Source organism: Macaca thibetana, chromosome 18 (assembly GCF_024542745.1).
Source record: "Macaca thibetana thibetana isolate TM-01 chromosome 18, ASM2454274v1, whole genome shotgun sequence".
NCBI lineage: Eukaryota > Metazoa > Chordata > Mammalia > Primates > Cercopithecidae > Macaca > Macaca thibetana.
In genome coordinates, this window is record NC_065595.1 from 48672495 (window position 1) to 48744583 (window position 72089).

The following is a 72089-nucleotide window of genomic DNA, read 5'->3' on the forward strand; positions in this document are numbered from 1 at the left end:
ATTAGAGTGCCAGGAAATATTTCCAGATGTAGAATTACTGGGCCAAGAGGTAAGATATCACTACCAACTTGCTTTGAAATGTGTAAGTTATACCACTATCACCAGCACAATATGCCATATCATCCTTTCATGAGGGATTATTAATTGAGAAATTTTGCTAATAGACTGAATCAAAAAATATTTATTGAAGACTGGGCCTGGTAGCTCATGCCTGTAATCTCGGCACTTTGGGAGGCTGAGGTGGGTCACTTGAGCCCAGGAGTTTGCAACAGCTTAGGCAACATAGTAAGACCCTGTCTCTACAAAAAATTTTAAATTAATTAGCTAGATGTGTGTGCCTATAGTCCCAGCTACTCAGGAGGCTGAGGCAGGAGGATCACTTGGGCTTGGGAGGTCAAGGCTGCAGTGAGCCATGTCACACCACTGCACTCCAGCCTGCGTGAGAAGGTGAAACCATGTCTCAAAAAAAGAAAAAAATTTATTAGAGGTAACACTATGCCACACATTATGCTAAGAGAGAAAAATGGTACATGATTAGAGTGGTCAAGTTAATGTCTTTGATTACTGGTAATATTAGAATTTTTTTCTTCTTTCAAAAATGGGGTTTTATGGCGAGGTGGCTCACACCTGTAATCCTAGCAGTTTGGGAGGCCGAGGTGGGTGGATCGCTTGAGGTCAGGAGTTCGAGACCAGCCTGGCCAACACCACCTCTGCTAAAATACAAAAATTAGCTGGGCATGGTGGTACATGCCTGTAATCCCAGCTACTCAGGAGGCTGAGGCAGGAGAATCGCTTGAACCCGGGAGGCAGAGGTTGAATTGAGCTGAGATCACACCACTGCACTCTAGCCTGGGTGACAGGGCAAGACTGTGTCTTAAGTGCTGGGATTTCATGTCTCAAAAAAAAAAAAAAAATGGGGGGAAGTGTTGCTATGTCGCCCAGGTTGGAGTACAGTGGCTATTCACAGGCACTATCATAGTGCACTATAGCCTCAAACTCCTGAACTCAAGCAATCCTCCTGCTTCATGTTGGATATTTTATATATGTGTTATCATCACACACTGATGATGTATATGCGTATATATCATCAGTAGTTCTCATGATAGATTAGACAGCTGAAATATTTACTAAGTACCTGACATGTGCCATTGTTTCAGATTTTGTAGACTTTAGTGGTGAATACTTGCAATCAAAAATGTATATTCTAGAGAGAAGAAATAAACAATAAAAATGAAAATAAATGCATAACTTCCCATTCTAGTGCAGTTATGGAGACATTACAATAAAACAATAGACAAATTTGGTGGAGGAGTGACTTTGACTGGAATTACAAGAGAATTCCTTTATGAGAAGATGACATTTGAGCTGAGAGTTGAATAATTTAGAAGGCAGTCATGTCAAACTCCCAGGGAAGAGCTTTTCAAACAGAAGGAATACAAAGTGCCAAGATACAGGACTCACCGTAAGTTTGGTGTGTTTAATAAACCTAACAATGTGGATGAAGTGTAAGGATCAAGGGAGAGAGTGGAATGAGATGAAGTTAGAGAGGTAGGCAGGGACCAGGCTGTGAAGGGTTTGGAAGGGCATGGAAGGGCATAGAAGGGCCTTTAGAATTTATTCTCATAATGATGGAGGCTGGGCATGTTGGCTCACACCTGTAATCTCAACACTTTGAGATGCCAAAGCAAGAGAATGTCTGGAGTCCAAGAGTTAGAGGCCAACCTGGGCAACATAGTGAGAGTTTCTACAAAAATTTTAAAACTTAGCCCAGCATGGTAGTGCATGTCTGTGATCCCAGCTACTAGGGAGGGTGAGGTGGGAGGATGGCTCGAGCCCAAAAGGTCGAGGTTGCAGTGAGCTGTAATCATACCACTGCACTCAACCTGGAAGACAGAGCGAGACCCTGTTTCAAAAAAACAAAAAACCTCTTTCCACCATCTTTCCACATCACCACAATGGTGCACATAAATGTCCTGGCTGATGCTCTCAAGAGAATCAACAATGCCAAACACCAGGTTCTTATTGGGCCATGCTCCAAAGTCATCATCCGGTTTCTAACTGTGATAATGAAGCATGGTTACATTGGTGAGTCTGAAATCATTGATGATCAGAGCTGGGAAAATTGTGAACCTCACAGGCAGGCTAAACAAGTGTGGAGTGATTAGCCCCGGATTTGATGTGCAACTCAAAGATCTAGAAAAATGGCAGAATAATCTGCTCCCATCCTGCCAGTTTGGTTTCATTGTACTGACAACCTCAGCTGGCATCATGGACCATGAAGAAGCAAGACGAAAACACACAGGCGGGAAAATCCTGGGATTCTTTTTCTAGAGATGTAATATATATTTACAAAGAAACTGACTCGTGGACACACACACACACACAAACAACAACAAAGAAAACAATGGAGGCCCTGGAAGCATTTTAAGCAGTGAGAACGTGGCATGGCACAATCAGATTGACGCTTTTAAAGATCTCTCCAACTGCTGTATGAAAAATGGACTTTTTTTTTTTGAGACAGAGTTTTGCTCTTGTTGCCCAGGCTGCAGTGCAGTGGCACAATTTCAGCTCACTGCAACCTCCGCCTCCCAGGTTCAAGCAATTTTCCTGCCTCAGACTCCCGAGTAGCTGGGATTACAGGCATGCACCACCATGCCCAGCTACTTTTGTATTTTTAGTAGAGTCGGGATTTCTCCATGTTGGTCAGGCTGGTCTTGAACTCCTGACCTCAGGTGATCCACCCGTCTTGGCCTCCCAAAGTGCTGGGATTAGAGGCATGAGCCACTGTGCCTGGTCAATTTTTTGTATTTTTAGTAGAGATGGGGTTTCATCATGTTGGCCAGGCTGGTCTCGAACTCCTGACTTTAGGTGATTCACCCACCTTGGCCCCCCGAAATGCAGGGATTACAGTCATGAGCCACCATGACTGGCTGGGAAATGGACAATTTCTTACGTGTATGCACGGAGTCCAATTACATAGCTCTAGGGATCCAGGCAAGAGATGCTGATGGATAGAATAGAATTGTAAAAATGGAGGTGATGAGAAATGGGCAGATTGGAATACATGTCAATGACTTCCTGATGAATCCATAATTTCAGATTCTGTACATCTGGAGAGGGCCCAGGAAAGTGCAGTTATATAACAAGTATCCCAAGTGGTTCTGATGGCAGCACACAAGGAGTATACTGAGAAAATACTGTTATAAGGGACAGAGAACATATTTGGCATTTTTGTTAATAAATAAGAAAGAACGATTCAAAAAAAGAAATCACTATCTTATGTCTGAGAAACTGACAGGTCTTTCATTTGGTAAAATAATCCCAAACTTTAAGTAAAATTAACAAAAATATTACCATGGCAGGGCCAGGCGTGGTGGCTCATGCCTATAATCCCAGAACTTTGGGAGGCTGAGGCAGGCGGATCATCTGAGTTCAGGAGTTTGAGACCAGCCTGACCAATATGGTGAAACCCCGTCTCTACTAAAAATACAAAAATTAGCCGGGCATGGTGGTGCATGCCTGTAGTCCCAGCTACTCAGGAGACTGAGACAGGAGAACTGCTTGAACCTGGGAGGTATAGGTTGCAGTGAACTGAGATCATGCCACTGCACTCCAGCCTGGGTAACAAACCAAGACTCCATCTCAAACAAACAAAAAAAGAAAAATAAAATATTACCATGGCAAAAATGAATATCACTTCATGTTTTAGAAAGCTAGTCTCATTTTTACTTTTCACCCCTTCTTTCCACACATATTTTTAATGTCTTTACCCTGTGTACTTCCTGTCTTTGTCAACTCTGCCTGGCTTGTACTTTCATGGTTGGTATTACTATTATGCCCCAGTATCCAGTTCTTTTCTACATGAGAAGACTGCACTTCCTCAATGCCTTGACATTACATATGGCCATGTGACTTGCATTGGCAAATAATGAACAGAAATTACCTGTGTAGCCAACACAGCAGCCTGTTGTGAGGGGTGATATAGGAACACACAGTGATATACAAATGCCATGAGATGAAAGTACCCTGGAATTCTGAAGCTGGAGAACAGCTTCCCTAGAGAATAGCCAGGAACCACTGTAGACTTTGGGTGAGCCCTGGGATTTGGGACTTGTAATTGTAGCATAATCCAATTCACCTAGATCAATACTACTCCCTGTGATTCTCCTTCGTTGGGCTTCTTATATGGCTACTTCGGTGGCAATGATTAGCCTTAAGATCCATGCACTGTCTTCGCTGAAATATTTAGGATTAAGACATCACATGATTTTCTAGTAATAATACAAAAACATAACTATTAGCTTCAAGGATCTCAGACATGAGTATCCCTCTGTAATATTTTGTCTTACTTATTTCAATAAAGATAATCTAAATGATAAAGGTAAATCTTCTCAACTGATCCTGGGTTCCCTCAATCATCTAGAACGTCACTCAGCAAACAGAGAAGCATCAGAGGTTTCGTCAGTAACACTTGTGTTCTGTCCTGTACATCTTCTTGCAAAAAATCAAAAAATTAATATGCTCATGACATATGGGTACACATGGCAGCTACGGCCATTCAAAACTTAGTATGGATTTAGCAGGGGGAAGAATCTATCTACATCTTACCTTTTAAATTTCAGTGAAGCCTCTTGCTAGCAGAATGAATAATTCCACAGTGCTCAGTATTATGTTGGCCAAATCAGTTTCTAAGCCTTGGCACTATTGCCATTTTGAGCAGGATAATGCTTTGTTGCGAGGGGCTGTCTTGTGCACTGTAGAATGCTGAACAGCATCCCTGACCTCTATCTAGATCTCAGGCCACTAGTACACCTGAGCCCTGTTAGGACAACCCAAAATGTGTCTAGACATTGCCAAAGTCTGCTGGGAGACAAAATTATCCCCAGTTGCAAACTACTGGCCTAAATGAATGTATACCTTTCATTCATCATTGTTGCTCAATGATGAAGATTTAAAAAGCATTACTAGGTTTGAATAAAAAAGTAACCAAGATTAATGTTTAAGAATAGACACAGTAGATATTTTAATAAAAACAATGGTCCTGCCATTTTTTATTTATCATAGCAATATATACTTACAGAAGAAAAAGAATTGTACATTTTAAATTCCAATCATTACACTAATTTTTTTGTAGTTGAATAATAAAAGAATGAATCTCTTAGTGACTTTTTAATGTTTGAAAAACTTAATGTTTGAAAATACAAATTATGATATGATAAACATTCAATAACTGGAGTAAGTTCACTTCCAAATGAAAGACACTTGGCACCCAGTAACAGTAACGAAATGCAACATCACTGAAGACAGTAAGGAGGTCTGCCTGGAGGTCTCTAAGGAGGTCTGCCTGGGACCATATGTTTAGTGTAGATTCACAATCAATCCACTCTTTCAACCTACATTTTAAGAATTTAGCTTTAGAAGAATAACATGTGAATCAGTTTTTCTCTAATAAGCCTTGAAAAAGTTGTATCCTGAGGCACTATAAAGACAGTGAAACTTTTTTGTTGGTAATCAATAGCTTCAAATATTGGTTTTTACCAATGAATTAGAAATACCTTTTTATAAAAGGCCAAAGGCACAGTGAAACAATGAGTATTTGCACTTTACCATTTTAGAACTCAAAATAATTCAGAACACAAAATAATTCAGGCGACCAGCACCTAATCTGTCCTGTAGGTGGCAAAATTATCATAAGAGGAATCCAGGCACAGGAGTCAGAATTGCTGCATTGAGATTAATAGTGACAGATGACTTAAAGCTTTATCCAAAATACAATTTTTTTTTGACACAGAGTCTCGCTCTGTCACCCAGGTTGGAGTGCAGTGACCGGATCTCAGCTCACTGCAAGCTCCGCCTCCCGGGTTTACGTCATTCTCCTGCCTCAGCCTCCCAAGTACCTGGGACTACAGGTGCCCACCACCTCGCCCGGCTAGTTTTTTGTATTTTTTAGTAGAGACGTGGTTTCACCACGTAGGCCAGGATGGCCTCAATCTCCTGACCTTGTGATCCGCCCGTCTCGGCCTCCCAAAGTGCTGGGATTACAGGCTTGAGCCACCGCGCCTGGCCTATCCAAAATACAATTTTTAACTTTTTTCAAGTTTTATAGATTCAAAGGTGCCTTTTGTACTGCTCTGAATTAACAGAAGTTTGTCTGCATGGTCAACACCAATGCTTAAAAATATGTTTTCATCTCTCAGGCGCTAGACTTTCAGTCTGATGATCATTTTTCTTTTTATGATTATTCCTGAAAAATTCCTCTCCTTTTTCTCTTGTTTCCCAACAGGTTTTGCTTGATTTTTATTTATATTTAATTATTTATGTTTTTGGAGACCAGGTCTTGCTCTGTTGCCCAGGCTGGAGTATAGTAGCATGATCATAGCTCACTGCAGTGTTAACCTCCTGGGCTCAAGTGATCTTCCAACCTCAGCCTTCTTAGTAGCTGAAAATAACAGTGTGCATCATGCCCAGCTTTTTTTTTTTTTTTTTAAGAGGAGTCTCACTATATTGCCCAGGTTGGTCTTGGAACTCCTGGGCTCATGTGACCCTCCACCTCAGCCTCCCAAAGTGCTGGGATTATAGGTGTGAGCCACTGTAATCAGCCAGGTTTTGCTTTATTGTATGATCCATCCAAATTTAAGAAAGAGAGGTTGTGCAACTAAAAATTAGTTGTTACTTTTTAGCAGCTGTGAAAAGCAAACTTAAAACCAATATCTAAAAGGGAGGCTATGAGGCTCACTAGATTTCACTCAGCTTTACATTTTCCCAGTTATTTGTACTGGATAGAAGAACTGTAGCAAGACCTTTAAGGAGTTACAATAACTTACAGAAAATTTTGGGTACCATGGTTATGACTATGCTTATATGTAAGGAACAAAGAAGTTTATAAATGATCACAATTAAAAAGCTAACTCTAGTCAAATAACATTTTATCCTCAGGAGTTGATATCACTCATTTTCATGGCTTCTTTGCTTCCTTTCAAGTTAGAGATACTAATCTATGCCCTGGATTCATAATTAAAGGGTCAGATATGAGAAACAGAGCCATCAAATAAACACTGGGGGCAACTGCCTGGCGCAGTGGCACACGCCTGTAATCCCAGGACTTTAGGAGGCCAACACGGGTGGATCACTTAAGGTCAGGAGTTCAAAACCAGCCTGGCCAACATGGCAAAACCCATCTCTACTAAAAATACAACAATTAGCTGGGCGTGGTGGTGCTCACCTGTAATCCCAGCTACTTGGGAGGCTGAGGCAGGAGAATTGCTTGAACCTGGGAGGCGGAGGTTGCAGTGAGCCAAGATCACACCACTGTACTCCAGCCTGGTGACAGAGCAAGATTCCACCTCAAAACAAAACAACAAAAACTGGGGTAAGTGTTAAATACACAGTTGAAGAACTAAGAATAAATGGGGGATAAAAGGAAGAAAGTACAGTATGCTATACCAGTATGTTCTGAAAATGTTGACATAGTATAACTATTTTAAAAATTGGGGTGCCAGGCGCAGTGGCCCACGCCTGTAATCCCAGCACTTTGGGATGCCAAGGTGGGCAGATCACCTGAGGTCGAGAGTTTGAGGCCAGCCTGACTAACATGGAGAAATCCCATCTCTACTAAAAACACAAAATTAGCAGGGTGTGGTGGCACATGCCTATAATCCCAACTACTCGGGAAGCTGAGGCAGAAGAATCGCTTGAACCCGGGAGGCGGAGGTTGCAGTGAGCCGAGATCGCACCATTGCACTCCAGCCTGGGCAGCAAGAGCGAGACTCCATCTCAAAAAAAAAAAGAATAAAAAAATAAAATAAAATAAAAAATTGGGAAAGAATGGGAAAAGCAAATGGAACACTTATTTCAATTGCCATATTGGTTGTGGTTGTATTCTGAGGCAATTGCAAGTGTAAGGTAAATAAAATAAATGAGTAATTGTGGGATGTTCTAATTCTATCATGCTCTGTGTTCTTGAAAACCAGGACTCTCAGTATAGAAGAAGAGTGGTATAGTTGTAACAGAAAGGTTAGATAAAAACCCTGTAGGCCGGGCACAGTGGCTCAAGCCTGTAATCCCAGCACTTTGGGAGGCCAAGGTGGTCGGATCACAAGGTCAGGAGTTTGAAACCAGCCTGGTTACTATGGCGAAACCCCGTCTCTACTAAAAATACAAAACTTAGCCAGGCGCAGTGGCTAATGTCTGTAATCCCAGCACTTTGGGAGGCCAAGGCGGGTGGATCACTTGAGGCCAGGAGTTCAAGACCAGCCTAACCAGTATGGTAAAACCTCCTCTCTACTAAAAATACAAAAATTAGCCAGGCATTGTGGTAGTCCCAGCTACTTGGGAGGCTGAGACAGGAGAATTGCTTGAACCCAGGAGATGGAGGTTGCAGTGCCCACTCCAGCCTGGGCAACAGAGAGGAAAGGAAGGAAAGGAAGGAAAGGAAGGAAAGGAAGGAAAGGAAGGAAAGGAAGGAAAGGAAGGAAAGGAAGGAAAGGAAGGAAGGAAGGAAGGAAGGAAGGAAGGAAGGAAGGAAGGAAGGAAGGAAGGAAGGAAGGAAGGAAGGAAGACACCATGATTTACAGTCTTGCCAAAGGACTGAACCAAAGTCTTCTCAAATACAATGTGCCTGAACCTGCCCCATGTGCTAATATCTAGAGGACAGGGGAATGTGCTGAACTGTGCCATGAGTGTGCAATCAGCAAAATACAAAGTATGTGAAACTCTATAGGTCCTAGGATCAGGTTCTTCACCAGGTAAATTCAAAGGAACTGGAAAGAAGAGGGAACTTCTAGATTAAAAAAGAGATGTAAAATAAAATATACATTTAATAATTTTAAATTGATAATATTAAAATATAGATATATGCATTTAGGTGTTGCAGCAGTAATCAAATGCAACAAAGTGATTACCATTTAAATCAGTCTAGTGGTTACTTTTGTGGGGTTGTAATTGTGACAGGATACAAAAAGGACACGTGTGGTGACTGGCTGAGTCCTAAAAGAGTATTTGCTTATAATAAAGCATTCAGCTATAAATTTTGTGTCTGGTTTTCAGTACTTTTATTTCATAATTTTTAAAATGTTACAATCAAAAAAGAAATCAAAACCCTTAGGGTTTTCTACTAAAAAGTTTGGATGTGAATACTTCTACTGTAAGTATCACCTGACGGTTTTTAAGAAATTGCCTATATTGTAGAAATATTTCAAAATAAACTACAAATATTTGAAAAATGTTGAATTCTTATGTATGCAGTTACAAAAAGTCAAATAATTAAGTATACTTTTCTAACACAAAACTTATTTTGTTACAGTATTATGTAATGTAATTTGGTTAAATGGATTTTTTTTTTTTTTTTTTTTTTGAGATGGAGTCTAGCTCTGTCACCCAGGCTGGAGTGTACTGGTGTGATCTTGGCTCACTGTAACCTCTGCCTCCTGGGTTCTAGCGATTCTTCTGCCTCAGCCTCCCAAGTAGCTGAGATTATAGGCGCCCACCACCACACTCAGCTAATTTTTGTATTTTTAGTAGAGACGGGGTTTCACAGATACCAGTGTTGGCCAGGCTAGTCTCGAACTCCTGACCTCTTGATCCGCCCGCTTCAGCCTCCCAAAGTGCTGGGATTACAAGCGTGAGCCACTGCATCTGGCCTAAATGGACTTCCTTGACTTCCAAAATGTTCCTTTCCAACTCCCGTACAAGATTATTAATGTTAATCTATTAGAGATTAGAGCAAGGGCATTGGAGCAGATTTCTTATTTCTTTGAATGTCTGCATTTTGTTTCACTCTCTATTTTCTTACATAGAACAAAGATTAGTTATCGTGCCTAACCATGATGGTAGTTATTAATATGTAGTATTATACACAGAGTGTTATCTAATTTGCAAACCGAGATCCTCCACCCACTTGCCTACCATGTGCCTTTTCCATATAATAACGACTGATATAGACAGTTTTTTTTTGTTAGATGTGTAGGAATCTCAAGGATGTAAAACAGATTTAAATCATCAAAATTAAAGCAGTTTTTAAATGCACTATAACAATAAACATGGACAAACATATAACTGTGTTGTACATTTTTGCCCATCAAGCATTGACAACTTCCCTTCAATTTGTTCAAGCAGCATCTTAAATGGTGCAATTCAGTGGTCCCTTTTCCCTTCGTTTTAATAAAATTATGTGGCGTTCGACTGATTCACATATTCAAGAAGTGACCGGTCTAAGACTCTTCGGATAAGAGCTTCCTCAATTATATTAAAATCCTATAATAAAGAAAAATAATTAGAAATACTCAGAGTCAATAGTATTTCAGAAACTGGAGGATGAGGGTCAATCCAACACCCTCATTTTGCAGGGAACTAAAGTTAGGAGACTTGTTCAAAGTTCCACAAAGCTTGTCATAGAACCCAGGACTTTTGCTTTGGGGCTAATGAATTTTCTCCTTCACTTTGCTGCCTATCAATTAACTAGTTACTGTCATAATAAAAAGCCTTGATTCAAAATTTGAAGTTTTTATCTGATATAATGAGAAGTTTTTAGTCATCATTACAAATCCTGCTCAGAGTGCTATGTTCCACACAAACCTGTAAAATGGAGCAAAGTTCAGGCACCCCCACAAGCTTCACCAATGCCAGCAGTACCACTGAATAGCTATTTCCGAAGAAAATGTTAAAAACAAAACTTTCTCTTTACCTCCCTATGTGTCAAAGTGGAATTCAAAATTCTATGTCAGCACATTCTATAAGTAAAACAAAAACCATTAAGAACCCTATCCTCTGCAATCCCTCTCCTCTTCCACAATAACAAAAGATGAAATCTCTATTCAAAGTCCATTCTGCAACATAAAAACAAAAAACAAAAAAAACTCCACAAAATCCAAAGGAAAGCCATAAAGCACAGCAGAGCACAAGGTTTGGTCTTGATACTGGCTTGTTCTTAGGTAATTTAGTTAACCTTTGAGCTTCAGATATTTCAGTTAAATGAAGATAAAAATACAGTATTCACTTCACGGAAGTTGCTACAACTTATGTACATATCACAATTTATTGTGATATATACATAGAGTGCTTAGCTTAGTATATAGTAGTTCAGGAAGCAAAAAATCAAAACAAAGAACACTACTTCAAGCTCACTTCCACACCCAAGAAGATGGCTGTGAGTGGCTGCAAAGTATTCTTATCAAAGTGGCTTCATCCTGCCTAGCTCTGGATCATGCTTTGTCTGAAAGATCTTGAGAACAGACTGAACATGATTAGCCAGAAGAGCCATAGAATCGACCTGGCTTTAGAACATCTCATAGAGCTAAGGTAAAGAGAAACCTCTTGAGATGGAGTCTCCCTCTGTCGCCCAGGCTGGAGTGCAGTGGTGTGATCTCGACTCACAGCAAGCTCCCCCTCCCCGGTTCACGCCATTCTCCTGCCTCAGCCTCCTGAGTAGCTGGAACCACAGGCGTCTGCCACCACGCCCGGCTCATTTCTTTGTATTTTTAGTAGCGATGGGGTTTCACCGTGTTAGCCAGGATGGTCACGATCTCCTGACCACGTGATCTGCCCATCTTGGCCTTCCAAAGTGCTGGGATGACAGGCGTGAGCCACCGCACCGGGCCAAGAGAAACCTCTTTGTTTTACCAGAGAGAACACACAGACCAGAACCAAGTTCTGTTGAGGCCTGTGTGCCGTATGGGCCACAAAAGACACATGCTTAGAGATATGGAGCTGAGGATTTAAAGCCTTTGTCATGTTCCTTGTTCAGTTCCTCAAGTGGTCCTAACAATTCTACTCCTATCCCATCTCCAATTTGCCAAACATCTGGGCCTGAACTGTGCAAATCACTTTATATACATTATCTCATTTAATCCTAAGAAGAGTTTTGAGAGTAGGTGCTTTTAATCTCTTCCCTTAACCAATGGACAAACTGAGTTTCAGAGGTTAAATGCCTTCTGCAAGGTCGCACATATGTGACAGAGCTGTTGCTTAAAACTAGTTTAGAACCTGAGCTCTTTATGTTCAACCTGGATAATAATAATTGGCAGATAGAAAGCATGGAGAAAATTCTCAAATGACGATCTTGAATCGTTATTAAATTTTATCTTGAAATTGCTTTTTTTTTTTTTTTTTTTTTTTTTTTTGGAGACAGAGTCTCACTCAGGTGCCCAGACTGGAGTGGAGTGGCGCGATCTCAGCTCACTGAAACCTCCGCCTCCTGGGTTCAAGCGATTCTCCTGCCTCAGCCTACGGAGTAGCTGGGACTGCAGGCGTATGCCACCGCCTGGTTAATTTTTTTATTTTTAGTATTTTTAGTAGAGATAGGATTTCACCATGTTGCCCAGGCTGGTCTTGAACTCCTGACCTCAAGTGATTTGCCCACCTCGGTCTCCTGAAGTGTTGGGATTACAGGCATGAGCCACTGTGCCAGGCCAAAACATTCTATTTTCTTGATTTCTTACATAATGCTAATACTCAACACTATAGCTATATATACATTTTTTCCTCTATAATTTTATTCACTTGGATCAGAAAAGTAAGCTTAACAAAGACAGCATAAAAACATAATGTAAAAATAAGAAAATATACTTACTATGAAATCATCATAAAACAAAGTGTGACTAACTTGAAGATGTCTTATTAAACTGCCACTGAAGCTGCTTGGATTCTCATCGGGTATTAAACGGCAAAGTGGACAGAACTGGAAACAAACAATATCAGGGGTTCAAGAAAGAATTTAAAACAGTTATTAGTGCCAGAATTAAAAACAACGGCCGGGTGCAGTGGCTTATGCCTGTAATCCCAGTACTTTGGGAGGCTGAGGCGGCCAGGTCACGAGGTCAAGCGATGGAGACCATTCTAGCCAACATGGTGACACCCTGTCTCTACTAAAAATACAAAATTTAGTCAGATGTGGTGGTGCACACCTGTTATCCCACCTACTTGGCAGGCTGAGGCAGGAGAATTGCTTGAAAAAAGATTTCACCAGGTTTTGCCTGTACTCGTATCTTTCAGTATGTGTGTGTGATATCGTTTGGAAACTTGTCCCCACCCAAATCTCATGTTGAAATGTAATCCCCGGGCACAGTGGCTTGGGCCTGTCATCCCAGCACTTTGGGAGGTGGATCACTTGAGGTAGGAGCTCATGACCAGCCTGGCCAACATGGCAAAACATCTCTACTAAGAAGACAAAAAAATTAGCCAGGTGTGGTGGTGCACACCTGTAGTCCCAGCTACTCCAGAGGCTGAGGCAGGAGAATGGCTTGAACCCGGGAGGCAGAGGTTGCAGTAAGCCGAGATTGCGCCACTGCACTTCAGCCTGGATGACAGAGTCAGACTCTGTCTCAAAAAAAAAAAAGATACAGACCATTCTGTCACTACAAAGGAATGTCAGTGCATTGCTATCCTTTATTTCCTTCTCTCTCCCTAACCTCTGCTCTGTTCCCCATATTGTTATTATTACTATTTTGAGAAACTTGTATAAATAGAACTATAGAGTATTTAACCTTTCGAGATTGGCTTTTCCCATTGAGCATGACTTTGAGATCCATCTAAGTTGCTGGGTGTATCCATAGCTCCCTCCTTATTACTGAGTAGTATTTCGTGGTATGGATGTCCCACAGTCTGCTTACCCATTTATTTTGTAAAGGGCATTTGGGTTGTTTCCAGTTTTTGGTTGTTACAAATAAACCTGTAAGAAATATTTGTGTACAAATGTTTGCATAAACATAAGTTTTCATTTATCTAGGACAAATTTTCAAGAGTGTGACTGCCTGGTTATATGATAGGTATATGTTTAACTTTGTAAAAAACTGCCAAACTGTTTTCCAGAGTAGCTGTACTATTTTACATTCCCACCAGCAATGTATGAATTATTCAGTTTTTCCTTATTTTCCCCAACATCTGGTAATGTCCAAATTTTTTTTATTTTAGCCACTTTGTTAAATGTATCCTGGTATCTCACCATGGTTTTAATTTGCACTTTCAACATTTTGGCCAGGCTGGTCATGAACTCCTGACCTCAGGTGATACACCCACCTCAGCCTCCCAAAGTGCTGGGATTATAAGCATGAGCCACCCCACCCAGCCCATGCATTCATTTTTTAAAGTATGAGACGCAGACTCATTACTGAGTGCCAAGTATGTGTTGTTAGGTAGTAAATTAGGTGGTATTCTCATTTGATCCTCACAAAAACTCAGTGAATTCATTGCTATCCTTATTTTGTTGATGAGCCCAATTTCAGAGAAAAAAAAATAGCTTGAATTTCCTCAGCTGTAAGTATCAGATCTGGAATCAACTTCAGTTGATTCCAGTGCTCTTTTCACATTCTAACAGTGTCCAATGTATCAACTTGGGTGATAACGTTTTTTTTTATTTAAATGAGGTTTTTATATACTTCTTTCTTATTGTTTTATGAGGATCTCAGTTTCAATATGCTCAATTTCTATAATTAAAGGTCTGAATTTTGCTCAACTTCGCTAATTTTTACATCTTATTTTTAGTAAAATTACATCCTTTTAATTATTATTGAATTTATAATCATTTACAATTTCCTAATGTTCTTGGTTAATTGGCACCACTGGTCATTCCAAGACAGCATTTAATTTTCCCTGATGCCACTACGTGTAATGAGAACAGAGCTGAGACCGAGAAATATTTCAACAGAAGAGCACTATTAATACTTGTAGTGTGGGAGAAGGAACCTGCTTACAGAAATTTGTTCATCCAATACTCTTTATTATGCCCCTACTACGTGCTCGGCACTTAGAATATGGAGATCAGTAGGACACTTTGAAGTTAGATACTTTGGGTTCAAATCCTAGCACCAGCAGTGTGATCTTGAGCATGTAAGTTTCCCTTTCTGTGAAATGGCGATAATATCACCTGCCTTGTAAAGTAGCTGTAATATTTACAGATAATGTCTTCAGTGTGCCAGGTAAACATCAAACATTCAATAAATGCCACACATTTACTACTATTTGACCCCTGTCCTTGAAGAGTTGGAGCTCCCGGGGGGAAGAAAATACCATGTGTCTAGTTGATCCCTACATTCTTAGTACCCAGAAAATAGTTTCCAATTTCATCTCAGCCTCTTGCTGATTTTCTGTGTCTCAGAGCTGTTAGATTTAAAATCATACACCATTTAATATTACAAAGCTCAGTCACATTAGCTCAGTCTTTAGCACATGTAATAAACAGCTGCCATTATTATCACTTTAGCAGATACTTTCAAGAGTGTATCATGCACCATATTCAAGATGTGAACAGACAACTGTTCAAGACCTGTAAAGGGAATTACTAATTTTGCCCAAGGGTTCGGAAAGGCTTCAGCAGAGTTGCTGGTAACTGAAGTGGGTCTTGAAGAATGAGCCAGCCAGGCCAGCAGGGAGGAGCATCACAGCAGAGGAATCAATGTGGGAAAAGGCAGTAAATCCTAAAAGAAAAAGGCCTGCTTAGGGCAATGGAAAAAGCTCAGTGTAACTGAAGGTAGGGCAAGTTGGGGAAGTGGCGGGGGATGAGTTTGGAATGATAAGTTGGAACTAGCTCTGCTCCGTATTTATTCAAGCACCTGACATGGTTTTGGTAGACTTGATGCAAAAAGTCAGAGGTACAGAGATGTCTATTACCTTGATCCCTACCATTAAGGAGTTGATTAGAGTCTAGTGGAGAAGACAAATACAGAAAACCTGGAATTTTAGGCCGGGCGCGGTGGCTCACGCCTGTAATCCCAGGACTTTCGGAGGCTAAGGCGGGCAGATCACGAGGTCAGGAGATCAAGAGCATCCTGGCTAACACGGTGAAACCCGTCTCTACTAAAAATACAAAAAATTAGCCGGACGTGGTGGCGGGCGCCTGTAGTCCCAGCTACTCGGGAAGCTGAGGCAGGAGAATGGTGTGAACCCGGGAGGCGGAGCTTGCAGTGAGCCAAGATCGTGCCACTGCACTCCAGCCTGGGCAACAGAACAAGACTCTGTCTCAAAAAAATAAAAATAATTTAAAAAAAAAAACTGGAATTTTAAGCAAAGAAGTTTTTGTTTTGTTTTTGAGACGGGATCTCACTTTGTTGACCAGGTGGGTCTTGAACTCTCAGATTCCAGCGATTCTCCTGCTTCAGCCTCCTGAGTAGCTAGGATTATAGGTACAAGCCATTGTTAATCTGATGTTGATAGGGAACTATTGGAGTCTTCAGTCTCTGGTGTACATAAAATTTAATTGTGTGACTAAAGACACATCTGTCAAAACAACATTGCAAACAATGGGCTGAAGTCAGTACTAGTGGAAAAACTTCTTTTGTTTCTTAAATTAGGAGATTAGACCTGAGGGAAGAGAGGGTAAGAATAGGAAGGAGAAAGAAATGGTAGATAAGAGACAGACTGAAGGTTACCTAAGTACTGACTTACACTCAATGTTGTCCATTTCTAATATCAGCTCATCCTTTCTTGCTTGTCTCTACTCAATGCTCCCAGGCCATACTACTTATATTAAGAGCCAACAACTATACAGTGTACATTCAGAGTATGTTGGCTTCATCTCTGTGTGGATTTTTTCTGATGATGAATGCAATGGGTGAATAATAGCTACCATATTAGAAGCTACTACCAACTTCAGATAATTGAAAACTGTTTCTAAGATTAGCCTCCCGGCCGGGCGCGGTGGCTCACGCCTGTAATCCCAGCACTTTGGGAGGCCGAGGCGGGCGGATCACCCGAGGGCGATCTGGCGGAGCCAGATCGAGACCATCCTGGCTAACACGGTGAAACCCTGTCTCTACTAAAAATACAAAAAATTAGCCGGGCGCAGTGGCGGGCGCCTGTACTCCCAGCTGCTCGGGAGGCTGAGGCAGGAGAATGGCGTGAACCCGGGAGGCGGAGCTTGCAGTGAGCCGAGATCGCGCCACCGCACTCCAGCCTGGGCGACAGAGCGAGACTCCGTCTCAAAAAAAAAAAAAAAAAAAAAAAAAAAAAAAAAAAGATTAGCCTCCCACTTATTATGATAATATCATAATAGTGATATTATCATGTCCTTATGCTCCCACCAACCTGCCCCCAAACAATGACAGGTCTGTAGTGGATAAGCTTACAGCCCATTCACTGTGAAGGCCAGTGTGTTAGGGACCGGACATCTGCCTGTCCTAATTTGTGACCTGGCAGCTTAGAAGAGCTTCACCTCATCCTACTGATGCCTTCAGTTGATCCCCTTAGCCCTGCGGTTTCTATTTTCTGGCCTTGAGCATGTTGACTCCAAATAGGCCCTTTCTGTGCAGTGAATCTTCATTTATTGTTTTTTCTTTTCAAGAAATTATAAAGCCAAAAATAACCAAAATCATTCAGTAGATTTTCTCTACCTTTGTTTTACAAATGACCAAACTGAGGACCAAAGAAACCCTCTTGCTAGGAAAAGGGAAAATATCTCCTGACCAAGCCTGCTTTAATAGGATTAAAACAAAACAACACTTGATGTGGATGGAAATCAGATGAGGAAGAGTCTTTTGAAAGGATATTTATTCCTCCAAAACCTTAGGATATAGATTATTCAATGCTGGTCAAAATATAATCAAATTTTTTAAATAGTCAAAATCAAATCAAAATGGATTAAAGACTTGAATCTAAGACCTCAAACTATGAAACTACTAAAAGAAAACATTGGGGGAACTCTCCAGGACATTGATCTGGTCAAAGATTTCTGGAGTAATACCCCACAAATACAGGCAACCAAAGGAAAAATGGACAAATGGAAGCACATCCAAAAGCTTCTGCACAGCAAATGAAACAATCAATAAAGTGAAGAGACAACTCACAGAATGGGAGAAAATATTTGCAAACTCCTCATCTGACAAGGGACTAATAACCAGAATATATAAAGAGTGCAAACAAGTCTACAGGAAAAGAAATTAGCAATCCAATTTAAAAACGGGCAAAAGGGCCGGGCGCGGTGGCTCAAGCCTGTAATCCCAGCACTTTGGGAGGCCGAGACGGGCGGATCACGAGGTCAGGAGATCGAGACCATCCTGGCTAACACAGTGAAACCCCGTCTCTACTAAAAAATACAAAAAACTAGCCGGGCGAGGTGGCAGGCGCCTGTAGTCCCAGCTACTCGGGAGGCTGAGGCAGGAGAATGGCGTAAACCTGGGAGGCGGAGCTTGCAGTGAGCCGAGATCCGGCCACTGCGCTCCAGCCTGGGCGACAGAGCAAGACTCTGTCTCAAAAAAAAAAAAAAAAAAAAAAACGGGCAAAATATTTAAACAGACATTTTTCAGAAGACATATAAATGGCAAACAGGCATATGAAAAAGTGCTCAGCATCATTGATCATCAGAGAAATGCAAATCAAAACTACAATGAGATACCATCTCACTGCAGGTAAATGGTTTTTATCCAAAAGTCACACAATAACAGATGCTGGCGAGGATGTGGAGAAAAGGGAAACTTCATACACGGGTGGTGGGAATGTAAATTAGTACAACCACTACGGAGAAGAATTTAGAGGTTCCTCAAAAAACTGAAAATCAAAGTATCATATGATCCAGCAATCCTACTCCCAGGTATATTCCCTAAAGAAAGGAAATCAGTATATTCAAGAAATATCTGCACTCCCATTTTTATTGCAGTACTATTCAGAATAGTCAAGATTTGGAAGCAACCTAAGTGTCCAGCAACAGACAAGTGGGTAAAGAGAACGAAGTACATACACACAATGGAGTACCATTCAGTCATAGAAACGAATGAGATTTTGTCATTTGCAACAACACGGATGGAACTGGAGGACATTATGTTAAGTGAAAGAAGCCTAGCACAGAAAGACAAACTTCACATGTCCTCATTATTTGTGGGAGCTAAACATTAAACCAATTGAACTCATAGAGATAGAGGGTAGAATGATGGTTACCAGGGGCTGGGAAAGGTAGTGGGGATTGGGGGAAGTGGGCATGGTTAATGGGTACACAAATATAGTTACACAGAATGTGTAAGATTTAGCATTTCATAGCACAACAGGGTGATTACAGTCAACAATCATGTATTGTACATTTAAGAGTACAGGCCAGGCATAGTGGCTCACGCCTGTAATCCCAGCACTTTGGGAGGCCAAGGTGGGTGGATCACCTGAGGTCAGGAGTTTGAGACCAGCCTAACCAACATGGTGAAACCCTGTCTCTACTAAAAATACAAAAACTAGCTGGGCGTGGTCATGTGAGCCTGTAGTCCCAGCTACTTGGGAGGCTGAGGCAGGAGAATCCTTGAACCTGAGAGGCAGAGGTCGCAGTGAGCCAAGATCGCACCACTGCACTCTAGCCTGGGTGACAGAGCAAGACTCCATCTCAAAAAAAAAAAGAGTATAATTGGTTGTTTGTAACACAAAGAAAGGATAAATGCTTAAGGTGATGGATATGCCATTTACCCTGATGTGATTATTACACACTGCATGCCTGTATCAAAGTATTTCATGTGCCCCATAAATATATACACCTACTGTGCATCCACAAAAATTGAAAGTACCTATATGGTCATACTTCTCACTTGCCTTCTCTTTAATTTTTTTTTTTAGAGATGGGGTCTCACTCTGTCACGCAGACTGGAGTGCAATGGTATGATCATGGCTCACTGTAACCACAAATTCCTGGCTTTGAGTGATCCTCCCACTTTGGCCTCATAAAATGCTGGGACTACTGGCATAAGCCACGGTGCCTGGCCACTTCAGCGCTTTAAAGGAAGCAATGGTTCTCAGCGTGAGGTCCTCAGACCAGCAGCATTGCCACCATCTGGTAACTTGTTAGAAATGCAAATTTTCAGGCCCTAGCTCAGACCTATTTTATCAGACACTCTAGGGGCAGAAGCCAGCAATCTATGTTTAAACAGGTCTTCTAGGTGATTCTCAAGCATGATAAAGTTTAAGAACCACTGCCTTAAAGACAATGTAATTTCTTTCAGAGAGACAAGAGAAAATAGTAGGTGAACAAATGAGAAATTCTAAATCTAATACCTAGGCTGTAATGGAGAACACCTTTCTTAACTCCAGTACCTATAAAAAAAACAGTCATTTGGACCGGGCACAGTGGCTCACGCCTGTAATCCCAGCACTTTGGGAGGCCAAGGCAGGTGGATCACCTGAGGTCAGGAGTTTGAGACCAGCCTGACCAACATGGAGAAACCCCGTCTCTACTAAAAATATAAAAATTAGCCGGATGTGGTGGCATGCCCCTATAATCCCAGCTACTTAGGAGGCTGAGGCAGGAGAATTGCTCGAACCCGGGAGGCAGAGGTTGCAGTGAGCCGAGATCGCGGCAATACACTTCAGCCTGGGCAACAACGGTCTCAGAGAAAAAAAAAAAAAAGTCATTTGGGGTTCTGTTTTACTAAGAATCATTATTAGGCCAGAAATAGGACTTAATCATAAAAAAGCTAGTACAGTGCTAAATAATGAACTGTATGGATAATATTCAATTATCTAGAATAATGGTTGTTTCCTCTGTTCTGCATCCACTGACCATACTTGGAGTGCTGTGTTCTATTTTAAGTGCTGGGTAAGGAAAACATCAATAAACTGCAATAGACACAGAAGCGAAATGAAGATGTTGAAAGGTCTAGAAACAAAATCCTTGTAATAGCTGAGTTACCATTCTGGAAAACTGCAAGCACTCACACAGTAAGTTACTTATCACCTTGAGAAAGAGTCTACATTAGATCACCTCTGAGGACCCTTTTCTCTATGACTGTGTAAAAACCTTTATTAGCTCAAGACTATAAACAGTCCAAATATATTGTAGAAATAGAAATGCCGCTGTATGTCTATTATGTAGAAGCTTGAGGAAGAGAGGAAGAAGGTTTGTGATTTTTTGCCATGTAAAAAAAAATCATTGTTGGCATAAAGCCAAGGGCATTGAGTTTCTTTGTACCTGTTCTCATTCTTCTACTGTAATCCACGAGAATTAGAAAAACTTCCCACTCCTTTTGCTCTTTTTTAAAAAAAAAATTTTTTTGAGATGGAGTTTCGCTCTTATCTTTTTTATTTTTTAATGTTATTATCTTTTTTTCTAAAATCGTCTCTTTTTTTTTTTTCCTGAGACAGAGTTTTGCTCTTTTTGCCCAGGCTGGAGTGCAATGGCGCGATCTCGGCTCACTGCAATGCAACCTCTACCTCCTGGGTTCAAGCGATTCTCCTGCCTCAGCCTCCTGAATAGCTGGGATTATAGGCATGGGCCACCATGCCCGGCTAATTTTGTATTTTTAGTAGACACGGAGGGGTGGTTTCTCCATGTTGGTCAGGCTGGTCTCGAACTCCCGACCTCAGGTGATCTGCCCGCCTCAGCCTCCCAAAGTGCTGGGATTACAGTTGGGAGCCACCGCACTGGGCCAGTCCTTTTCCTCTTTATTTATGTGAGTCATTTTCTCAGAGCTTTGTAGGGCAATTTTAGAAAAGTCTAGATTTACGAGGAGTCAGAACCTAAAGTCTGTTCACTTTACAGAAAGTCTACGAAATCTCTCCTTCTTCCCACATGATCCACTTACTTTTGTTTTCAGAAATATTGAAGAGAGTTAAGAGTCCTTGCAAATTCCAGGAAAAAAAAGTCCTATATGATGTTTAAAAAAAAAAAAAAGTGTCTTTTATAAAGGCAGCCAGAAATAATAATGGATTTCTTAAGTTTCTTAAAATTAGGATTTAAATCTTTTTTAATTTTAATTTTTTTTTTTTTTTTTTTTTTTTTTTTGAGATGGAGTTTCACTCTTGTTACCCAGGCTGGAGCTCAATGGCGTGATCTCGGTTCACTGCAACCTCTGCATCCCAGCTTCAAGCGACTCTCCTGCCTCAGCCTCCCAAGTAGCTGAGATTACAGGCATGCACCACTACAGCCGGCTAATTTTGTATTTTTAGTAGAGATGGAGTTCTCCATGTTGGTCAGGCTGGTCTTGAACTCCCGACCTCAGGTGATCCGCCCGCCTTGGCCTCCCAAAGTGCCGGGATTATAGGCATGAGCCACCGCACCTGGCCTAAATGTACTCTTAATAATCCCCACAATCCCCAAGTGTCAAGGGAGAGACCAGGTGTAGGTAATCGAATCATGGGGCAGTTTCCCCGATGTTGTTCTCATAATAATGAGTTCTCACAAGATCTGATGGTTTATAAGTGTGTGGTAATTCCTCCTGCGTTCATTTTCTCTCCTGCTTGTGAAAAAGGTGCCTTGCTTTCCATTTGCCTTCTGCCATAATTCCTGAGGCCACCCCAGCCATGTGCAACTGTGAGTCAATTAAGCCTCCTCCTTTCTTTCTAAATTACCCAGTCTTGGGCAGTTCTTTATAGCAGTGTGAGAACAAACTAATACAGGGAGCAAGATGTTGGAACGGGAAAAACTAAATCAGAATAACTTGGCCTAATTTTTTTTTTTTTTTTTTTTTTTTTAAGAGACATGGTCTTCTTTTGTTGCCCAGGCTGGAGTGCAGTGGTGCCATCATAGTTCACTGCAGCCTCAAACTCCTGGGCTCAAGGGATCCTCCCACCTCAGCCTCCCTAGTAACTGGGATTACAGGTGTGCACCACCAGGTCCAGCTAATTTTGTCGTTGTTGTTGTTGTTGTTGTTGTAGAGACAGGGTCTTGCTCTGTTGCCCAGACTGGCGTTGAACTCATGGGGTCAAACAATCCTCCCACCTCGGCCTCCCAAAGTGCTGGGATTACAGGTATAAGCCACTGCACCTGACCTAAATTCTTGCTATGTTAGCTTGCATAGGATTTGGCACATAATACAAGCTCAAATTCAATTTTTCATATCTACAGTAGGAATAAAATATATACTTTGCAGATTAGATAATATATATTTTATTCAAATTTTCTTCTTCCTTAGAATAAAGGATCCTAGGGCAAGAACAAATCATATTTACCTTATTTCCTTACGCCTAGACCTAACATAACTTGACACACAGTAGACACCTCATGAATAAAGAATTCCTTTTTAGGATAAAGATTTCTGGTACTTTTCTTTCTCTTCTGATGGATTTTTGCTAGGTTTTAGGTTTTTGTTTGTTTGTTTTTTCCAAATGTCTTCTATTTCACATCAGTTCCTAAAACAGAGCACTTGGGCAGGTCAGAAATGGGAGAAGAATGGTTGATACACAGAATCAGATGGGAGTTCTTTTTCAGTGACATTCCCTTCCTTCCCTAAATTCTGATACAACCACATTTTCCCCCCAGAGGAGTTCTCACCACTCTTATGCGTCACTATTACTTATGGGAAAATAAGAATGATTTCATTCAGCATTATATTTTTTAGGTGATAGGACAGGGAAAAGATTAGGAATCACCAATGTAAGGGCCTCTGAGAACACATAAAATGTACAGGCCAGGTGCAGTGGCTCTTGCCTGTAATCGCAGCACTTTGGGAGGCCACAGCAGGAGGATCACCTCAGGTCAGTAGTTCGAGACCAGCTTGGTCAACATGGTGAAACCATGTTTCTACTAAAAATACAAAAACTAGCCGGCGTGGTGGCGCATGCCTGTAATCCCAGCTACTTGGGAGGCTGAGGCAGGAAAACTGCTTGAAGGTTTCTCAAGGAGGTGGAGGTTGCTCTGAGCCTAGACTGCGCCATTGCACTCCAGCCTGGGCAACAAGAGTGAAACTCTGTCTCAAAAAAAAAAAAAAGTACAAACATCTTCACAGGATCATATGAGCTTTGATCATCAGGATCATAGGTGAGAGCATCTAACATGGGTCCATTAGGATACATTTCCTAAAGTTTCTCACACCAAACACCAAAGACACAGAAATGGATTTGATACTGCTTCATGGATACATGGAGTCAAACATCCTGTCTCCCCCCTAGTCTTTTTGAACTGGTCCTTACTAGGGTTTTCAGTAAGACACCCCTCCCTTATCCCATTAAGAATAAAGGCAATATTACTGACAGATCATAACCAACAGGGTAGTCGGCTTTCCAGTTCTCCTATTTTTCTTTTTTTTAAAGACAGTGTTTTACTCCCATCACCCAGGCTGGAGTGCAATGACGTGATCTCAGCTCACTGCAGCCTCTACCTGCTGCGCTCAAGCAATCCTCCTGCCTCCTACAGGTGCACTCCAATGTAACCGGCTAGCTTTTTAAATTTTTTTCTGCAGATGGGATTTCACCACGTTGGCCAGTCTGGTCTCGAACTCCTGACCTCCTGACCACAAGTGATCTGCCTGCCCTGGCCTCCCAAAGTGCTGGGATTACAGGTGTGAGCCACCATGTCTGGAGAGTTCGCCCAATCTTGACAGTGTTTCCCCATTTTTGTATTGTTATAGGGAATCCCTAAAAGTATACCATACTCAGTGCAGGTCTGACAGCCCTCACTGTGAATGACAAGTATTTTCTTTCTTTTTTCTTTTTGTTTGAGACAGAGTTTCACTCTTGTCGCGCAGGCTGCAGTGCAATGGCATGATCTCGGCTCACTACAACCTCCACCTCCCAGGTTCAAGCGATTCTCCTGCCTCAGCCTCCCGAGTAGCTAGGATTACAGGTATGCACCACTATGCCCGGCTAATTTTGTATTTTCAGTAGAGACGGGGTTTCTCCATGTTGGTCAGGCTGGTCTCGAACTCCCGACCTCAGGTGATCCGCCTGCCTCAGCCTCCCAAAGGGCTGGGATTACAGGCATGAGCCACCATGCCCAGCCAATGACATATATTTTCTACTATAAAACTTGAATTCCATTTCTAAAGTCTGTACATGACTGATTTAATATTTAATAGAAAATAGGTGTGTCAGAACTTAATTTTTTGCTGGTACCCTTTTCTTAGGTTCTAATAGCATAGATGCATGAACACCATATTTTACCTTTGAGGGCTTTCAGTTGCCAAGTACTTTGTATGCAATCTACTATCAAGGATCCTTAGTGAACAGCATGTTCTATCAAGTTCTCCTGAAGCCAGAAGATGAATTCTAGGAGTACAAGTGTAAAAGAGCTGGAAGACAGTGCACTTATGTTACAGCCATCCCAAGATGCAAAGGATTCGATCCTTCGCAATATATATGATAATGGACACTCTGCTCTATCTGTGGCTTAGATTAACCTCCACAGCAACTCAGCTGATTATAGAACCCTTTCCATGTGATGACAAGTGCCATTTGAGGAGGTAATTAGAGGTTACTCAATTCAATACCCAAAGAAGAAAAAAGGAACATGCACTGAAAATATTCACAGGCAAATATGTAATTAAAATCAAGGTACAAGGCTGCATACCTAATTTTTTTTTCTTTTTTTTGAGACGGAGTCTCGCTCTGTCACCCAGGCTGGAGTGCAGTGGCACAATCTCGACTCACTGCAACCTCCACCTCCCGGGTTCAAGTGATTCTCCTGCCTCAGCCTACTGAGTAGCTGGGACTACAGGCATGTACCACCACGCCCGGCTAATTTTTGTATATTTGGTAGAGACAGGGTTTCACCCTATTGGCCAGGCTGGTCTTGAACTCCTGACCTTGCGATCCGCCCACCTCAGCCTCCCAAAGTACTGGGATTACAGGCATGAGCCACCACACCCAGCCACTGAAAGCAAATCTATTGGAAATTTTTTTTCCTTCCAGAATTATTACCACATAGATCTTCACTGTCGCATCAAGTCACAGATATTCTAAGTACTCAGGGAAATTAACTGCTATGGGGAGGGGTAGCCCAGTATGTAGTCACCACAGTTTACACTTCAAACCAAAAGTCCTGTCCCTTCCTTAAGGAATAAGCCCCCAGGGTAAGGCAGAAAATATAGAACTCAGGCTGGGCGCGGTGGCTCACACCTGTAATCCCAGCACTTTGGGAGGCTGAGGTGGGCGGATCACGAGGTTGGGAGATAGAGACCATCCTGACCAACATGGTGAAACCCCATCTCTACTAAAAATGCAAAAATTAGCTGAGTGCGGTGGCGCATGCCTGTAATCCCAGCTACTCAGGAGGCTGAGGCAGGAGAATTGTTTGAACCAGGGTGTCGGAGGTTGTAGTGACATTGTGCCACCACACTCCAGCCTGGCGACAGAGCAAGACTCCGTCTCAAAAAAAAAAAAAAGAAAGAAAATATAGAACTCACTGGAACCTTTGAATCAGGGTGAATGGAATCATGTCTTTTTTTTTTTTTTAAGACAGAGTCTTGCTGTTGTTGCCCAGGCTGGAGTGCAATGGCGTGATTTCGGTTCACTGCAACCTCTGCTTCCTGGGTTCAAGCAATTCTCCTTCCTCAGCCTCCTGAGTAGCTGAGATTACAGGTTCCTGCCAACATGCCCCGCTTATTTTTGCATTTTTAGTAGAGACGGGGTTTCACCATGTTGGCCAGGCTAGTCTCGAACTCCTGACCTCGTGATCCACCTGCCTTGGCCTCCCAAAGTGCTGGGATTACAGGTGTGAGCCACCGCACCCAGCCTGTCTTTCTTTACTACCCTTTTTCCACATCAGTACATCCTGCTATGTTCTAGGCACTCTGCCAAGAACTGGGCATACAGTGTTGAACGAAGGACTTAGGTCCCATAACTCCAGAAGCCTAATAAATTAGAGGAAGAGACAGACATGAAATGAATATGCAATTTTAAGTTGTGGTAAATACTGAAAAGTACAGGGGAGAAAAGCAAAAGCTGAAATTAATTTGAGTGTCAGGGAGGGCTTCCTGGAGGAAGTAAAATTTAAGCTAAGTTCCAAAGCATGAGTAAGAGCCAGCCAGTGAAAGAAAGAGCACCTAGAGGCCTGGCGCCATGGCTCATGCCTATAATCCCAGCACTTTGGGGGGCCGAGGCAGGGGGATTGCCTGATGTCACAAGTTCGAGACTCAGCCTGGGCAACATGATGGTGAAACTCTGTCTCTTCAAAAAAAAAAGAAAAAAGCACTCTGGACAGAGAGACTAGCTGGAGAGCATGGTTCTTGCTAAAACATCTTCCCTTTACAGAATAAAACACATTTCTCTCAAAAGTAGTCTCATTAATGTTATCTACATTTAAGGAAAAAGAAAAAAAGTGGTCTCGTAATACAGTCTAAAGCATGCTGTTTGTGTCATCTGCTTCCTTTGAGTCTAATATTCCAGAGATAGAATTATTAAAAAAAAAAAAAAAAATGACCGAGCTTAGTGGCTCATGCCTACAACCTCAATGCTTTCAGAAGCCAAGGTGGGAGGATAGATTGAAGCCAAGAATTTGAGACCAGCCTGGGCAACATAGCAAGATCTCATCTTTACCAAAAAAAAAAAAAAAGATTTATCCAGTTGTGGTGGTACACACCTGTAGTCCCAGCTACCCAGGAGGCGGAGGTAAGGATCACTTGGGCCCAGGAGTTTAAGGTTACAGTGAGCTACTACTGCACCACTGCAGTTCAACCTGGGTGATAGAGAAAGACCCTGTCTCCAATTTTTAAAAAATGGCAGAATATAACAATATAATTACTGCTTGACAAAAAGGAGCTATTGGCTCTTAAGGCTGCATATAAGAAAAGTCAAAATCCCTTGATGTTTTTTACATACATTTGATCATTCTTGAACAGCTCAGAAAGAAAAGATTGCTTATCTTGTGGTTTGATCTCTGAGTTACCTAATTATTTTTGGAAGTCAGAAGAATCATTTACCCAGGAAATCTCCAACTGCCAGGAAACCTCTTATGTGAGGTAGGTCAGATAATGTCACTGATCTTATCTGCTTGCAAAACCTGTAATCCAGTCCTTTAAAGCAATAATTCCTGGTTAACTTCCACACCCATCCAGAATCAGCATGGGACCCAGCCCTCCTTGCCCAGGACTTCCCTCAGGGTGTTTTCACCCACATGTCCCCATCAGGGATTCCTAAGCATGTGAACCCCAGCTATACCACATATCTGTCCCCTGCCTTTTCCTAACCATGGGGTAAATCATGACTTCTAGCGGCTCTAGATCCTTCAGAGTGACATGCTCTTGAGCTTCTGCTCAAGAGTGAAACACTAACACAGGACACCTGAAGGTCTTGTGTTCCAATTACCACCTCTAGACAGCCCTAGGGTATTACAGAACCTCGGATTTCCGAACAGTCTGCTCCTGCTTCAATGCCATGACAGCATCCTGGTCTTTGTGGTGAGATTTTACCACTTCACTTCCCCATCCTCCTCCTCCCCGCCACCCCCCAACTCACACCATCACCCCATGTGGGTTCTCTAACTGTGAGAGGACATCACTTCCTCTAAGAAATCTTCTCTAGGCCCAATTTTATAGAATTGAAAAGCATAGTGAACCTCCACTATCACCACCACCCTCTTCTATTAATGGAGTGATCGCCAGGTGACAGTGCTTACTTTATTATATGCCTGATTGATGTACTACCTGTGAAAAAGGTATGAATGTCATCACCATCCGCATTTTACAAATGATGAAACAGTGCAGAGAGAATGTAATAGACTTCCTGTGATTAGAACCAAGCCTATCCCCTTTAAAGCCTAGGATTTAACTACAAAATCCCATAGGCAATCTGATCCCACCATTCCTAGTTTGTTTCCCTGCTTAGGTCAGCTGTCTTCAATGACCCTGAAGACCTGTAAAATCACAGAGGACCTAGTTTCATGGGCCACCTTCAATTTGGGCCAAACTGAGCAGCACATGGACTGGATTTCTGCTGGAGCAGGGACACAGTACCACAGAACTGACCAATCTGTGGCCAATCTGTGGCCTGCTCCAGATTGCTGCTTAGATGCAGCCTAGGACCACAGTCCAGAGGGCCTGGCATTCTTCCAGCCAAAGCAGCACCCTGGGTACTAATAGTCAGGGTTCAACCTTCTTCATAGAGTTGCTAGGAGACAAGAAAGTACTTAGAACTCAGTAAACTCCGTGATAGTAGTCACTATCATTCCATCCTTATGCTTTCTTCTAACTTCCTCTAGCTCCCCAGGGACCTATTGTGAAACAACTCCCTAGCCCAGTTCCTCCTACAGAGCAACTTGAGCAGGAAAAGCCCATGACCATCTCCTCTGCTCCCTCCACATCTAACAAGCTCCTACTTAGCCATTCCAATTGTCAACTCCCTAGGCCATTAAGATCAGTAACAAGTATCTCTGCATGCTTTTCTCTTGAACTTGCTATAGACCACAGGGGTTTCCCACGCAGCCCTGGAGCTAGATTACTGTATTCAAATTCTGTCTTTGTTACTTACCAGCTGTGTGACCTTGTATGATTGACTTAACCTCTCTGAGCCTCAGTTTATCATTTTTAAAATGGGGATAATCATCAAGCCTATCTCACAGGATTGCTGTGAGGATTTTCTCTGTCTCCATCTATTTTTCTTTTGAGACAGGGTTTTTTTTTTTCTTTTTGAGACAGAGTTTCACTTTTGTTGCCCAGGTTGGAGTGCAATGGCGTGATCTCAGTTCACTGCAGCCTCTGCCTCCCAGGTTCAAGTGATTCTCCTCAGCCTCCCAAGAAGCTGGGATTGTAAGTGCCCCCCACCACACCCAGCTAATTTTTTAAAACATATTTTTAAGAGAGACGGGGTTTCACCATGTTGGTCAGGCTGGTGTCAGACTCCTGACCTCAGATGATTCACCCGCCTCGGCCTCTCAGAGTGCTGGGATTACAGGCGTGAGCCACTGCGCCTGGCCTCAGACAGGTTCTTGTTTTGTCACCCAGGCTGGAGTGCAGTGGCACGATTTCAGTTCACTGCAACCTCCGTCCCCCTGGGCTCAAGCAATCCTCCCACCTCAGCCTCCCGAGTAGCTGGGACTGAAGGTGCACGCCACCACGCCTTGCTAATTTTTGTATTTTTAGTAGTAGAGATGGGGTTTCACCAAGTTACTCAGGTTGGTCTTGAACTCCTGGTCTCAAGTAATCTGCCCACATTGGCCTCCCAAAGTGCTGGATTACAGGTGTGAGCCACTGTGCCCGGCTGTATGTATCTTTCTCTTTATTCTCTATTATCTTCCTATCTATTATCTATCTACCTACCTAATATACTTATGTTTCAATCTCATCCACTTTCTGAAAGGATTTTATGGAAAAAACCCTAAAACTGAAAAACCTCTAAAAACTTATATAAGAAAACAACACACACCCATTTGTGTATATATTACATAAAAATACATACTACATAAAATAATCTTCAAAGTATCATTTTATATTTGTTGAGCCAGGGTAAATTAAAAATAAATGTTCCTAATTATAGCCCATTAAGGTCAAAGTGGTTTACTCATAGATTGCTGACACAAATATAAATTGACTCAGACTTTTTGGAAAGCACTTTAAAAGTACATTTCAAGAGCTTTTAAAAAGTCTGCATTATTAATTGCAGAAACAATAATGTAAAGAATTTCCTCTTAGAAAAATTCCAATATAAGGAAAAGTTTAAATGTACAAGAATAGGAACTCAAATTCTAAAAATTGGTAACAATCCAGGCCAGGAGTGGTGGCTCATGCCTGTAATCCCAGCACTTTCGGAGGCCAAGGTGGGTGGATCACGAGGTTAGAAGATTGAGACCTCAGCCTCTCTAGTAGCTGGGATTACATGTGCCTGCCAATGCACCCAGCTAATTTTTGTATTTTTACTAGAGATGGGGTTTCACCATATTGGCCTAGCTGGTAAACTTAGATCTTTTTTTGTTTGTTTGTTTTTGTTTTTTTTGTTTTGAGACAGAGTCTCGCTCTGTTGCCCAGGCTGGAGTGCAGTGGCCAGATCTCAGCTCACTGCAAGCTCCGCCTCCGGGTTCACGCCATTCTGCTGCCTCAGCCTCCTGAGTAGCTGGGACTACAGGCGCCCGCCACCTCGCCTGGCTAGTTTTTTGTATTTTTTAGTGGAGACGGGGTTTCACCATGTTAGCCAGGATGGTCTCGATCTCCTGACCTCGTGATCCGCCCATCTCGGCCTCCCAAAGTGCTGGGATTACAGGCTTGAGCCACCGTGCCCGGCCCGCTAAACTTAGATCTTAATTGTGCATTTTGGATCATTTTAGTTGATTATGCCCATGATTACCTGTTAGAGATAATGTGTAATTTCATAAATGAGTGATCACACATTAGTCATTCTTATCAGTTTCAACGCAACACTTTCACATATCATGAATAGTCACAGAGTTACCATAACCTTAACATAAATCATTATCCTTTATAATATATCTATAAGTAGAAATCTATTAAATGGCTTTCCTAATGTGTCCTGAATTCAGACACTGCTGTAATACGTATAACAAAAATCCTTACCACAGGCCTCCTTTCCGATCTGTGATGAGTAATACAGTGATCCAGCAAGCTGTCTTCATCCAGTTCCCTTTGACAAAAGGGACATACACACCTGGAAATAACACAGAATACAAATATTACTAAAATGGTTGGCAACTAGATAGTAGTCACTTTTTTTTTCTTTTTTTTGAGACAAGAGTCTTGCTCTGTGGCCCAGGTTGTAGTGCAGTGGCATGATCTCAGCTCAATGCAACCTCCCCACCTCCAAGGTTCAAGGGGTCCTCCTGCCTCAGCCTCCCAAGTAGCAGGGATTACAGGCCCCCACCACCACACCAAGCTAATCTTTGTATTTTTAGTAGAGATGGGGTTTCACCATGTTGGCCAGGCTGGTCTCAAACTCCTGACTTAAGGTGATTCACCCGCCTCGGCCTCCCAAAGTGCTGGGTGGATTACAGGTGTGAGCCACCACACCTGGCCACATATCTGAATTTGGACTAGCCACATTTCAAGTGCCCAGTGGACACATCTTGTACAGCACAGATAAGGGACAAATATTCCTAAGTGTACATAAGGATTTAACAAGGTAGCTGCAGGTCACTTTTCTTTTTCTTTCTTTCTTTTTTTTTTTTTTTCTTTTTGAGAGGGAGTCTCACTCTGTCGCCCAGGCTGGAGTGCAGTGGTGCAATCTTGGCTCACTGCAACCTCCACTTCCTGGGCTCAAATGATCCTCCTGTCTCAGCCTCCCAAGTAGCTCAGACCACAGGAACGTGCCACCATGCTAATTTTTTGTATTTTCAATAGAGGTGGGAGTTTCAACATGTTGCCCAAGCTGGTCTCAAACTCCTGAGCTCAAGCAATCCACCCTCCTTGACCTCCCAAAGTGCTGAGATTATAGGTGTGAGCCACCTTGCCCAGACTGCAGGTCATTTTTCATTCTTCACTGGAAACTAACAACATAGGCTTACGCGTCTAGTTATATGCTAGTGAAGGTGGAAAACAAATAACACCCCTAAATGTTATGTGAATTTGGAAAGGGAGGAAGAAAAAGGTAATCCAAGGACAACTGGGTGCTGCAATCCTCAATTTCTCAGTTCATGCATGCTCAGATTGCACTTCTCTCCCAAAGAGAAGTGCAGTGAGCCGGGATCGCACCATTGCACTCCAGCCTGGGCAACAAGCGTGAAAAGTCTATCTCAAAAAAAAAAAAAAAAAAAAAAAAAAAAATTCAGATTTGCTGGATGTATAAGATACACACTGAATTTTGACGGCTTAATATAAAAAGAAAAAAGAATGTGAAATATCTTGATAATTTTTATACTGATTACATGTTCAAATGATAATATTTTAGCAATATTAGGTTCGATAAAATATATTGAAGGGTAATTTAAACTTTATCTTCTTATTTGTTTAAATGTTGCAACTAGAAAATTTTGAATTACATGTGATTAACGTTATATTTCTAGGCCGGGAGCGGTGGCTTACAGCTGTAATCCCAGCACTTTGGGAGGCCGAGACAGGTGGATCACGAGGTCAGGAGTTCAAGACCAGCCTGGCCAAGACGCTGAAACACCGTCTCTACTAAAAACACAAAAATTAGCCAGGCATGGTGGCACACGCCTGTGATCCCAGCTACTCGGGAGGCTGAGGCAGGAGAATCGCTTGAACTCGGGCGGCAGAGGTTGTAGTGAGCCGAGATCGCGCTTCTGCACTCCAGCCTGGGAAACAGAGCAAGAGTCCATCTCAAAAAAAAAAAAACAGAGAAGAAAAAGAAAAAAAAAATCATTATATTTCTATTGGACAATACTGCCTTAAGTTCTTAGGGACAATATGGAGTCTGTTACAGACGTAACTTCCTGTCCCCCAAAACTTGTACTCTGGACAAACTCTATGTGTAAGAATTTTTACAATTTGAATTATGTGGTAAATTCTTCTGTAAAGCAAAGATTTTTTATCATAAATCCAAATATTAATTTATCTTGTAAAATAATCAACAACCCTCCCCATTTTCTATTATTTTAATTCTTTACTATTTAATTCTAACCAGTAAAATAATTTGGGATTCAAATTAGCTTTCATATATTTTTAAATTTTCATAAAAGCCGTCAACCTTGCAATCAAACCCACACTTTCTCAACCTGTTTGTAATGCTTCCTTTCTATTGGTCATTGTGGTCAATCTAACAGGATCCATACTCTGTTTATAGCTAAAATACTCATTTGAAATTTATAATGTCAGGGTATAAAGCTAATCCTATAATAACAGGTGCTTTTGCAAGGCAATCTCTAGTAAAACAAAAGGAATGAAGTGATTGTTTAGACTTTTAATTTTGAAATGTAAGCTCTATTTTGAGTGTATTTTCTAAAAATGAGCAGAACTAACATTTTTCTCTGGGAGAGAGAAACTATACAGAATACCAATATTGGATACATGAATGTGTAGACAGATTAATGTCTGGAAAGCCATCAACCTTTGCTAGAGAGCACAAATCACTTTATTTGGTTAGTAGGAGCAGATTACAAACTTTCTAATTACTCTGATGCAGCTAAATTTCCTTTCTCATCGGGACAATAATAACCTAGATGTGTTTCTTTCTTTCTTTTTTTTTTTTTTTTTTTTTCCTGAGACAGAGTCTTGCTCTGTCACCCAGGCTGGAGTACAGTGGTCAGATCTCAGCTCATTGCAACCTCTGCCTCCCAGGTTCAAGTGATTCTTGTACCTAAGCCTCCAGAATAGCTGAGATTATAGGTGTGCGCCACCATGCCCAGCTAATTTTTGTGTTTTACTAGAGACGGGGTTTTGCCATGTTGCCCAGGCTGGTCTCGAACTCCTGACCTCAAGTGATCTGCCCATCTCACCCTCCCAAAGTGCTGGGATTGCAGGTGTGAGCCACTGCACCCCATGAATGTTTCTTTCTCTCTTTTTTTTTAAAGAATAAAATATTATCAATATCCTCCATTACATCTACCAGCTACCTCCCTCCTTCCCCTACCCCCATACCAGATTACCCATCAAAAAGGCAAAGGATTCAGGATGCCTGCCCAGCCCGTTCTCTTGTATACTGAGATGCTGCTGTCTATATTCTAAAGAGAAACAAGCAAAATGATAAAGAACGAGCTGGTGAAATGAGCAGTGGTGACAGAAGATGGATAATCCCAACCACGATCTACTTCAGGAATCATCTACTGGAAAACAAAGCCTAGCAGAAATGTAACAGTTCTGCATTCTATTTTTGGATCTGTGTTAACACAAACTTGTTTGAGGAAGTTGCCCCGATCTCTCCAGTCTGTGGTTGGTTGCCCCTGGAAATTTTTAAAGTAGAGAGAGCAAAATTCTTCAACAATGATTGCTGTCAACAAATGATTACCAGTGCCAGGTATTAGAGTTGAGAACGTAAACATAAATACATAAATATTTTCATAAGAATGTTAAAGTTTCCAGCCCATTAAATTCTTTATAAACATTATCAATTATAGCATTAAACTATATTGTATGGAAACAAACCTTGCTGCTGTCTCCTCAAGTTCTTGTAGTGGTCCATACTTATCTATGTACTTCTGACAAGTCCGAATATGTGCCCTCATTTCACTGAGGCAAACCTACATAAAAACAAATTCAAAATGAACTCACTGTTAAAAAAGGGCTCAATGAAAGCTTATGCGATTCAGCCTTTTAACTTTCAAATAAGGTCATACTGTGGGATCAACTGACTAAATAGATGCATTCATAACACCAGTACCACCAAAAATTAAGGCATTATCAGGAATACTACTATTTTTCAAATTCTCCAACACTTAGAAGACCCAACTATTAAGTTCTTGAATTTGGTTCTTCTAAAAAGCATATACATTTTTTAAAGTAGATAGATGTGTAGCAACTCAAATTTACTTCTTTTGCATGCCATTACATAAACAGGTTTTAGAAAGAAGGAAGGGGGGAAAAGGGTGAAGAAAAAGAGCAAGAGAGAGAGAGAGAAAAGAAGAAACAATCTAAGATAGAAAAAGAGACAGAAAAAAGAAATGGAGAGATAAGAAGAATAAATGGATAAATTTTAGAGGTGCCTATAGTAAGCTAAATGAAACACTGTGCCTTAGGGAAAGATATCAATACCATGGTTTTATAACACCCCCAACAGTATTACATGAATTCACAATACACCGTATACTTAATGGTCCCATTAAGAGCAAACATAAAAGACAGCTCTTGCAGTCCATTTTTATCAATGCAGAATAAAGAGCCCTTGTTCTTTCACATATACATTCAGAGATCCTAACCATGAGGGATCTGTTGCTAACATAACACACCCTATTAAATGTTTCATTAGAAACTCTGATAAGATCTTGTGCTAAAGGAAGCTCTGTACAGCTGTGGTAAGGTGGCCGACCCACTCTGCTTCATTTTGCCCAAGCTACGGAAGTTAAACCTCAAACATGAAATTGCCATGTCAAGGAAACAGTTATAATTGTTTAACAAAGGGCAAAAATAAAAGCCAGTGGAAAAGTAAGAACAAAACCCTGGCTTTACAAATATCCACCTAAAAGAGATAAAAACTAGGATTGATCTGCATAAGCTGTCTTAAACAGATGTATTTTACAATCTGTAACATCCAACTTTGCACATTAGCACTCTGTCATGTCTTTATGACTTTTGCTAGTAAAAATTTCTATTTGTATTCTTTGTTCAACAAAGATATGCATTAGTCATGAAAATTAACAAGCTGTGGACTACTGACAAATGAATTGATCAATTCATAGTCTAGACACAAAATTATCTGAGACGTTATAAAAAATGGCAGAAGAAATGTAATTCATTGTGCCTATTCTAATGGTGCTTATAATCTAATAGAGGAAAAAGGATGTGTAGACAAGTAGATAAGAAATTGTCTGATATAGGTGCTGGGCATGGTGGATCACGCCTGCAATCCCAGCACTTTGGGAGGCTGAAGTGGGTGGATTATCTGAGGTCAGGAGTTTGAGACCAGCCTGATGGAAGCCCCTCTCTATTAAATTAGCTGGGTGGGGTGGTGTGCACCAGTAGTCCCAGCTACTTGGGAGGCTGAGACAGGAGAATTGCCTGAATCTGGGAGGTGGAGGTTGCAGTGAGCTGAGATGGTGCCACTGCACTACAACCTGGACGACAGAGCAAGACTCTGTCTCAAAAAAAAAAAAAGAAATTGTTTTATATAGGGAACTGGAATACTAAGGCCAGGTCTCAAGGAATGGAGATCTGGTCGGGACTCTGAAGAACACAGAGAGTGCAAAATGGGAGAGGACAAAATGTGCGTAGAAGGAATAGGGAGAATTCCTAAAAAGAGGGATAACACAGAAAGGAAAAGACAGAATATAAGAAGTATCTCAAGGCTGGGCGCAGTGGCTCATGCTTGTAATCCTAGCACTTTGGGAGGATGAGGTGGACAGATCACCTGTGGTCAGAAGTTCAAGACCAGCCTGGCCAACACGGTGAAACCCCATCTCTACTAAAATACAAAAATTAGCCGGGCGTGGTGTCGGGACCCTGTAATCCCAGCTATTCGGGAGGCTGAGGCACGAGAGTCGCCTGAACCCAGGAGGTGGAGGTTGCAGTGAGCTGAGATCACACCACTGCATGCCAGCCTGGGCAACAGAGTGAGACTCTGTCTCAAATAAAAATAAAAATAAAGATATAAGCCCGATCTTGGCACTCCAAAATTTGCTCTCTTTCTCTGGCTTACTATTGCATTTAAGATAAAATCTAGAATCTTCTCCATAACCTTCAAGACTTTACATGATCTGGACAGGCTGATATAGTACCCAAGCTGAAAACTGCAACAGGCAAGGTGTGCTTGATAGAGACAAATACGGCAAAGTTCAGATTAATACAGGTGGAAATATGTCACTGGGTTTGATAATAAAGCATTGGTGGCCTGCAATAGAGTAGTAGAAGTGGAGGACACATCATAGAGGATCACTGGAGTAATGGGAAGAAGGGAAAATGGAGGTGGTCAATGAAAGCATTTGTTTGACAAATTAGGGGTGATGGCAGGAGTTCAGGGTTTTTTGCAGAAAAAAAAAAAATATATATATATATATATATATATATATATATATATATATGAAATTGGAGGCTGGGTGAGATGGCTCACACCTGTAATCCCAGCACTTTGGAGGCCAAGGTGGGCAGATCACTTGAAGCCAGGAGTTTGAGACCAGCCTGGCCAACATAGCAAAACCCTGTCTCTACTAAAAAGACAAAAAAATTAGCCGGGCATTGTGGCACATGCCTGTGGTCCCAGCTACTCCAGACGCTGAGGCATGAGAAACACTTGAACCTGGGAGGTGGAGCTTGCAGTGAGCCGAGATTGCGCCACTGCACTCCAGCCTGGGTAACAAGGCAAGACTCTGTCTCAAAAAAAAAAAAAAAAAAAAAAGACATGGACCCAAAGAGTGAGCAGTAGCAAGGTTTCTTGTGAAGAGCAAAAGGACAAAGTTCCCACAGCCTGGAAGGGGACCCAAGCGGGATGCCACTGCTAGCTGGGGTGGCCCGCTTTATTCTCTTACTGTCCCCTTTTTTCAATCCAACCCGCGATTGGCTACTTTTAGAATCCTGCTGATTGGTGCGTTTTACAGAGTGCTGACAGGTGCATTTCATAGAGCAGTGATTGGTGCGTTTCATAGAGCAGTGATTGGTGCGTTTTATGGAGCGCTAATTGTTTGACAATCCTCTTGTAAGACAGGAAAGTTCCCCAAGTCCTCATGTGACCCAGGTAGTCCAGCTGGCCTCATAGCTCACCAGCACTTTGGGAGGCCGAGGCAGGCGGATCACGAGGTCAGGAGATCGAGACCATCCTGGCTAACATCGTGAAACTGTGTCTCTACTAAAAATACAAAAAATTAGCCAGGTGTGGTGACACGTGCCTGCAGTCCCAGCTACTCCAGAGGCTAAGGCAGGAGAATCGCTTGAACCCGAGAGGCGGAGGTTGCAGTAAGCCGAGATCGCACCACTGCACTCTAGCCTGGGTGAAAGAGCGATACCCCGTCTCAAGAAAAGAAAAGGTGAGTACCATGGGGTCAGAAGCAGAGGTGAAATAACTTTCACAGGGACTTAAGCTGGTAACCATGAACATAGGTGGGGTCACATACCAGGGTGTCACACTCAGCGCAGTTCTTATACTCTGATTTCATTCTTTTGGCTACATCAGTTGCTGGAACTCCTTCTGAAGGAAGATATGCCCGGCAATAAGGACAGGTCCATTTGTTGTTCTTTAGACTGGTAGCAATACAGGAACGGCAGAATCTATCCCAAACAAACCAAAACTACATCACTTTCCTTGAAAGCTGTAAGGAGCCACCACCATGTATTCATTTGTGTAAATTGTAATTTAATGACACCTTGTACCCCATGAGCCATACTACCAAATTACAGGTCCACTTGCACCCTACACATCCCGAGAATTGCTTAACTTCCCAGCAAGACTTCTTCAAAATCACACATTCTTACCATATGCACTTTCACGCATTTCAAGAAAAGTAAGAATTCAAAGTGGGTGAAATAGCTTTCCTATAGGCTAAGTTTAAACGATAATTTAAAGAATGTCTACATTAGATTTTACCTCAAATTTCTTGAGAAAATATGTCTTTCTTCTGTGCGGTTCTGTGTGTCACATAAGAAAATCGCAGGAAGTCAAGGAAGTAAAAATACCAGACACATTATAATTCCCTATAAAACCATTTTCTCCTTCCCTCCCTGCCTTCCTCCCTCCCTCCCTCCCTCCCTCCCTCCCACCCTTCCTTCCTTCTCTTTCTCTCCCTCCCTCTCTGCCCACCTCTCTTTTTCTTTCTTTCGAGAGCCAGGGTCTCGGTAGGTTTCTTAGGCTGGATTCAAACTCTTGGGCTCAAGAGATCTTCCCCGCTTAACCTCCCCAATGGCTGGGACTACAGATGCAAGCACCACACCCAGCATAAAATAATTTTAAAGTCATCCCCAGATATAGAAAATTAGCTAATTAAGATGACCACTATTAGGAATGTCTTCCAAGTCAAGAAATACGTTCTCTGGTTTATTTAAAGGTGCTCATTATGAAATCTTAACATAATCAACATTTCCAGAAAATTCTCACCTATTTATAGGAGTTGTTGAAGGCTCCATGAACATAGAAATAAAAATGAGCATTTAGGTATTTATACACATCAGCATGAACCTCATACTTCTTAAACTACTCAGCACATAATATCTATTTGGGAGTATTAATACATGTCAAAAGGTAGGCTTTTTTAATTTAAAGTATACTATACATACTGGAAAGTTCTTATATCATAAGCATATAGTTGAATGAAATTTCAAAATTGAACACATCCATATAACCAGTACCTATAACAAAAACAGCATGGCCAGCCCCTAAAATTTCCCCTCTTGTTTCCTTCTTTTTTTTTTGAGATGGAGTCTTGCTCTTGTCACCCAGGCTGGAGTGCAATGGTGCGATCTCAGCTCACTGCAACCTCCACCTCCCAGGTTCAAGCAATTCTCCTGCCTCAGCCTCCTGAGTAGCTGGGATTACAGACACCCACCACCATGACTGGCCAATTTTTTGTATTTTTAGTAGAGACAGGGTTTCACCATGTTGGTCAGGCCGGTCTTGAACTCCTGACCTCAGGTGATCCACCTGCCTCAGGCTCCCAAAGTGCTGGGATTACAGGTGTGAGCCACTGTGCTCGGCCTCCAGACACAATTCTAACCCCTCCAAAGTAATCACTGACTTTTAAAAATGTATTTTAACATATAAAAATTATACTTATCAAACATTGTACCAGCCTATAGACCACAGCTTTCTCACCCCTGCTTACTGTCTTTGGTGGTGGTAATCACTGACTTCTAATAACAAAGATCAGTTTTGCCTGTTTCTGTACTTCCTGTAAATGGAACCCTCTGGTATGTATTCTTGGTCTTCTTTAGCTCAATATTATGGTCAGAAGATTCACCCATATTGTTGTACATAGTTGAGATTGTCCATTCTGATTTTGTGAAGTCTATGGTATGAATACACCCAAATTTATTTACCATTCTGTTGTTAATGGGCATCTGAATAGTATTTAAATACTTGCAGATGATAAACTTTAGTGATGAGCAGGCACAGCTATTTTCCAAACCATTCTTCTTCTTTTTTTCCTCTTTAACTCCTAATTATATTAGTCATTACTGATTTTTTCCCTCTTTATTTTTTTCCTTCTTACTATGTTTCAATTTGGCTTGGATCATGACTGATTCATAACAATATTCTCTTCTGCATCTGTTATCAAATTACTACAAGCACACAGAGGATGCTCAGTCGTGCGGTGATTGAGACATCTACTTGTTTATACCTGTCCAGCATCCATTCCTCCTTTTTCTCGCAATAGCATCCTGCTCTTGCTCTGCAGGAACAATACCTCTTATATTACATATAGACTCAGTGGGACCTCAGTCAAGGTGCCTGCCAACTCCTGCTGAAGGTGCGAGCACCTGGCAAGCCAAATCATGTACAGACCATGTCTCTGGAAGTTGAACACTGCACACAGTGACATAATGACTGATTCAGTAGCAACTAGATGGAATTTTTCTCCGTTTACGGAGAACTCCATATCTGCCTTGGTTCCTACCCTTTCCTTCTAGCTATTTTTGTTATTTTTTGGTAATTTTTTTTTTTTTGAGACGGAGTTTCCGCTCTGTTGCCCAGGTGCATTCTCAGCTCACTGCAATCTCCATCTCCCAGGTTCAACCAATTCTCCTGCCTCAGCCTCCCGAGTAGCTGGGATTGCATGTGTGCACCACCATGCCCAGATAATTTTTTTTTTTAACTTCCAGTAGAGACGGGGTTTTGCCATGTTGGCCAGGCTGGTCTCGAACTCCTGACCTCAAATGATCTGTCCGCCCGCCTCGGCCTCCCAAAATGCTGGGATTACAGGCGTGAGTCACTGTGCCCAGCCAGTAATTTTTTATGTCTGATTTCAAGCTTGATACACTGGCTCTCTACAAAACTTTGTGAAAACACTTCCATATACCTTAATTCACTTAACCTTAATAAACTCCCAAGAAAGATCATTATTTCCACTTATAGATAAGGAAACCGAGGCACATATAGGGTAAGTTGCTTCTGCAAGATCACCTAAAGGAGCAGTGTGAAGAAGAAGCAAGAACAACCTTCAGACCAACTATAACCCATATGCTGTTGCATCCCTTACCCAGGGTTTATGTCCCACTGCAGCTGCCGCCCTGCTCAAGAGAAAGACTGAGCAGGATGCTAAGGAGATAACGCCAAGGTGAAGGACGAACCAGAGAAGACCCACAAGGTTGTCTGTTAAACCTGCTTCTCCAAAGCCAAGTCTAAGGAGGCCCTTGCAAAGAAGGGAGAGAAAGTACCCAGAGATAAAGGGAAGAACTGATGCTGGCAAGGAGGGGAATAACCCTGCAGAGAATGCAGATGCCTAAACAGACCAGGCACAGGAAGCCAAGGTGCTGAAGGTGCCAGGTGAAGTCTGTGCATTCGTGATAACTATGTACTTGTGATGACTGTACAGTTTGAAATACTATTTTTATCAAGTTTTACAAAAATGCAGAATTTGGTTTTCTTTTTTCTTTCTTTCTTTATTTTAAGGTACGTTGTTAGCACACAGTGCACTTCATTTTTGTTTTCTGGGGACGGGATATCTGCCAGTGTCACTAATAGAACGTCTTGAAGCTGGATTGATGTGGGGAAAACACCTTTCTCTTCTAGTTTTTTGTTTGTTTTGTTTGTTTGTTTGTTTGAGACAGAATTTCACTCTTGTTGCCCAGGCTGGAGTGCAATGGCAAGATCTCTGCTCACTGCAACCTCCACCTCCCAGGTTCAAACGATTCTCCTGCTTCAGCCTCTTGAGTAGCTGGGATTACAGGCATGCGCCACCACACCCAGTTAATTTTGTATTTTTAGTAGAGATGGGTTTTCTCCATGTTGGTCAGGCTGGTCTTGAACTCCCGACCTCAGCTGATCTGCACACCTCACCTGAGTGCGGCCTCCCAAAGTGCTGGGATTATAGGCATGAGCCACTGCACCCAGACCTTTTTTTTTTTTTTTTGGGGGGGGGGGGGAGTCTTGCTTTGTTGCCCAGGCTGGAGTGCAATGGCATGATCTCGGCTCACTGCAACCTCCACCTCCCGAGTTCAAACAATTCTCCTGCCTCAGCATCCCAAGTAGCTGGGATTACAGGCATGCACCACCATGCTTGGCAAATTTTTGTATTTTTAGTAGTAGAGGAGGGGTTTCACCATGTTGGCCAGGCTGGTGTTCCCTTGTAATTTTGAGAGGCTTCCTCTTGGCTCCCAGGAGGAGGGATTCCCTGACTTTGACAAACATAGACAGCTTGGCACAAGAGCCTTGTGGTACGGAAAAACGAATTTGTTTTTATGTCCTCTTCTCCCTTTCCATCTTCAGCATAAACTTAACTCCGTTAAACCTAGACACCTGTTGGGGCCTGAGCCCCAGTCATTGGTTAGCAGTGTGTCAGGCAATCTGGACTTTCCAGTGATGCCCCTGAGATGGGGCTCCTCAAAAGAGCAGTGGTTCCATTTCTGTACTGTGTATCTTCAGACAAATTCTGCCATTCTCATTTCACTCCCTGAAAGTCAGGCTCGGCTCATGTTGAACAACATGCTAAATGTGAAATGTCACTCCTCGCCCTAAACTTTCTTGTTCAGAGCATCAAATGAATACTCCATTGGGTTTTGTTTGTTTGTTTGTTTGTTTTGCCAGATGTCTTGCTCTGTCACCCAGGCTGCAATGGCGCAATCTTGGCTCACTGCAACTTCTGCCTCCCAGGTTCCAGTGATTCTCCTGCCTCAGCCTCCCAAGTAGCTGGGATTATACAGGCGTGAGCCACCAAGCCCGGCCCTCCACTGCGTTTTAAAGAGGCTTTATGTTTTTTGGTAGTCCATTGAAAAAGGGAGTTTGAAAGTTGTTGTATACTGTTAAGGACTGTCTGCCCATGTTCTGCCTGAAATACTGTGACTGTTTATGGAAAGTATCTTTAATAAAGCTGGATAAAGTTTGGCTTGGGGGAAAAAAAATCACATAAATAGAAAGTGCTTGAGCTTGGCTGGGCATGGTGGCTCACACCTGTAATCCCAGCACTTTGGGAGGTGGATGGATCATCTGGGGTTCGAGACCAGCCTGGCCAACATAGAGTGAAACCCTGTCTCTACTGAAAAAAAAAAAAAAAATGCAGCCAGGCACAGTGGCTTCAGCCTGTAAACCCAACACTTTGGGAGGCTGAGGCGGGTGGATCGCTTGGGGTCAGGAGTTTGAGATCAGCCTGGCCAACATGGTGAGACTCCATCTCTACTAAAAATACAAAAAATTAGCCAGGTGTGGCGGCACATGCCTGTAATCCCAGCTACTCGGGAGACTGAGGTGGGAGAACCACTTGAACCCAGGAGGCGGAGGTTGGAGTGAGCCGAGATCGTGCCACTGCACTCCAACCTGGGTGACAGAGGAAGACTCCATCTCAAAAAAATACAAAACAAAACAAAATACAAAATTTAGCTGGGTGTGGTGGTGCATGCCTGTAGTTCCAGCTACTTGGGAAGTTGAGGCAGAAGAATCACTTGAACCCGGGAGGCAGAGGTTGCAGTGAGCCGAGATCGCGCCACTGCACTCCAGCCTGGGCAACAGCAAGACTCTATCTCTCAAAAAAAAAAAAAAAAGAAAGAAAGAAAAGAAAAGAAAGTGCCTGAACTTCGTTGGTCTTAGGCTGGGGTTTTCTGATCCAAATTTTGGTAACCTTTTATTCCACCACCATAGCTACCCCAGTTGGAAAGAGCAATATTTTAAGATCAAGATATCTGCCGGGCGCGGTGGCTCACGCCTGTAATCCTAGCACTTTGGGAGGCCAAGACGGGCGGATCACGAGCTCAGGAGATCGAGACCATCCTGGCTAACACGGTGAAACCCCCTCTCTACTAAAAAAATACAAAAAAAAAACTAGCCGGGCGAGTTGGCGGGCGCCTGTAGTCCCAGTTACTCCGGAGGCTGAGGCAGGAGAATGGCGTGAACCCGGGAGGCGCAGCTTGCAGTGAGCCGAGATCCGGTCACTGCACTCCAGCCTGGGCGACAGAGCGAGACTCCGTCTCAAAAAAAAAAAAAAAAAAGATATCTAAGTCCTCTGCTATACATATTTTACTTCTTTCTATCTCAGCTGATTATAAGTTCTAAGGTACAATCTGACCTTGGATGTCTCTGAGTCTCTAAGAATTGGTTTTCAAAGTGTAGTCTATGAATGAAATTTATGACAAATGGCTCAAATGCTCAACTCATAATTAACATTTCTAATACACCACCTGTGGTTCTGACATGAATTATCTGCTTACATTATTTAGAGGCAAGCAGATAACATTTTGTTTTTTGTCAACTAGCATTTTCCCTTTTTCTTTTCTCCCCCACACCCCCCACAATTTGAGTTGTATGCCAGTGCAAGCAGAATACAAATACTGGTGCCGAGCCTTATGGGGGACACTTGTATACATTATCCCCTATTATTATAGGCTCCTACGATAATTCATAAAATGCTGCTGTGCTAAGCTGGGCGTGGTGGCTCACGCCTGTAATCCCAGCACTTTGGGAGGCCGAGGCGGGCGGATCACGAGGTCAGGAGATCGAGACCATCCTGGCTAACATGGTGAAACCCTGTCTCTACTAAAAATACAAAAAATTAACTGGGTATGCTGGCAGATGCCTGTAATCCCAGCTCCTAGGGAGGCTGAGTCAGGAAAATGGCATGAACCCGGGAGGCAGAGGTTGCAGTAAGCCAAAATCACGCCATTGCACTCCAACCTGGGCAACAGAGAGAGACTCTGTCTCAAAAAAAAAAAAAAAAAAAAAAATGCGGCTGTACTTTCTCCTCATTTTATTGATGGCAAACTAAGGTTCAGAGTAGTGTAGCAATGTGCCCAGTTTATGCAGCCACAAACAGTAGTGCTCTGATCCTTAAACAGTTTGGGTAGGGCCTCAAATTTTGTAGTCTTTTCAAGAAACCTCAGTTCTTCCCAGTGACAAGTGGAAGCCACAAATATAAGACCATGAATGTGCCTATATAACCAGGAGTCTTGATATAATGAATGTGTCCCCCAAAGTTCAGGCATAACTTGGTTCCTGTTTTGGTGGTATTGAGAGGTGGAGCCTTCAGGAGACATTTAGGTCATAGGGGCTCTACTATGATGAATGGATGAATGCCATTATCACAGGACTGGGCTAGTTCTTGCAGAAGTGGCTTTGCTATAAAAGTAAACTCTCTGAGGCAGGAGGATCGCTTGAGCCCAGGAGTTTGAGTCCAGTCTGGACAACATAGTGAGACCCCCATCTCTAAAAAATAAAATAATAAAATAATAAGCGAGCTCTCTCACGTGCATTTTCCCTCTCTTCTACCTTTCCACCAGGGGATGTCCCTAGCCAGGTCCCAGCACCACGCTCTGGACTTCCTAGCCTCCAGAACTGTGAGCTGAAAAAATTATTTTCTTTATCCATTACCCAGTCTGTAGTATTTGATAAATACCCATTCCCATCATAGCCTGAACTAGTGTTTCTGGTTTACTTTAGAATGCCCTTGGCAGAGAGGAAAGGTCCATTCAGTTGGTTGGGGGCCTTAGAATTTTATTTTTGGTTTACACTGGGATTGCACATGTCCTGTAAGAATGAAAGCATTCATGCATATTTCTGGATCAATTTTAAACTCACCAGGAAGACTCTCAGACTCTACTTAGGAAACCACCAATTTAGTGCAGGCTTTACTGCTCATACTTGACCACAAATTGAACGTTTCAATCCATTTACCTGAAAGTACTTCAGAATTATCCTAAACAGAGTTTCATTTTCTAAAAATTAGGTACATTCACTGCTGGGTGGGGTGGCTCACGCCTGTAATCCCAGCACTTTGGGAGGCAGAGGTGGGCTGATAACCTGAGGTCTGGAGTTTGAGATCAGCCTGGCCAACATGGTGAAACCCTGTCTCTACTAAAAATACAAGATTAGGTGGGCATGGTGGCATGCGCCAGTAGTCCCAGCTACTCAGGAGGCTGAGGCAGGAGAATCTTTTGAACCCAGGAGGCGGAGGTTGCAGTGAGCCAAGATCGCGCCACTGCACTCCAGCCTGGGTGACAGAGCAAGACTCTGGCTCAAAAAATAAAATAAAATAAAATAATACAAAATAAAAATAAAAATTAGGTACATTCTATGACTTAGAGCAGTTATATCTGAGGTCAATATATCTGGCTCTATCTTATAGTGTGCTCCAGTTCATTGAGCTCTCTTCGGCCCATTCTCAACCTCTAGATGCTTTTTAGATAACTCAGTCTCTAGCCCTGATCTCTTTCCCCCAGTCTATTCCTCCAGAGCCTTTGGCTATTTCCATTTGGATATCTGCCTATCAGACCGCTGTACATTCAGCAGGCCCATTCATGAGTGCACTCACTTCCTCCTGGGCCAGTATCTCTGACCCTGTTTATCCACCTGCCTTAAAGCCCAGCAGTTGGCTTTTATATCTTTCTCCCTTGCGTCTACTATTTTCAATCTGAAAACAAATGTCTTTGAATATTTCCTTTAAATGTAAATCTGTTTTTTGTTTTTGTTTTTGTTTTCTTTTGAGGCAGGGTCTTGTTCTGTCACCCAAACTGAAGTGCAGTGGTGCAATCACTGCTCATAGCAGCCTCCCGAGCTCAAGTGATCCTACCACCTCAGCCTCCCAAGCAGCTGGGACTACAGGCATGCACCACCATGCCCAGCTATTATTATTTTTTTTTTTTCTGTAGCAACGAGGTCTCACTATGTTGCCCAGGCTGGTCTCAAACTCCTGGGTTCAAGCAGTTCCACCTCAGCCTCCCAAAGTGCTGAGATTACAGGCATGAACCACCACACCCAGACTTAAGTTCCATTTATACAGCTCCAAGTTATCTACTGGCTCTCACCACAGCTCTCTAACAGAAGATAAGGCAGAAGTGAGAAGGCTTTTCCCTCAAATCTATTTTTTACAACTGATACAGCAATATGAATAAAGTCCATTTAAAATTATAAAACATTAAAGTGAAACTTCTTAAAGTCCAACAAACGAAAAAGAACTAAGCTAAAAGTGAGGCTATCTGAGACATCTTGGAAATGTCATAGATCAACCTTTCGTGGCACAGTGTTCTTCCAAAAGAAATACAGAGATAAGAAATAATACCTGTTCCTGTGGGTTTCGCTTATGGAATGACTGAAGGAAACAAAAACCATGTTTTGAGCCTTTACTATAGGATATCTTTACATTTTAAATATTCATAAAAATAGTACTACTCACCCCGTTTTACAAATGAAACTTGAGATTCAAAGACATGAAGCAACTTAGTAGTAAAGAAAATCGGCTGGGCAGGTGGCTTAACCTGTAATCCCAGCATTTTGGGAGGCTGAGGTGGGCAGATCACTTGAGGCCAGGAGTTTGAGACCAACCAGGCCAACATAGCGACACCCCATCTCTACTAAAAAATACAAAAATTAGCCGGGCATGGTGGCACACGTCTGTAGTCCCAGCTACTGAGGCAGAGGTTGCAGTGAGCTGAGATCACGCCACAGCACCCCAGCCTGAACAACAGAGCGAGACTCCATCTCAAAAAAAAAAAAAACAAGCCGGGCGCAGTGGCTCAAGCCTGTAATCCCAGCACTTTGGGAGGCCGAGACGGGCGGATCACGAGGTCAGGAGATCGAGACCATCCTGGCTAACACGGTGAAACCCCACCTCTACTAAAAAATACAAAAAACTAGCCGGGCGAAGTGGCGGGCGCCTGTGGTCCCAGCTACTCGGGAGGCTGAGGCAGGAGAATGGCGTAAACCCGGGAGGCGGAGCTTGCAGTGAGCTGAGATCCGGCCACTGCACTCCAGCCTGGGCGACAGAGCCAGACTCAGACTCAAAAAAAAAAAAAAAAAAAAACAGGAAACAAAATATTTTACCCCAAAAAATAATTATTTGACATACTTCGAGATGGCTATTGAGATGGCCTGCAGAAAGGAAAACCCCTGAAAAGCTGCATGTTGTGGGGGAGAGCAGCATTGGTAAAGTCTACATTGGTGAAAGGCTTTCTCTGAGGTCTCCTTTGCCCCATCTAGGATGATTAACCAAGAGTCTGAAACGTTTGAAGGTCTAACAAAGAAACTTACCATGGACTACTACCTATTCTTTTTTTTTCTTTTTAAGATGGAGTCTCGCTCTGTCGCCCAGGCTGGAGTGCAGGGGCGTGATCTCGGCTCACTGCACGTTCAGTCTCCGGGGTTCACGCCATTCTCCTGCCTCAGCCTACCGAGTAGCTGGGACTACAGGCACCGGCCACCACGCCCAGATAATTTTTTGTATTTTTAGTTGAGACGGGGTTTCACCGTGTTAGCCAGGACGGTCTCGATCTCCTGACCTCGTGATCTGCCGGCCTTGGCCTCCCAAAGTGCTGGGATTACAGGCGTGAGCCACCATGCCCGGCTGACTAGCACCTGTTCTTTCTGAGAGCTGCTACCTAACTTTCTTCTGTATAACAAAACCGCCTTTGCCCCTTGCCGTTTTTTTCCCTCTTATAACCTCTCGTGCCATCTTGCAATCCCCCATTCTTCTGTAACCTCAGGTATAAAAACATCAAGCATCTGCCGGGTGCAGTGGCTCATACCTGTAATCCCAGCACTTTGGGAGGCCGAGGCGGGTGGATCACAAGGTCAGCAGATCGAGACCATCCTGGCTAACACAATGAAACCCCGTCTCTACTAAAAATACAAAAAAATTAGCCGGGCACGCGCCTGTAGTCCCAGCTACTCGAGAGGCTGAGGCAGGAGAATGGCGTGAACCCGGGAGACTCAGCGTGCAGTGAGCTGAGATGACACCACTGCACTCCAGCCTGGGCGACAGAGCGAGACTCCGTCTCAAAAAAAAGAAAAAAAGAAAAAAAAAATCAAGCATCTGGTCCTTTCTTTCACTTTTCATATTTTTTATGACTCCCATGCCCATATGTACATTAATAAATGCATATGCTTTTATCCCATTAATCTGCTATCTGCCTGTTTTATAGACTCAAAGTATCTAATCTTTAGGGGAAAAATTTAAGCTTCACTAAATTTTTGGTATTGTGATCTGGATATAAGTCATTTTGTTCATTCTAGAGCCAAAGAATGGGATCTTGGAACAACAGATGAAAAGCCAGCAAAGAAAGGCAAACTCATTTTTTTTAACCAAGTCAGTTCTCTCTGATCTCTGCCTACAGTGCCTGGTCAAATGTGGATGGGATGAGTCTCTGTGTTTTACCTTTTCTAAATTTGGATCAACAGGGAAAAACATATAAATTAGTTCTTGTATTGGTCTGAATCGCTTTTAAAATAAATGAATGGCTATATTTAAAAGAAAACTTTTTAGAGCTCACATCTTAAATAGCTACCTTATTGGTACCTATGAAAAGATAGAAAAGGAATACAGGTTTAGAAACTCCCTCGGCAAGATTGTTGAAAAGTAGAAATCAGATATAAAACAAAGTTAAAATTCTTTGTACTCAAACTGCATGCTTTAGATCCCTTATGAAATTTGTCAAAAAAAAAAAAAAAAAAGACTCCATCCTGTAGTCTAGTGGTAAGGATTCTGCACTTTCACCTCTGCAGCCTGGATTCAATTCCCTTTCAGGGAACAAGTCACTAGGAGACATAAATCCTTTAACTCAGGAAGGAAAAATAAAAGAAACACTTGGAAAAAATTGGTTTGAATTGTTTTGAATTTATATTTGTATAACTTCTTAACCTTTGGGGTACCCGTTCCTATTGTAAGCCTCTCATCCAGCTGTTGTTTTCCTCTGTCTTAAACAGTAGAGAAGGCCGGGCGCGGTGGCTCAAGCCTGTAATCCCAGCACTTTGGGAGGCCGAGACGGGCGGATCACGAGGTCAGGAGATCGAGACCATCCTGGCTAACACAGTGAAACCCCGCCTCTACTAAAAATACAAAAACTTAGCCGGGCGAGGTGGCAGGCGCCTGTAGTCCCAGCTACTCAGGAGGCTGAGGCAGGAGAATGGCGTGAACCCGGGAGGCGGAGCTTGCAGTGAGCTGAGATCTGGCCACTGCACTCCAGCCTGGGTGACAGAGCGAGACTCCGTCTCAAAAAAAAAAAAAAAAAACAGTAGAGAATATGGCCAGACAAAAATGTGGGTTGTACCCTATTCGCGGCTGGCAAAACTTTCCTTTCTTTAAGCTGTTGTAGGCAATGATCTGGATTTTGAAAGGGTTGCAACTTTTGCTCCCTCTTAGGAAACCTTGGTTAAAGCCATCAAGAGCTTCTTGGTTTCAGTCTCAAATGTTCTTATTTGTTTTGATTTTGAGTTATTTCCTTTGGTTAAAACGCTGGTTTATACTTAGAGTGTGATAGTAACTTTTTCCCCATTAATCTGCTTCCTCTACAGAGAGACATACCTCCTGCTACGGCTGGGAACCAAACAGATGAGGAGAGGTGGGTACCCCTCAGACAGGGGGTGCTGGGAGGGTCTGGGGAGAAAGAGGCACGAATGCCACAGCTACCATTCTCTCTGCTCCCACAAAAGACTGGGTGCTCAGGCTGGAGACAGTGGTTCACACCTGTAATCCCAGCACTTTGGGAGGCCGAAGCAGGCAGATCACCTGAGGTCAGGAGTTTGAGAGCAGCCTCATCAACATGGTGAGACCCCGTCTCTACTAAAAATACAAAAATTAGGTGGGCATGGTGGCACACCCCTGTAGTCCCAGCTACTTGGGATGCTGAGACAGGAACATTGCTTGAACCCGGGAGGCAGAGGTTGCAGTGAGCCCAGATAGGGCCACTGCACTCTAGCCTGGGTGACAGAGCAAGACTACGTCTCAAAAAACGACTGGGTGCTCAGAGGACAAAATGTTTGCTGCTTGCATATTTAAAAGGATTTTTAGGCTGAGGCATGAGAATCGCTTGAACCTGGGAGGCGGAGGTTGCAGTGAGCCGGGATTGCGCCGTTGTACTCCAGCGTGCGCAACAGAGCAAGACTAAAAAACAAAAAAAAAAATTTAAGAAAAATGGCTCTGTGGTCAAAAGCCAGCTTAATTAATAGCTATATTCTCTATTCTCTTTCAAATCCTGTTTATCCCATGGGAACTTCTTAGTCAACTAGACCTTTGTTTGTTCCTCAGACTCCTACTAACTAAAACTGTATTGGCCTTTTGAAAGCTTAAAATCTCCCCAAATTGGCTCCTCTAAGACTTGTCCTTCCATTTCCTTCCCCTTCTGCCCCTCCTCCTTTTTGCCATTTTTGATACCACATGAAGAGGCCTAGAGGGGACCTCTATCAACTGTGAGACTCCTTGAGGAACGCACACACATGCATACACAAACACAAAAGCCACCAGTCGCCCCTCTTTAGGGGTCCCCTGTCTTCTTCTTCTTCTTCTTTTTTTTTTAGACAGAATTTCACTTTTGTCACCCAAGCTGGAGTGCAATGGCGTGATCTCAGCTATTGCAACCTCCGTCTCCTGGGTTCAAGTGATTCTCCTGCCTCAGCCTCCCGAGTTGCTGGGATTACAGGTGCCCGCCACACCCCTGGCTAATTTTTTTGTATTTTTAGTAGAGATGGGGTTTCGCCATGTTGGGCAGGCTGGTCTCGAACTCCTGACCTGAGGTGATCCACCTGCCTCAGCCTTCCAAAGTGCTGGGATTACAGGCATGAGCCACCGCGCCTGGCCGTTAAGGGTCCTCTGTCTCTCACTGAGCCACAGAAGCCATGGGCAGGGTCCATCCTCTCATGTCTAAAGTTCTGCTCTCATGCATTAAACATCCTAATCTCTTTGGCTTTTGGATACTGGGGTGTGCGTGTGATATATGTTGTGTCTACATGCATATATATGTTTACACGTGTGTTTGTACAGTCTGTGTGATACCAAACTGACTTCTAAATAAATGAGTACTCACAAATTAACTATCCCAAATGTTTTTCAAAGTTCATATGACTTTAGTAATCTTTGGTAAATCAAGCTAGGATTTTTGTTTGTTTGTTTTTGTTTTTTGAGAACGACTCTCACGCTGTCACCCAGGCTGGAGTGCAGTGGTGCGATCTCAGCTCACTGCAACCTCTGCCTCCTAGGTTCAAGCGATTCTTCCACCTCAGCCTCCACGTGCACCACCATGCCCGGCTAATTTTTTTAGTATTTTCAGGAGGGACAAGGTTTCGCCATGTTGACTAGGCTGTTTTCCAACTCCTGGGCTCAAGTGATCCGCCTGCCTCGGCCTCCCAAAGTGTTGGGATTATAGGTGTGAGCCACTGTGCCCAGCAATAAAACTAGTTTTAAATTGTTGGTTGGCTGGTGTGGTGGCTCATGCCTATAATCCCAGCAGTTTGGGAGTGCTCATGCCTGTAATCCCAGCTCTTTGCGAGGCTAAGGCAGTAGGATCACTTGAGCCTAGGAATTCAAGACTGGCCTGGGCAACATAGGGAGACCCTGTCTCTATAAAAAAATAAAATTTTAGCAGGGTGTGGTGGGGCATGCTTGTCGTTCCAGCTACTAAGGAGGTTGAGGTATGAGGATTGCTTGAGCCCGGGAATTTGAAGTTGCAGTCGGCTATGATCACATCACTGAGTAGTTTATTCTTAGATCATGTCTCTAAAAACAAACAAAATTACTGGAAATAAAAGAAACAATTCTTCAGGCAGAATATACAAAAAAAGCAAGATTATGTTTTTGGAGAGAAAGGTTATAAGAATGGCATGAGGCCGGGTGTGGTGGTACACGCCTGTAATCCCAGCAACTCGGGAGGCTGAGGCAGGAGAATCGCTTGAACGCAGTAGGCGGAAGTTGCAATTAGCCAAGGTCATGCCACTGCACTCCAGCCTAGGTGACACAGTGAGACTCCGTCTTAAAAAAAAGAAAAAAAGCCGGGCCCGGTGGCTCAAGCCTGTAATCCCAGCACTTTGGGAGGCTGAGACGGGCGGATCACAAGGTCAGGAGATCGAGACCATCCTGGCTAACACGGTGAAACCCCGTCTCTACTAAAAAATACAAAAAACTAGCCGGGTGAGGTGGCGGGCGCCTGTGGTCCCAGCTACTCGGGAGGCTGAGGCAGGAGAATGGCCTAAACCCGGGAAGCGGAGCTTGCAGTGAGCTGAGATCCGGCCACTGCACTCCAGCCTGGGCGACAGAACCAGACTCAGTCTCAAAAAAAAAAAAAAAAAAAAAAAAAAAGAATGGCATGAAGTGTGACTTTTTTGTTAATGGAAAATTAATTTTGTCCAGAAGTTATTTAAAGATTGTTTCAAATTGAAAGAATAAAAAAAGATATAGATAAAACTAAATGAATACAGAAAGTTGGAAATAGAAGAAAAATTCTAAGAGGTTATAAAAGATATGTAAATCTTACCTTGTATGGTCAAAGCTGACTGAAATTAGATGGACTTGTTTATTAGGCTTTATTTAAATTAGCTTTATTATTGATATATTGATTCAAAAGTAAAATACGGTTTTCTCTTGAACAAGACTTTTGTGTATTAGAGATGGGGTCTCGCTATGTTGCCCAGGCTGGTCACAAACTGCTGGTCTCAAGTCATCCTCCTGCATCGGTCTTCCAAACTTCTGGGATTACAGGCATGAGCCACTGCACCCGGGCAAGTATACTTTTGTGAGCAAAATAATTTACCTTTTTCTCTTTGGATTGACAAACTGTTTTTTGCGTATTCTTATTTCATGGCAATATAGTTACATGCATAAGTTCAGTAACAATCTGAACAGGACATAATTGGAGACAGTGGTTATTTTCCCAAGGCTTTAACTGGAATGTCATACTTAGATACATGATCAAACTGCTTTGAGGGACTGAGATTGACATTAAAACGCCAATAGACTTACAAAAAGATTGGCCTGGTACCCTGTGTATATAGTTCCCTTACAAAATTCCTGACCTTGCGGTATGTAAAGAATTGTCACTTTCTTGGCTGGGTGCAGTGGCTCACTCCTGTAATTCCAGCACTTTGGGAGGCCGAGGCAGGCAAATCACCTGAGCTCAGGGGTTCAAGACCAGCCTGGGCAAAATGGCGAAACCCTGCCCCTACAAAAAATACAAAAACTAGCTGGGCATGGTGGTGCGTGTCTTTAATCCCAGCTACTAGAGTGGCTGAGGCAGAAGAGTCACTTGAACCCGGGAGGCGGAGGTTGCAGTGAGCTGAGATCACGTCACTGCCCTCCAGCCTAGGCAATAGAGTGAGACTCCATCTCAAAATAAATAAATAAGTAAAAAATAGCCAGGCATGGTGGCAGGCACTTGTAGTCCCAGCTACGCGAGAGGCTGAGGCAGGAGGATTGCTGAGCCCAGGAGGTAGAGGCTGCAGTGAGCCATGATTGCACCACTACACTGCGACCTAGGTGACAGAGTGAGATCCCACCTCTAAAAATAAAGTAAAAAATAATAAAAGGAAATAAAGGAAATGTTAAAATGGGGGACTCAAGGAAACTGAAAGTATTTCACCCCAAAATGTACTTCTTTGATATATTCCCGCATACAGGAATAACCCTAAAAAGCTGCCTTTTGTGGGGGAGACTTGTATCTGTAGAGAAAATCTACACTGGTGAAATAAACAACCAGGCTTTCTTGGAGCCACCCCCTTATCCGTACCTAGGAAATTATTAACTGAAGGTCTGACACCTAGGAAGGTCTGACAGAGCAACTTAACACAGGCTCATGCCTATTCTTTCTAGGAGCTGCTATCTATGAAGTTTCATCTGCATAACTAGACCATCTTTGCCCCAGTATCTTCTTTCTGTTGCCCTCCCATAACCATGTTCCAAGCCCCTATTCTGGTGCAACCTCAAGATGGTATAAAAGCATCAAGCATCTGGCCCTTTCAGTTTTCATAGTTTGATGACTCCCGTGCCCATATGCACATTAATACATTTGTAGGCCTTTCCTCCCCTGTTAATCTATTAGCAGTTTGTTTCATAGACTCAAGTGATCAAACCTTTAGGGGAAAAAAATCAAATTCAAATTTCCCTACAGTGGTCACACAGCTTGCTAGTGGCAGAGGGGAATTTCAAATCCAGCTTTCTATAAGGGCCAGTTACTACTGCATCACAATACAACTTATAAAGTGCTCTGTACATATTCAGTCAAGGTACTGCTGTTACTATTAAACTTGTTTGACTTGAAAATCAGCATAAACCACCTAGTTCAATATGTCTGAAACTGTAGCTTCAATATGGGATAATAAAATACAGAAGGTTCATTTGCATTTATTCATTTTCCAACTTAATTTCAATGGAAAAGAGTAATTCATTTAGAATGTACAAATGGCATTAACAACGCTCATAATCTCTACAGCAGAAAAGACTCTGGTTAACATTTATAAAGTGGAAGGGGCCCAAGTAAGTTTGCCAAAAGGAGGAATATGGAAATTCTGCCCACAGCTAGAACAATGGACATAGATTTGTCAAAACAAAGAACAGTAAAGAGAGGAAAGGCAATTTGTTCAGCCCTTGTAATGCTATTTTATGGTTATTTTTCCAGTTGCTAGTTTCCTATTCACTTTAACAAAGAAAAAGATTAAACAAAAAATTTAACATTTTGCAAACTTACATTATCCTTTAGTAGAAGGAAAAATATTGTAAATGGTAAGTTATACTATTCAAAGTCCAAAACAGGAAAACAATCTCCAGTCAGATAATTGAATTAGCAGCAAAGCGGTCTATTCCAAAAAGAATCTTCAAAATGCCCACTGTTTATGTTTTGCACAACTTCAAAGTTTTAATGCTAATAATGATTCAATTTAAATGGAGGTATCTTTAGGCTGTTATTGCCCTAAAATAATCAATATATTTTATGACTCACACAGCCCATCTTGGCTTCCAGATTGGCCTGTGGATATTACGTTAATGAGCTACATCTGGACAGCTGAGCAACAACATTAGTAATCAGAAAGGAGGGTAAATTTAAGCCTCGAGTTTTAAGAACAAAGCTGAAACAACAGGCCTCGAAAATACAGCTACGAAATAATGCCCAAAGCACTCTTTATTTATACATTGTGCAGGCTGCACACTTTTTTCCCTGGCTTACAGGTTGGGCAGTGGTGAAAACTGCTTTTCAGATACAAGGCTATAGGTATGAAGGATCACCTAAGGATTCCAGGTGTGAGCCACCATGCCCGGCCTCAAAACTTCTGAATGCAAGTGCACAACATGTTTTTAAGGACTACCTAAATCCTTTCAAAAGTGATCCTCAGAAGCAATAATGCTATTTCTTTCTTCCTGCTAAGCCAAATGCATTTCTTTCTTCCTGCTAAGCCAAATACAAGTACATGCCACTGTGGTATCACACAGGGCTTCATCATACTATAGTCACCCTTCAAAGGACATTAAGTAGGCTTCCGCTTCTGATCCGTGCAGACACACACACACACACACACACATCCACGAACAAAATTCAAACCAAAGAGAGAAGGCTGGGTGCAGTGTCTCACACCTTTAATCCCAACACTTTGGGAGGCCGAGGTGGGTGGATCAATTGAGGTCAGGAGTTCAAGACCAGCCTGGCCAACATGGTGAAACCCCATCTCTACTCAAAATTCAAAAACTAGTAGGGTGTGGTCGTGGGCGCCTGTAATCCCAGCAACTCGGGAGGCTGAGGCAGGAGGATCACTTGAGGCGGGGAGACAGAGGTTGCAGTGGGTGGAGGTTGCAGTAAGCCGAGATCCTGCCACCGCCACCGCACTCCAGCCTGGGCGACAGAGTCAGACTATCTCTCTCTCTCTCTCATACACACACACACACACACACACACACACACACACACACACACACACAAAGTAAACAGAGAGCACGAATTCACAGATCCAACTCCACCAGTTACTCAAGCACACATTAAGCATGTGCCAATTTTATATAGGAACTTTGTTTTTAAACTCTTCTTAGAAACGACCACGGCTTTGCACCAACTGTGAGTTTTAGCTAAGTACTATGCCGTTTTGAGAAAGTTATTTTACTCTGTAATTTCTGCCGGTTTGGAGAGACGGCGTGTAAAGCAGGTAGTCTGCCACCTCCTGTCACGTTGTGGCTGGGTTTTGGAGGAGTACATTCAGGGGCTTGCGGCTAACGTCCAAGCCCCACCCTAGCAGGTTGTTAAACTCTAACGACTTGTGGAAAGTCACTCGGAAGCTCCAGTTTGACTTGCTCTTTGAGGGGATGGGTGTCTGTGTTGGGAAAGGGTAGCAGGGGTGGGGGTGGAAAAAACACTTTGCACAGATCCTTGTTTGCTTAAGACGAGCCTCTGTGGGCATTCTGGGAACACGTGCACAGCTCCAGCAAAACAAAACGGACCCGGGTTTCTGGGGCAGAGGGAAGCGCAGCCTGTTCCACCGTGTTCAGCGGGGTACCTGCGCTTTGAGGGAGCCCCTGCCTTGCAGTTGGAGCTCGTTTCTTTTTCGTGCCCGGGCGAGCGCTCGTTCTCCAGCCAAGAGCACCCTCCCCTGTTGGCGAGCCCTGGTTCTGGGCGGGACCCGTGCCTGGATCCCCTTCTCTGGAGCTCCGCACCTGGACTTCGGGAGGAGGCAGCGCAAGGGGGCTGCAGGGCCCGACTGTTTCTTTTTTCTCCTCCCGAAATCCTGTGTCACCTTCCGACCGGCGTTTTCCCCGTGGCCCCGCACCCGACGGGTCCAGGTTTCTCTCTGCAGCAGTTTCCTAAGGCGCTGTCTTCCGTCCCCCTCCTTCCCCACACCATGCCCTCAGCTTCCCGACATCGCCCTCCTTAGGGGTGGGCCCAAACCGAGCTCCCCTGGCACTTACACGTGGCCACAGCGGGTCCGGACAGGCTGGTGTAACACCTCAAGACACACGGCGCAATCGAAGGACGTGACGGGCAACTCCGGGTCCCCCCTGCGCTCCAGGGCCCGCGGGGTGGCAGAGGGGGGAGCCGATTTGCCGCTGTCGCTGCTCAGCACGGAGCCCATCGCTGTGCCTCTCGCCCAGACAGCTGCCAAGCACTCAGTGCCTGCTGCAGGGTTGTTTTGTTGTCGTGCGGTGGAGGAAGGAAGTCCCGGCCCAGCTGCGATCGCCGCCTCCCAGCGCGCGCAGCTCGCGCAGCCAAGAAGCAATCTCCGCGGATGCGCCCAACCCTGGTCTAGGGCAGGGCGAGTGCGCGGCCGCGGGGCTGAAATCTTCGGCAAACCGCCTAGGTTAAGGCGCGGAGGCGGAGGCGGCAGCCGCCAGGTGCTTTGTCTTGTGGTATTGGGAGGATTGAAACCTGAAACCTCAACTGCAGAGAAGAGGACTTGAGGCAGTAGTAAACCTTCCAAGCTGTCACACACAGCCTCTTTCCCCACTGTCAGAAGTTAAGTGCGGGCGTGGCCATGCTTAATGGTAATCAGAGAACAGCCGCTTGTAAGGACCATCCTCCACTGTTGTAATCACAATAAGCTGCAAAGATTGAACTATGACCTATGATTGGACGTCTCCTAAGACGGTGCTATCATTACTCTGTCGTCCAATCAATAGTCCATTAATGGAGAGAGAGCCTGGGTAGTGGAAAGAGTTCTGGAGATTCAGATTCCAATCCTACCTCTCTTACAGATATTCTAGTGCTAAACCCTGCCGTCTCCAGTTTCCTCTGCGGCTCAGGATTTCCTCTGTTGTTTGTACTCTCCCCATCCCGCCCTTTAAATGTGATCAGCCGGGCGCGGTGGCTCACGCCTGTAATTCCAACACTTACCCACTTGAGGTCAGGAGTTCGAGACCAGCCTGGCCAACATGATGAAACCCCGTCTCTGCTAACAATGCAAAAATTAGCCGGGCGTTAATTCACACTTTTTTCGAAGACTTATTTCGTGCCCACTGCACGCCAGACTCAGTTCTGGTGATGGAGACACAACTGTCAACAAGCAAACAAAATCCCAGTTCTCACAGAACTTACTTTAAAAAACAAAAACAAAACTTTACTTTGAGGTAATTATAGATTTGCATACAGTTGTAAGAATAGTACATAGTATATAATACACATATACAATAATATATAATGTAACACATGGGATATAATAACGCATATAATACATGTATGTATTTAACAGGCCGTAAACTTCATCCAGTTTACCCCAGGCTTTACTTTTAATTAGGAGATATAGGCCGGGTACCGTGGCTCACGCCTGTAATTTCAGCACTTTGGGAGGCTGAGGTGGGAGGATCACTTGAGCACAGGAGCCAAGATCACGCTACTACACTCCATCCTGTGTGACGGAGCGAGACCCTGTCTCAAAAAACAAACCAAGCCGGGGCAGTGGCTCACGCCTGTAATCCCAGCACTTTGGGAGGCCAAGGAGGACAGATCACCTGAGGTCAGGAGTTCGAGACCAGCCTGGCCAACATGGTGAAACCCTGTCTCTACTAAAAATACAAAGCTGGGTGTGAGCTACTTGGAAGGCTGAGGCACAAGAATTGCTTGAACCCGAAAAGTGGAGGCTGCAGTGAGCCGAGATCATGCCACTGTACTCCAGCCTGGGCAACAGACGGAGACCCTGTCTCAAAAAACCAAAAGAGGCTGGGCGCAGTGGCTCACGCCAAAGTGCTGTAATCCCAGCACTTTGGGAGGTGGAGGCAGGTGGATCACGAAGTCAGGAGTTCAAGACCAGCCTGGCTAACATAGTGAAACCCCGTCTCTACTAAAAATACAACATTTCTTTAGTAAAAATTTTTGTACTAAAAATACAAAAATTGGCCAGGTGTTGTGGCACATGCCTGTAGTCCCAGCTATTCGGGAGGCTGAGGCAGGAGAACCGCCTGAACCCAGGAGGTGGAGGTTGCAGTGAGCCGAGACCACGCCACTACACTCCAGCCTGGGTGACAGAGGGAGACTCTGTCTCAAAAACAAACAAACAAAAGGAAGATATGTATAATCAATCAATAAACAAATAAAATCATTTCAGATAATCAGAGCCATGAAGAAGATAAGACAGGCCGGGCGCAGTGGCTCACGCCTGTAATCCCAGCACTTTGGGAGGCCGAGACGGGCGGATCACGAGGTCAGGAGATCGAGACCATCCTGGCTAACACGGTGAAACCCCGTCTCTACTAAAAAATACAAAAAACTAGCCGGGCGAGGTGGCGGGCGCCTGTAGTCCCAGCTACTCGGGAGGCTGAGGCAGGAGAATGGCGTAAACCCGGGAGGCGGAGCTTGCAGTGAGCCGAGATCCGGCCACTGCACTCCAGCCTGGGTGACAGAGCGAGACTCCGTCTCAAAAAAAAAAAAAGAAGATAAGACAGTAACTGACAATGAGGAGAAGAATAAACTCAGAATAATTTTTGGATGAAGTGACATTTGAGCAGAGCCATGAATAATGAAAAGAAGTGAGCCGTTCAAAGATTTAGGAAAAAGTGTGGTAAGCACTGGGAACAGTGAATGAGACAGGACCAAAGAAAGGAAAGACCTATGGAGCTGGAGCATTGGGTGGTGGGGGGCAGGCAGTGGGGGGAAATAAGATGAAAAGATAGTTATTCCTATCTTCAAAAGGAAAACAAAAACCTCCCTTTCATCCCACTTATGCCTCAACTCCTGCCCCATATCCCCTTCAAGGCCAAATCTCTTGATCTGATCCTCTACATTATGTCATCATTTCTTATTTATTCACTTCTTATTCAGTCCATTCTGAGTTCTGAGCCAACCTCTGCACCTCCATCTGTCCAAAAACTGCTTTATTATCAGTGTCACTGGTGACGTTCATGTAACTCATTCCAATAGATTCTTTTCAACTATTTTTGTGCTTGACCCCTCGACTATTTTTGTCAGTGCTGACCATCCCCTCCTGGAAGCACTCTGACTTTCCTTCTTTCTTTCTGGCTGTTGTTTCTCTCCTTTGCCAGAGTCTCCTCCACTGGCTCTGGGCTAGAGATCCTAGGATTCTGTCTTAGCACCTTTTCCCTTCTCCTCTCTGTCTCCCTCTCTCTTTCTCTCTCTCTCAAAAATCACACAGGTTCTGTCACTATTTTGGTTCCAAAGACTTTCACATCTTTATCTCCACCCCAGGCCATTCAAATGCCCAATAGCCCAATAGCTTACATGACTGACCATTTGACATAGACACCCTCAGCCCAATGTCTCCAATAATGAACTCATTATAGCAGCCACCACCTCACCTTCTCCAGTGGTTGATCTCTCTGTTAGCAAATGGCACTATGATCCATTTTATAGCTCAGTCTAGACACCTGGAAGTCATCCTTGATTTCCTCCTCTTATTCACATTGAATCAATCATAATCACAATCCTGCCTCCAATATGTATCTCAATAGTTATTTTTTTTCTGAGATGAAGTCTGTCTCTGTCACCCAGGCTGGAGGAGTGCAATGGCAGGATCTCAGCTCACTGCAACCTTTGCCTCCTGGGTTCAAGTGATTCTCCTGCCTCAGCCTCCCAAGTAGCTGGGATTGCAGGCACATGCCACCACGCCCACCTAATTTTTTTGTATTTTTAGTGGAGACAGAGTTTCACCATGTTGGCCAGGCTAGTCTTGAACTCCTGACCTCAAGATCCGGCTGCCTTGGTCTCCCAAAGTGCTGGGATTACAGGTGTGAGCCACCATGCTCATTTTCTTCTATTTCCATAGCCACCGCTTATTTTAAATCACTGCATTCTCTTGCGCGACTTATGGCAATAGTTCCTAGCTGCCCTACCTGCATCCATCATTGCCTCTCTCCAGTTTATTATCCACATGGCCACTAAAGTGATCTTTCAAAAAGCAAACATCTTGTGTCACCCCATGCACAAAATCCTTTAATAGGTCTCCTAATCCTTAGGATTAAATTCCAAATCCTTAATATTATCTAAAAAGTCCTGCAAGAGGCCGGGCGCAGTGGCTCATCTCACTGCTGCAGTCTCAACCTCGTGGGCTCAAACAGTCCTCCCACCTCAGCCTCCTGAGTAGCTAGGAGCACAGTCATGTGTCATCACACTCAGCTAACTTTTGTATTTTTTGTAGAGACAGTGTCCCAATATGCTGCCCAAGCTGGTCATGAACTCCTGGGCTCAAGCAATCCTCCTGCCTCGGTCTCTCAAAGTACTGGGATTATAGGCATGAGCCACCATGCCTGGCCTTGGAAACCTTTCCACATCACATTCATCTCATACTATCCTCTTAGTCTTCCATAGCCTGCTATATTTGCCTTCCTATTTATCCTGATAGTGGCTACTCTGAGGGCTAGAGGACCTGGCATGTGAGAGGTGACAAATATATTCACATTTATACATGTCTTTCAATAATTATCTCACAAGGTCAATATTATTATTCCCATTTTATATGCTCAGATTATTTAACTTAGCAAAAGTCACATAGGAAATAAGTTGTAGAACCAGATTTTAATTCTAGATTGTCTTTTATTTTTAAAAATCTATGCATTTTTTCACTAAGTCTCTGCTGTAGAGATGAGAAGCATAAAAATTCTTAGAAAATAATAAAACAGTATTCAACAAAATGAGGCAGGCAAATAGATATGGGAGGATAAAAGCATCTGATATAATAAGATTCTTTTGTAGAAACGGGGTCTTGCTGGGTGCCGTGGCTCATGCCTGTAATCCCAACACTTTGAAAGGCCAGGGTGGGCAGATCACCTGAGGTCAGGAGTTCGAGACCAGCATGGCCAACATGGTGAAAACCTGTCTCTACTAATAATACAAAAAAATTAGCCAGGCATGGTGGTGCATGCCTATAATCCCAGCTACTCGGGAGGCTAAGGCAGGAGAATCACTTGAACCCGGGAGGCAGAGGTTGCAGTGAGACGAGATCATGCCACTGCACTGCAGCCTGGGTGATAGAATGAGATTCCGTCTCAAATAAAAGAAAAAAAGAAACAGGGTCTTGCCATGTTGCCCAGGCTAGTCTTGAACTCCTGGAGGCAAGCAATCCTCTCTCCTCAGCCTTTCAAAGTGCTGGGATTATAGGCATGAGCCACCACACCAGACCAATAAGACTCCTAATAAATCAATCTTTCTTTCTTTCTTTCTTTCTTTCTTTCTTTCTTTCTTTCTTTCTTTCTTTCTTTCTTTCTTTCTCTCTCTCTCTTTCTTTCTCTTTCTTTCTTTCTTTCTTTTTCTTTCTCTTTCTTTCTTTCTTTCTTTCTTTCTTTCTTTCTTTCTTTCTTTCTTTCTTTCTTTCTCTCTTTTTTTCTTTCTTTTTTTGGAGACAGGGTCTTTCTCTGTGATTCAGGCTGGAGTGCAGTGGCGCGATCTTGGCTCGCTGCAATCTCCACTTCCCAGGCTCAAGTGATCCTCCCATCTCAACCTCCCAGGTAGCTGGAACTACAGGCATACGCCAACATGCCCAGCTGATTTTTTGTATTTTTTGAAGAGATGGGGTTTCACCATGTTGCCCAGGCTTGTCAGTCTTTAAACTTGTAGATGACAAGGGTGATGATGATAACAGTGATGGTGATGGTGTCAGCCTGAAAATAAATTCACAATTCCGTTTCTAATCCCTGAAGTATATCAAAAGTATAGATTAGTACAAAGAAAATTTGAAAGGCCTATAATCAACATCCTGTCACCAAGAAGACTAATGTATCTCTCAACCAACCCCAAAGAAACAAAGATACAGCTCTTTAAAACATCTAGGAAAATATGTACTTCACTTATTTATTTCCATGGAAGGGATGAAAAGAAATTAGTTCATAATTTCAAGCAGTGTTGAAGAAATGAGAAAAACATTCCTATATTCTTTGAAGTTTATTTATCAACAAAACTATTAGAAAACCTGAATGTTCATGATAGAGAAATGTTTTTCTAAAGTATGATAAATTCACTCAACAAATAGATAAAACAATGTTAAAAATGTTTGGCCCACCATTTTTAGGTCCATTAGAAAGTATTTCATAAAATAAAAAAAAGTACGTAGACAAGATAATATATGGATATTTACTGTAGTGTTGTTTGTTATAGCAAAATATTAGAAACACTTTATTTTTGAGATATTTTATTTATTTATTCATTTCTGTGTTTATTTTATTTTGAGACAGTGTCTAGTTCTGTCACCCAGTCTGGAAAGCAGTGGCTCACACATCACTGCAGCCTTGGCTTCCTGGGCTAAAACAATCCTCCTACTTCAGCCTCTTGAGTAGCTGGAACAACGGGCACATACCACCATGCTCAGGTAATTTAAAAATGAGTTTTTTGTAGAGACAGAGTCTTGCTATGTTGCACAAGCTGGTTTTGAACTCCCGGGCTCAAGTGATCCTCCTGCCTTAACCTCACAAAGCACTTGGATGACACTCATGAGCCACTACAGCCAGCTAGAAACATTTTAAATATTCACCAATAGGTGACTGGTTAAATAAATTATGGCTATCTCCAGATTGCCGTGAGCCGAGACTGTGCCACTGCACACCAGCCCAGCGACAGAGTGAGACTCAAAAATAAGCAAATAAATAAATAAAGGCATCTCCATACAATGGAATACTATGCAGCCATTAAAAAGCAAGTCAGCTTTATAACTGTCCTAGAGAAACCCCTCTGAGATGTATTATTAAGTGAAAAAAGCAAAGTACACAACTGTATTTATTGTACACTATCATTGATTTTTTTGAAAGACTATACATGTGCACACACGTAGGTATAAGGGTTTATGTGTATGTATAACATATGTAGACACACAAAATGTATATATACTGTTTATGCATATTGATTTTTTGAAAAGATACACAGGAAATGAATAACTGTGGTTGTTGCTAGGGAGGGGAACTGGTTCCTGGGAAACAGGAATGAAAAAAAGACTTTTACCATATGATCTTTTGTGCATCTTGAAATTTGTACTGTTTGTATGCAGTGCCAAGTTAAATATTAATAAATAAAAATTAATAATTTTAGCCAGGCATAGTGGTGTGTGCCTGTAATCCCAGCTGCTCAGATGGCTAAGGTGAGAGTGTTACTGAACTGAAACTGCCTTTGCCAAATTATGACTGAGACAGTGAAAGAGATCTAACTTAATTGACTCCATCCTGCTTCTAACCTCCAAGTTGTCCTTGTTCATTTCATGGGCATAGGCTGAACTAGCTTTGGGAGAAACTTAGTTTATAGTTTAAAACAAAGACAATAACAGCCCATTTCCAAAGCAGACCTCCTTGCCTGGGGACTAGACTGCCTTTGTAGGACTAACATTAGCCACAAGTTTAGAAATTACGGTTTAGGAGTCATGCAGCTAGAGGCTACAAGATTCTGACCCTCCCTAAACTGCTCCTCAGATGTGTGCTTGAGACATTTTACAGATCCTGCACTTGATGGATCAGCTGGTACCACCCAGATCAATTAACTGGCTCATCTGATCTTGCGGCCCCCACCCAGGAACTGACTGAGTGCAAGAAGACAGCTTCGACTCCCTGTGATTTCATCTCTGACTAATCAGCATTCCTGGCTCACTGGCCTCCCCTCTCCGCTGTCAAATTGTCCTTAAAAATTCTGCTCCCCAGGGAGACTGATTTGAGTAATAAAACTCTGGTCTCCCGTACAGCTGGCTCTGCATGAATTACTCTTTCTCTGTTGCAAATCCCCTGTCCTGATGAATCGGCTCTGTCTAGGCAGAGAGCAGGGTGAACCCTTTGGGCAGTTACAAAACTGGGCCTGTTTTGCCCACACCACAGTAAGCCAACCATGAACATAATGAGTTTTGTAGCAGAGAAAGAATTTATTTATGTGGGCCGCAAGGAGATGGGAGAACAGGTCTCACGTCTGCCTCCCCAAAGATGGAGTTTAGGGGCATTTATGGGATAGAAGAGCAGGGTGGTCTAAGGCATGGGGAAACATAATTAGGCATAAGGAAAAGTGAGGTAATCAGTGTTCCGTAAAAGTGTAGTCTAGATTTTTGGTTCTTCATAGGACACATGTTCAAAAAATGGCAGCATTGGCCAGGCACAGTGGCTCAGGCCTGTAATCCTAGCACTATGGGAGGCTGAGGCGGGAGGATGACTTGAGCCCAGGAGTTTGAGGCTGCAGTGAGCTATGATCACAACACTGTATTCCAACCTGGGTGATCCTGTCTTTATAAAAAAGAGAAAGAAGAAGGAAGGAAGGAAGGAAGGAAGGAAGGAAGGAAGGAAGGAAGGAAGGAAGGAAGGAAGGAAGGAAGGAAGGAAGGAAGGAAGGAAGGAAGGAAGGAAGGAAAAGAAAGGAAAGAAAGGGAAAGAAAGAGAAAGAGAGAAAGAGAAAGAAAAATCACGAGAGAGGGAGGAAGAGAAGGAAGGAGGGAGGAAGGGAGGAAGGAAGGAAGGAGAGAAAGAAAGAGAGAGAAAGAGAAAGAAAGAAATCAAGAGAGAGAGGGAGGGAGAGAAGGAAGGAAGGAAAGAAGGAAGGAAGGAGAGAAAAAGAAAGAAGTCGAGAGAGGGAGGGAGAGAAGGAAGGAAGGAAAGAAGGAAGGAAGGAAGGAGAGAAAGAAAGAGAGAAAGAGAAAGAAAGAAATCGAGAGAGAGAGGGAAGGAGAGAAGGAAGGAAGGAAAGAAGGAAGGAGAGAAAGAGAAAGAGAAAGAAAGAAATCGAGAGAGAGAGGGAGGGAGAGAAGGAAGGAAGGAAAGAAGGAAGGAAGGAGAAAGGAAGGAAGGAAGGAGGAAGGAAGAGAGAAAGAAAGAAAGAAAGAAAGAAAGAAAGAAAGAAAGAAAGAAAGAAAGAAAGAAAGAAAGAAAAAGAGAAAGTAAGAAAGAAAGAGAAAAACGTGGCAGCATTAGCATGATCTGAGGTGGAGCTCTCAGCCCTCTGATGTCAAAAGGTCACCCATCAGACATGCGTGCAAGCCGAGTTGAAGGATCAGTGGTCTCACCTGGTATGAGCTGAACCAAAGCTGATTCTATGTTCCTGAAAAACAACTTAGGCCGGGCGCGGTGGCTCAAACCTGTAATCCCAGCACTTTGGGAGGCCGAGGCGGGTGGATCACGAGGTCAGGAGATCGAGACTATCCTGGCTAACATGGTGAAACCCCGTCTCTACTAAAAATACAAAAACTAGCCGGGCGTGGTGGCGGGCGCCTGTAGTCTCAGCTACTTGGGAGGCTGAGGCGGGAGAATGGCTTGAACCCGGGAGGCGGAGCTTGCAGTGAGCTGAGATCACGCCACTGCACTCCAGCCTGGGAGACACAGCGAGACTCCGTCTCTAAAAAAAAAAAAAGAAAAACAACTTAGGCAACCGTTACCTTTGTGACCCACACATCAGAGATGTTATTTATAGTAAGGCTGAAGGGGCCCTTTCTTTAGGAAAAGAAAAAAAAAAAACAGCTGAAATCAAGTGACATCAGCGTCAGGTTTGCCCTCACCTTCAGAATTGCTTGAGCCCAGGAGTTTGAGACCAGCCTGAGCAAAATAGCAAGACTCCATCTAAAAAAAAAAAAAAAAATAGAGGACTTGGGGGAAAGGGGAGAGAGAGAGCATTAGGACAAACCTAATGCATGCGGGGCTTAAAACCTAGATGACGGGTTCATAGGTGCAGCAAACCACCATGGCACATGTATAACTGTGTAACAAACTTGCACGTTCAGCACATGTATCCCAGAACTTAAAGTAAAAATAATAATAATAATAATAATAGTAACTTTTTTTTCCCCTTGAAATGGAGTCTCGTTCTGTTGCTAGGCTGGAGTGCAGTGGCGCAATCTCAGCTCACCACAACCTCCACCTCCCTGGTTCAAGCAATTCTCCTGCCTCAGCCTCCCGAGTAGCTGGGACTACAGGTGTGCATCACCATGCCCGGCTAATTTTTGTATTTTTAGTAGAGACAGAGTTTCACCATGTTGGCCAGGATGGTCTCGATCTCTTGACCTCGTGATCCACCCACCTTGGCCTCCCAAAGTTCTGGGATTATAGACGTGAGTCACCACGCCCAACCTAATAATAACTTTTAACATACATGTACCCTTTATCTCAATGATTCTACTTCTGAATCAATGTGTAGACAAACATGTGCACAAGGAGGTTAAAACAGAAATGTTGTTCTTTTTTTTTTTCTTTCATTTTTTGAGATGGAATCTCACTCTGTTGCCCAGGCTGGAGTGCAGTGGCATGATCTCGGCTCACTGCAGCCTCTACCTCCTGGATTCAAGTGATTCTCCTGCCTCAGCCTCCCGAGTACCTGGGATCATGGGCACCTGCCACCACGCCTGGCTAACTTTTTTTGTATTTTTATTGGCGACAGGGTTTCACCATGTTGGCCAGGCTGGTCTCGAACTCCTGACCTTAGGTGATCCAGCCCCTCCTCAGCCTCCCAAAGTGCTGGGATTACAGACCTGAGCCACTAGCCTCGGCCTGTTGTTCTTTGAAACACTGTCTATAGTACCAAAAATATGCAAGCAACAAAATTTCTGTTTATTAGAGGGATAATTAAATATGTTACAGTGTAATATATTTAAAATATAAATATTAAATGCAGCAGTTAAAAATAACTTTTGGTGGGGGGCAGTGGGGACTGGATCTTGCTCTGTCATCCAGTCTGGAGTGCAGTGGCTCACTGTTCACTGCAGCTTCAACCTCCTGGGCTCAAGCAATCCTCCCACCTCAGCCTTCAGGTAGCTAGGACTAGAGGTGCCCACCACCATGCCTGGCTAAGTTTTTTATTTTTAGTAGAGACGAGGTCTCACTATGTTGCCTAGGCTGGTCTCAAACTCCTGGGCTCAAGCAATCCTCTTGTCCCAGCCTCCCAAAGTGCTAGGAATACAGGCATGAGCCACAGCGCTTAGCCTAACAAACAAAACTTTTAATAGCACTTAACTATGTATCAGTTATTATTCCAAGTGCTTTATATGTGTTAACTCATTTAATCATCATAATAACTCTATGAAATAGGTAACTAATGTTACCATCCTGCTGTTTCCACAGAAACAGAGGTACAGACAGTCCAAAAACTTACCTCAGATTACATTTATGATAAAAAACAGCTGAGTTGAAGCCAGGACTTCTGACTCTAAATGTTAATGAACTTAACCCCTACACAATGTTGACCTTCTTCTATTTTTTCCAAGACATTGTTAACTAAAAAGAGATGTTACTGAAGAACACAAAAATCAGGCCGGGCATGGTGGCTCACACCTGTAATCCCAGCACTTTCGGAGTCCGAGGCTGGCAGATCACCTGAGGTCAGAAGTTCGAGACTAACCTGCCAACGTGGTGAAACCCTGTCTCTACTAAAACTACAAAAAGTAGCCGGGCATGGTGGCAAGCACCTGTGATCCCAGCTACTAGGGAGGCTGAGGCAGGAGAATTGCTTGAACCCGGGAGGCGGAGGTTGCAGTGAGCTGAGATTGCGCCACGGCACCCCAGTCTGGGCGACAGAGACAGACTCCATCTCAAAAAAAAAAAAAAAAAAAAACTGTGGACAGCAGGCTTTGCTTGTTCCTAGCAAACCTGGAAGTGTGTCCCTTTTGTAATTGTTTATATTCTTTTTTTTTTTTTTTTTTGAGGCGGAGTCTTCATTCTGTCACCCAGGCTGGAGTGCAGTGGCGCGATCCCAGCTCACTGCAAGCTCCGCCTCCTGGGTTCGTGCCATTCTCCTGCCTCAGCCTCCCGAGTATCTGGGACTACAGGCGCCCGCCACCGCGCCCGGCTAATTTTTTTGTATTTTAGTAGAGACGGGGTTTCACCGTGTTAGCCAGGATGGTCTCGATCTCCTGACCTCGTGATCCGCCCGCCTCGGCCTCCCAAAGTGCAGGGATTACAGGCATGAGCCACCGTGCCCGGCTTATTGTTTATATTCTTAACCTTAACATTAAATTACGGTTAATTTGGAAAGAACTGCCATGTTTACAGTGCTGAGTCCATAAATAAGGTATATCTCTCTCTTTAAGTGCTCTTTCAAATTCTTCAGTTTTTTGTTTGTTTGGTTTTGAGATAGGGTCATACTCCTGCCCCTCAGGCTGGAATGTAGTGGCACAATCTTGGCTCACTGCAACCTCTGCCTCCTGGGCTCAAGCCATTCTCCTGCCTCAGCCTCTTGAGTAGCTGGGATTACAGGCACCTGCCACCACGCACAGCTAATTTTTGCACTTTTAGTAGAGACAGGTTTTACCAAGTTGGCCAGGTTGGTCTTGAACTCCTGACCTCAGGTGATCCGCCAGCCTTCACCTCCAAAAGTGCTGGGATTACAGGAGTGAGCCATCGTGCCTGGCCACATATGCTTCTTATGGAGAAAAAAGATTCTATATTTCTCACTGAGGGAAGTCAATGCCCACACACTCAAGGCCACAGCTTTCTCTTGCTGAGTGTCCTTGGCAAGTTTTTTCTTTAGTCTTAGGTTCCCCATCTGAAAAAACACGGTGTTTACCTACAGAATTGTTGTGAGAGGTTAAATGCAGTAGCAAGTAAATCCTTAAGTCATTGCCTGGTAGGTGGTGTTAAGTATCAGTTCTCTGTCTCTCTGACTTCAATCATTCTGAAAATATTCAATAAAAGCCTAATTTGTGTTAAGCACCTCATTAGACATTGGGGACACAGTCCAGAGCAAGGCCCAATGGAGTGAACAGCTATTGTTTTCGGCTGCCAAGCACCTCTTCAGCTTCTTCTGTAACAGCACCATACACCCTTCCTTCGAGGGAATTGTTCTTTCATCAAGCCACAGATAGCATTTTGATTGATTACTATGAACTGTCTCACGTGTCTGTGTGAAGAGATCACCAAACAGGCTTTGTGTGAGCAACAAGGCTGTTTATTTCACCTGGGTGCAGGCGGCTGAGTCTGAAAAGAGAGTCAGCAAAGGGTGGTGGGATTATCATTAGTTCTTATAGGTTTTGGGATAGGCGGTGGAGTTAAGAGCAATGTTTTGGGGACAGGGGGTGGATCTCACAAGGTACATTCTCAAGGGTGGGGAGAATGACAAAGAACCTTCTTAAGGGTGGGGGAGTTTATAAAGAATCTTCTTTTTTTTTTTTTTTGAGACAGTCTCGCTCTGCCGCCCAGGCTGGAGTGCAGTGGCGTGATCTTGGCTCACTGCAAGCTCTGCCTCCCGGGTTCACACCATTCTCCTGCCTCAGCCTCCCGAGTAGCTGGGACTACAGGCGCCCGCCACCTCGCCCGGCTAGTTTTTTTGTATTTTTTAGTAGAGACGGGGTTTCACCGTGTCAGCCAGGATGGTCTCGATCTCCTGACCTCGTGATCCGCCCGTCTCGGCCTCCCAAAGTGCTGGGATTACAGGCTTGAGCCACCGCGCCCGGCCAAGAATCTTCTTAAGGGTGGGGGAGATTACAAAGTACATGGATCAGTTAGGGTGGGACAGAAACAAATCCCAATGGTGGAATGTCATCAGGTAAGGCTGTTTTTACTACTTTTGTGGATCTTCAGTTGCTTCAGGCCATCTGGATGTGTACATGCAGGTCACTGGGGATATGATGGCTTAGCTTGGGCTCAGAGGCCTGACATTCCTGTCTTATATTAATAAGAAAAATAAAACAAAATAGTGGTCAAGTGTTGGGGCAGCGAAAATTTTTGGGGGTGGTATGGAGAGATAATGGGCGATGTTTCTCAGGGCTGCTTCAAGCGGGATTAGGAGCGGCGTGGGAACCTACAGTGGGAGAGATTAAGCTGAAGGAAGAATTTGTAGTAAGGGGTGATATTGTGGGGTTGTTAGAAGGAGCATTTGTTATATGGAATTATTGGTGATGGCCTGGATGTGGTTTTATATGAATTGAGAAACTAAACGGAAGACACAAGATCCGAATAACAGAAGGAGAAAAACAAGTATTAAAGGACTAAGAACTGGGAGGAACCAGGACATCTAATTAGAGAGTGTCCAAGGAGGTGTTAGGGGGTTTAGTGTAATTACTTGCTTGGTTGGCAAGTTTTTAGGCTCTATCTTTGAGTTTTTTTTAATGTTGTCATATACCAGGCCAGACTGATTTAGGGAAAAACAACACCCTTCATTTAAAAATATGCAGAGTCCTCCTTTTTCAGCAATGAGTAAATTGCGGAGTGGTGATTTTGGAGGAAAGAAATGCAAAGCCAGCAATTGTTTGTAAAGAAGCATTAGAAATGGCTAGGAGAGAGTGAGTGAGATTGATAGTGTGGTGGAGATAGCTGG

At 43.2% G+C, this 72089-nt stretch overlaps 1 protein-coding gene and 1 pseudogene across 2 annotated transcripts; one reads left to right on the forward strand and one right to left on the reverse strand.

Annotated features, from left to right (window-relative positions):
* The first annotated feature begins 1926 nt into the window (after window positions 1-1926).
* LOC126941561 (40S ribosomal protein S15a-like) lies at window positions 1927-2339 on the forward strand (annotated as a pseudogene).
* A 2659-nt stretch (window positions 2340-4998) lies between these two features.
* Window positions 4999-58500, reverse strand: RNF125 (ring finger protein 125). Of its 2 annotated transcripts, XM_050768281.1 has the most exons (6): window positions 57866-58500; window positions 38204-38357; window positions 34590-34684; window positions 31110-31200; window positions 12566-12673; window positions 4999-10251 (listed from the first exon to the last, which is right to left on the reverse strand). In XM_050768281.1, exons 1-6 carry the CDS (start codon window positions 58027-58029, stop codon window positions 10165-10167), a joined length of 699 nt encoding a protein of 232 aa, XP_050624238.1. In that variant the 5' UTR covers window positions 58030-58500; the 3' UTR covers window positions 4999-10164. The 2 variants fall into 2 exon arrangements, with proteins under 2 accessions (XP_050624238.1, XP_050624239.1); XM_050768282.1 differs by lacking the exon at window positions 12566-12673.
* Window positions 58501-72089: the final 13589 nt, after the last annotated feature.

Coding starts and splice junctions, on each gene's coding strand:
- RNF125 (XM_050768281.1), bottom strand. CDS start 58,029: ATGGGCTCCGTGCTGAGCAGCGACAGCGGCAAATCGGCTCCCCCCTCT. Junction 38,358..57,865: donor CGGACCCGCTGTGGCCACGT/GTAAGTGCCAGG, acceptor TGTTTGGGATAG/ATTCTGCCGTTCCTGTATTG. Junction 31,201..34,589: donor CTTGAGGAGACAGCAGCAAG/GTTTGTTTCCAT, acceptor TGTTATTTCCAG/GTGTGTATGTCCCTTTTGTC.